Raw genomic sequence first — 72089 nt, forward strand, 5'->3', positions numbered from 1 at the left:
ATCATCTCAGCAAGATATACAATTGTTACATAGCTCCTTTTCCCATTTGAGAAAGTTTTATCAAACACTAGTCACAAATTCTTGAATCTCATATAGACTTTCTAAAACTATGTCACACACTTGTGAAATTTGAACTATATTTTATTAAAACTTTTTCAAATAAAAAAATAGCCTATATAAGGATTGTAGATCTTGATGAGCTGAACAAACTTGGTATTCAAAACTTTTCAATTTGAGACAATCTAGGGTTCTAAAAATTAGTTTGTAGGCGTCGAAATTTAAAAATCATAAATTTGAACCATCTAAACTTTCTCAAATGCAAAGTTGACCAAAACAAAAATTGTATATCTTGATGAGATGAACAAACTTGGTATTCAAAACTTGTCAATTTGAGACAATCTAGGGTTCCGAAAACTAGTTTGTAGACGTCAAAATTTAAAAATCATAAATTTGAACCATCCAAACTTTCTCAAATGGAAAGTTGACCAAAACAATAATTGTATATCTTGATGAGTTTAACAAACTTGATATTCAAAACTTTTCAATTTAAAGTCATTTAGAGTTCATAATACTAGAGTCAAAGTGTTGTTTTTTCATTTGACCAAATTTGACTCGGTCAAACTCGCTCAAATGAGACACTAAATGACCTCAGATGAAAAACCTCTGAATACCAAGTTTGATCATATCAGCAAGATCTACAATTGTTACATAGTTCATTTTCCTATTTGAGAAAGTTTTATCAAACACTAGTCACAAATTCTTGAACCTCATAGACTTTCTAAAACTACGTCACACACTTGTGAAATTTGAACTACATTTTATTCAAACTTTTTCAAATGAAAAAATAACCTATATAAGGATTGTAGATCTTGATGAGCTGAACAAACTTGGTATTCAAAACTTTTCAATTGGAGACAATCTATGGTTTCGAAAACTAGTTTGTAGGCGTCAAAATTTAAAAATCACAAATTTAAACCATCTAAACTTTCTCAAATGGAAAGTTGACCAAACCAACAATTGTATATCCTGATGAACTAAACAAACTTGGTATTCAAAACTTTTCAATTTGAGACAATCTAGGGTTCCAAAAACTAGTTTGTAGGCGTCAAAATTTAAAAATCACAAATTTGAACCATCCAAACTTTCTCAAATGGAAAGTTGACCAAAACAACTATTGTAGATATTGATGAGTTTAACAAACTTGGTATTCAAAACTTTTCAATTTGAAGTCATTTAGAGTTCATAATACTAGAGTCAAAGTATTATTTTTTCATTTGACCAAATTTGACTTGGTCAAACTTGCTCAAATGAGACACTAAATGACCTTAGATGAAAAAACTCTGAATATCAAGTTTGATCATCTCAGCAATATCTACAATTGTTACATAGCTCATTTTCCCATTTGAGAAAGTTTTATCAAACACTAGTCACAAATTCTTGAATCTCATACAGATTTTCTAAAACTATGTCACACACTTGTGAAATTTGAACTATATTTTATTAAAACTTTTTTAAATAAAAAAATAGCCTATATAAGGATTGTATATCTTGATGAGCTGAACAAACTTGGTATTCAAACTTTTCAATTTGAGACAATCTAGGGTTCCGAAAATTAGTTTGTAGGTGTCGAAATTTAAAAATCACAAATTTGAACCATCTAAACTTTCTCAAATGCAAAGTTGACCAAAACAAAAATTGTATATCTTGATGAGCTGAACAAACTTGGTATTCAAAACTTTTCAATTTGAGACAATATAGGATTCCGAAAACTAGTTTGTAGACGTCGAAATTTAAAAATCATAAATTTGAACCATCCAAACTTTCTCAAATGGAAAGTTGACCAAAACAACAATTGTATATCTTGATGAGTTTAACAAACTTGGTATTCAAAACTTTTCAATTTAAAGTCATTTAGAGTTCATAATACTAGAGTCAAAGTGTTGTTTTTCATTTTACCAAATTTGACTTGGTCAAACTTGCTCAAATGAGACACTAAATGACCTCAATTGAAAAAACTCTGAATACTAAGTTTGATCATCTCAGCAAGATCTACAATTGTTACATAGCTCATTTTCCCATTTGAGAAAGTTTTATCAAACACTAGTCATAAATTCTTGAATCTCATAGACTTTTTAAAACTATGTTACACACTTGTGAAATTTGAACTATATTTTGTTAAAACTTTTTCAAATGAAAAAATATCCTATATAACGATTGTAGATCTTGATGAGCTGAACAAACTTGGTATTCAAAACTTTTCTATTTGAGACAATCTAGGGTTCCGAAAACTAGTTTGTAGGCGTCAAAATTTAAAAATTATAAATTTGAACCATATAACTTTCTCAAATGGAAAGTTGACCAAAATAACAATTGTATATATTGATAATTTGAACAAACTTGGTATTCAAAACTTTTCAATTGGACACAATCTAGGGTTCTGAAAACTAGTTTGTAGGCGTCGAAATTTAAAAATCATAAATTTGAACCATCCAAACTTTCTCAAATGGAAAGTTGACCAAAACAACAATTGTAGATATTGATGAGTTTAACAAACTTGGTATTCAAAACTTTTTAATTTGAAGTCATTTAGAGTTCATAATACTAGAGTTAAAGTGTTGTTTTTTCATTTGACCAAATTTGACTTGGTCAAACTTGCTCAAATGAGACACTAAATAACCTCTGATGAAAACTCTCTGAATACCAAGTTTGATCATCTCAGCAAGATCTACAATTGTTACATAGCTCATTTTCCTATTTGAGAAAGTTTTATCAAACACTAGTCACAAATTCTTGAATCTCATATAGACTTTCTGAAACTATGTCACACACTTGTGAAATTTGAACTATATTTTGTTCAAACTTTCTTAAATGAAAAAAATGTCCTATATAAGGATTGTAGATCTTGATGAGCTGAATAAACTTAGTATTCAAAACATTTCAATTTGAGACAATTTAGGGTTCCGAAAACTAGTTTGTAGGCGTCGAAATTTAAAAATCACAAATTTGAACCATACAAACTTTCTTAAATGGAAAGTTGACCAAAACAACAATTGTAGATCTTGATGAGTTTAACAAACTTGGTATTCAAAACTTTTCAATTCGAAGTCATTTAGAGTTCATAATACTAGAGTCAAAGTGTTGTTTTTCATTTGACCAAATTTGACTTGGTCAAACTTGCTCAAATGAGACACTAAATGACCTCAGATGAAAAATCTTTGAATACCAAGTTTGATCATCTCAGCAAGATCTACAATTGTTACATAGCTCACTTTCCCATTTGAGAAAATTTTATCAAACACTAGTCACAAATTCTTGAATCTCATATAGACTTTCTAAAACTATGTCACACACTTGTGAAATTTGAAACATATATTAAACATGCATCGTTGTATCATGCGGGCACAACAGTGAATTTCTTCTTGACGTATAATCCTTGGTTATGATCTTGTCGTAACCATGGAGTGTCTTCATCATTTAACATGATGCTTGGATCTTTCTTCACTATGAAGGGTGGAATTCAGGTATTTATTTCATAATCTTCTAACATGTCTGACTTGTCTTTAATTCCCACTATATTTATTTTCCCAGAAAAAACTATGTGGCGCTTTGGCTCATTGATCATTGAGTTGATGTCTTCGTTTTTTTCTCTCTTTGATTTTGTAGACATGTCTTTCACATAGAACACCTGACTCACATCGGCAGCAAGGACGAATGGTTCGTCTTTGTACCCAATATTGTTGAGGTCCACCGTTGTCATTCCATACTCTTTGTCGACTGTTACCTCTCCTCTGGTCAGCTTCACCCATTGGCACTAGAACAAAGGGACTTTAAAATTAGGTGTGTAGTCTAATTTCCATATCTCTTCTATGCGGCCATAATATGTTTGTATATTCCCATTTGGATCTATGCCATCTATGCGAACACCACTATTTTGATTGGTGCTCCTTTTATCTTGGGTAACTATGTAAAATATATTCCTATTTATCTTGTACCCTTGGTACGTGAGGATATGCCACGATAGTTGCCTAGCCAACAAATACAGTTGCTCATCAATATTGTCATCGCCTTGACATTCTTTTCGCAACCAACCACTGAAACTTTCCATGTGCTGACGCCTAATCCAAGCTTCAGTCTTCCCTAGAAACTTGGATCGTAAGAACTCCATATGTATCTCGATGTACGGATGCACCAATGACGAGTTCTGAAGAACTGTGTAGTGTGCTTTATTGAAATAATTGTCTTCCATGCCGATATATGTTTTCTTCCCTAAAGTTCCTTTACCACTGAGTCTCCCCTCGTGTCGCGATTCGAGAACACCAATCGGGGCAAGGTCAGGAATAAAGTTAACACAGAACTCAATGACCTCCTCTGTTCCATAGCCCTGGGCGATGCTTCCTTCAGGCTTAGAACGGACTTTCACATATTTCTTCAAGACTCCCATAAACCTCTCGAAGGGGAACATGTTATGTAAGAACACAGGTCCAAGAATACTAATCTCCTTCACCAAATGAACTAGGAGGTGTGTCATGATATTAAAGAAGGATGGAGGGAACACCAACTCAAAGCTGACAAGACATTGAACCACATCATTCTGTAGAGTAGCTAGTTCCACTGGATTGATTGCCTTCTGAGAAATTGCATTGAGGAATGCACATAGCTTCACGGTGGCTAGACATACATGTGGAGGTAGAATTTCTCTTAAAGCAACTGGAAGCAATTGCGTCATAAGCACGTGGTAGTCGTGGGACTTTAAGTTTAGGAATTTCTTCTCTGGCACATTTATTATACCCTTTATATTGGAGGAGAAACCCGATGGGACCTTGATGCTGCTTAGACATTTGAACATGCTGTCCCTCTCTTCTTTGCTAAGCGTGTAGCTAGCAGGACTTAAGTAATGACGTCCATCATCTGTCTTCTCTGGATGAAGGTTGTCTCGTTCTTTCATGCCCTGCAAGTCCTGGCGTGCTTCAAGTGAATCCTTTGGCTTCCCGTACACACCCATGAATCCTAACAGATTCATACAAAGATTCTTTGTCAGGTGCATCACGTCGATTGCGTTGCGGACCTCTAGGACTTGCCAATAGGGTAGCTCCCAAAAGATGGACTTCTTCTACATGGGTGCGTGTCCCTTAGCATCTTTAGGAACAGATTCGCTGCCTTGTCCCTTTCCAAATACTACTTTCACATCCTTGACCATTGTGAATACATCTTCCCCGGTTCGGTTATGAGGCTTCTTCCGGTGGTCTGGCTTACCATTAAAATGCTTCCCTTTCTTTCTTACTTGGTGATTCAAAGGAAGGAATCGACGATAGCCAAGGTACACGACCTTTTGACATCTTTTCAAATATATACTGTCAAGGTCATCAAAACAATGTGTGCATGCATTATATCATTTGTTTGTCTGACCTGAAAGATTACTTAAAGCAGGCCAATCATTGATTGTAATGAACAATATTGCTCGTAGGTCAAAGTGTTCTTGTTTGTACTCATCCCAGACACATACACATGGTTTATTCCATAAAACTAGAAGTTCTTCAACTAATGGCTTCAGATAGACATCAATGTCGTTGCTAGGTTGCCTCGAACCTTAGATGAGGATCGACATCATAATGAATTTCCGCTTCATGCATAACCATGGAGGAAGGTTGTAGATACATAGAGTAACTGGCCAAGTGCTATGACTAGTGCCCTGCTCCCCAAAAGGATTCATACCATCTGTACTTAAGACAAACCTTAAGTTTCTAGCCTTATTTGCAAACTCTGGAAATTCCCTGTCTATCGCTCTTCACTGGGATCCATCAGCTGGGTGTCTTAGCATATTGTCTACCTTACGGTCTTCTTTATACCACCGCAACAACTTTGCATGGTCTTTATTTCTGAACAAATGTTTTAAGCGAGGTATTATAGGAGCATACCACATAACATTGGCAGGGATTTTCTTTCTAGGACGTTGTTCACCCTCGACGTCACCAGGATCATCGCGCCTGATCTTATACTGTGATGCTTTACATACCGGGCATTCATCCAAATTCTCGTATTCATTGCCATGGTAGAGGATGCAGTCATTAGGACATACATGTATCTTCTGGATTTTTAATCCCAAAGGGCAGACAACCTTTTTTGCTTCGTACGTAGTGGTGGGCAATTCATTTGGCTTCGGAAGCATCTTCTTTATGAGGTTCAATAAATTCCTAAATGCCTTGTCAGATACACCATTCTTTGCCTTCCACTGTAGTAATTCCAGTGTTGTACCCAGCTTTTTTTGCCCCTCTTCGGCCGTCGGGTATAGCAACTTCCTATGATCCTCAAGCATGCGCTCGAACTTAACTTTCTCTTTTTCACTTTCGCATTCTTGTTGTGCATCACGAATGGCATCGCCAAGAGCATCATCGAGATCATCTTCTGCCGCTACCTCTTCTTCATCTCCCCCCATTGTAGTATCATCAAAGGCACCATACTGAGCAATAATGTCATCAATGTCTAAATCTTCTCCTTCACCTTCTTCCATCATGACCCCGCTTTCTCCATGCTTAGTCCAACATATATAGTTTGACATGAAACCTGACTTAAGCAAATATGAATGAAGACTCATTGAGCTTGAATATTCCTTTAAATTCTTATATAGGGCACATGGACAGCACATGAAACCATCCCGCTTATTTGCCTCGGCCACACCTAAGAAATAGTGCACGTCCTCAATAAAGTCTTGGGAGCGGCGATCAGCATTGTACATCCAATGGCGTGACATAATCTGCATTACACGATAAATTATGAAAACCTTGAATATAATTAAGTATTTTATTACACAATATAGATGACACACACGGTTGATTAATTAACTAAGCCTGGCTACAACGTAAGCAATCCCAGCTATCACTAAACAAACTAAAACTACAATGCACTTCAGTAACATAATTATTTCGTGACCGTACGCAACTAAAACAGACAAATCATTCGTCTATTGAATATCAATAAGCTTCTCCTGCTGGCTCACTGCCTCATCATCAGCAGTCGCTACCTCAAGCGCACTCGAATTCTGCACGTATGTAGCATAATCTTCCTCCCAGTACCAACCAGTGCATCCATTGCCCTCCCACTGAAATTAAAGCCAAAAAATATTTAGTCAAAAATATTCAAGAAAAGCAGGTCAATTAGCCATAATAATCAAATGCGTAAGAAACTCACATCGTGATCCGGGCACTTGTAGAAAACACGACCCTTGTTGGGTCCCTGTCTCTTGACTCGGTACTCCATCACAATCTTCTGCTTACACTTGCCGCAGATAATGGGAGGGAGTTCTGGCTTCAGTCGTTTCGCAACCGAACGAGAGATCGAGGATCCGGTACCAATTGTCATCTACTTTCTATACTTATTTTTGTAAACTAGTGTAAATTTCATATTTTCTAAAATAATATATTTAAACAAAACTAAAATTATTTATTTATCTAACTAAACCATGAAATATGTACTATGTATAATAGTAAAATAGCAAACTATCAAGTGATTTTACTATTGTAAATCATCATGTGATTTTAAACTAAAAATGACATAGAAATCATAATCAAATCCACCATATCAAGTTACTTTCTATACTTATTTTTGCAAACTATTGTAAATTTCTCATTTCTAAAGTAATATATTAAAAAAAATAAAAATATTTATTTATCTAACTAAACCATGAAATGTACTACATATACTAGCAATACTAAACTATCAAGTGATTTTGATGAACTAATTTAACTTTTGTTTAACCAAACATATATGCAAATCATCATGTGATTTTGAGCTAAAAATGACATAAAATCATAATAAAGTCCAACATATAAAGTTACACATGCATCTACATTGCAAAATGAGATAAGCTACTGATAAAACATAAGAGGATTAAGTTTGTTACCTCCAAAATCGAAGAGCAACACCAATGGAGGGGGAGAGAGCAAGAACAACAGCAAGCTGAAGAACAGAGGCAGTGAGTTTGAATGGAATGGCTCGGGGTTGGGGAGTAAGAAATGAGCTGGGCTATAGGCCAGGATAATTAGTCCTGGTTAGGGGGCCAAACCGGGACTAAAGATTAATCTTTATTCCCGGGGCATCACCCAAATCGGGACTAAAAACTTTAGTCCCGGCTGGTATTACCAACCGGGACTAAAGGTTAGGGACTAAAGGTTGGACTAAAGGTTTATCTTTAGTCCCGGTTGGTAATACCAGCCGGGACTAAAGATCTCTGCTCCGCGGACGACCGTTGGGCAGGAACCTTTAGTCCCGGGGGCAAAAAATGCCGAGGCTAATGCTAAATTGGAACATCGTTCTAAAGTCTGTTCTCTAGTAGTGATGGCTTATAAGTCAGATACGAGCAATCCAGCCGAAACGAACAGACTGCATATTATGTCAGAGCCCAACTTTGCAGCCTTCTTACCCAACCCTCCACGAAAGAAACCCTAGATCGGAGGCAAACATAGGGGCAACAGAGCGCGGAGCCACAACCTGCCGCCTCCTACTCTCATCACAAGCAGATCGATCGGCGACTCCCTCCTTCGCTCCAGGCATGTAACAACCTTCTTCTCCCATCTGTTACGTTCTACTGCTTTAGAGGTTTGGATCTAGCCAGTAGCTTGTTGGTGGAACTATATATATATATATGGTCTTATTATCCAATCCGACGCTTGCTAGCTTGCAAGTGCTGTAGATTCTTAGTGTTTGTCGACAGCAGCATGCGTCTTCAACGAGTGTGATGTGTGCCTGGATCTTTTGATGGTGCTGGCATTCTTGAAGATGCTGATAGGACCTTACATAGAGCCATCTAAATTCGCATGTTTATAGGAACTTGTACTCTTATAGCCCAACAATCTACTAGCTAGTGTAGATTGTGCAGTGGGAACGCAGCGTAGTCCTTAGCCCCCTTCCATTCTGAGGTGGATATGAGACACCCGCAACAAAGTGAACGCCACAGAGGGCTGCTAGGGATGGGGAACTGGCGGCAGGTCCTTGAGGTGAAGGGTAGCATAGGTGAGGCCATGAGGAGAGGGCAGGGATGAGCTCCTGATGATGGGCAAACGAAGGTGAGGGGCCATGAGCCAGTGAGGGCTGCACAAGGTCACTACGTGCAGATCTTATTTGGCTTGTTGCATTAGCTGCTTGCTGATCTTTTGTTCATCTGAAAAGTGCTTCCATGCTGTTCGGTGCTCACTGTAAGCCTGTGAACTCTCTAATCTTGGAAGTAGGAATTGGTTTATTTCCGAAGGGCATATTGTTATTTGTTAATATCTTGATTTGGTTATTATCTGGCAGTTGTGTTGATGATCTAACAGATGGGATTTTGTTTATCCTGCTGTCCATGAAAAAATTTATCCCACTAGTATATATTTTCTTATTAAAGTGTCTACTCCACCCAGTGGTTTTTAGGCTGGACCGTACCCACCACACCTCTGTTTTAGTCTGTTTTCCTTTTTTTCACATGAAACTTGTCTAAAGAAGATATTTTGAAAACTTACTCTGACAAGTTTCCCAAAAACTTACTAAGAAGTGTTCTTCAACTGAACTTGAGGTAAGTTTGTGAGGCGTTGAACTAAATTTGATCTTTTAGGTTTCAATTTGGATAAACTTTATCAAAAAATTTTGCAATTTAGCTATATTTATTACTACACGGACCAAATGAAAACACTGGAAGATACAAAACGTGCAGATTTGACCCTAGGTTCAACATCATATCCTATCCTACTCAGTTCTGAAACCTAAAACTTAATCTGAAAGCGCGTTCGAGGTGTCACCTTAAGAGTAGGTTTAGTAATAGGACCTGTTAGCTGGCCTGCACTCACAGAGGATCCGTTCGATGACGAACTGTGTAGAGCATATTGCTCCTGGTTAGTAAGCAGAAACAATTCGTGTGGGCGAGAGGGGGAGGGGGGTGTTTGGTAAATGCAAAGTCAACTGCAAGCGAGTTCAAAGGCCAACAAGCAAGGGAGGTCTGGGCATACCACATTTGGGCTTCTTTGCACGAGCATTAGGGCTGCTGTGGTTGTGGCAGGAATGGAAGGAAAGTCAGAAACCTCGGGCGTCTCTTTGCTGCCTGTACTACCATTAACCTTGGTGATGGTAACAAAACCCCTTTTTCCGTATTCCGGATGGGCCGTGCTATGGTACAACTATTACTGCTTAGGAGGTAAGAGTTTGAACAAATCACAACCCTTCATTTTTAGAATAGAAAAAATAATTATACAATAAAATAATCAAGAAACAAAATGCCGGCTAGCCATCTTTGGTAATCCCTGCAAGTGGCGCCCTTCTTTCCTTATCTAGCTAGCTGATGCTCTCCTTTTTTACATCCTGTGAATCATCTTCTGATCTGTGTGTGACCCGCGTAGCAAGCAAGAAATGTGACACGTGACAGTATGTATGTACATTTGAAAAGCTTACACTTAATAAAAATAAAATATTGTCAGCCACTTATTAATCATATTATCACTATTATCACTACTACGATCCAATAACTTGGGATGACAATTACTGTACCACAAATACTAGGGAAATTATAAGAAAAACAGCAACATGCGGCTCAAAACAAAAAAGAAAAAAATGCAACATTCAAGATATGTTCATGTTAAGAGCAATTAAATAAGTTGTCAAGCGTTAGTTTTTTATATTAAAAATATTACAAAAAATGAACACCTGAGAAGAAAGATATTTTGATCTTATATCCACATGTCACATTACATCAAATAGGAAAGTAAAGATCAGTATATCTGCTAGATCTAATATTAAGATATTTTCCTGATTTTTTCTATTTTTCTACCATTACCTCCTAGGAAGTAATATGTCTTAATTAACATCTAGATCGACGGTCCACAGTTATTAGGGGTACCGTAGCAAAGCCCATTCCGGATGGCTTCATGGTAGGCGGGCGAAGGATGTTGCGCTGCTGATTTATACTGCCTCCAAGCAAAAACAAAGGTCGGTGAGAGAGGCCGTGACTAACAACAACTGGCTGAGAAACTTCAATTTTCAGGCGAGCTTCACGGCCAAACACATACACGAGTTTGTCCGACTCTGGACAGCGATTGAGGCGCTACACTTGGAACCTAATATCCCTGATGACATCAGGTGGAAATTTACTGGTGATGGAAACTACTTTGCAGCCTCGGCATACAAAGCGCAACTACTAGGTACCACCGACACAAACTACAACACCATCACCTGGAAGCCATCGGCACCTCCGAAGTGCAAGTTCTTCTCTTGGCTTCTGATTCAGAACCGACTCTGAAGTTTAGATAGGCTGGCTGCGAGAGGTAGGGCAAATAATGGAGTCTGCCCGCTTTGTCGACACACACCAGAGACAGCCCAACATCTTCTCTTTACCGAATGCCGCTACATAAAGCGGGTCTGGGATTGAGCTGCGTCTTGGATCCGACAACCTGACATACATTCACGGCACTGGCTGCAGGGTGATTCCGTCCACCAATGGTGGTCTCAGCTTGTGAGCTTGGTGGGAACGCCCAAAAAGGGGCTGCGCACTTTCATCATTCTTTTATGTTGGGAGGTCTGGAAAGAACGAAATGTATGTGTTTTTGAGGAAAAAAAAAAAAAAGGGAGCTGCCACCACTAACCCTTCCAAAATCAAAGTAGAGGCCTGGACTTGGTCACTAGCTGGAGCGAGGTTACTAACACCTCTAATTTAGGGAGAGTAGGCTTTGGATTTTCAGGTGGCGGTTGTCACCCTTTTAGCTCGTGTTTTTACTAAATTTGTACTCTTTGGCCTTCTGGCTTCTTCTTATTAATATAACATGCAACTCTCGTGCCAGTTCATTTAAAAAAAAAAGGCATGGTGGTTAGTACAAAGGCTAGGGATAGTGCTATCCCATGGCCACCAAGATCTCGTGTTGGCGGGGTCAAGGAACGGGATGGAGTTTGCAAAGCCTTAAGATGAGGCGGGGGCGGAACGAAAATGTTCCAGCGTTACTGTGGAATGGGAATAACATTCCTGGGACGAAGAACTTATTAACATCGTTACACATTCCTAGTGACATTGGTGAAAATTAATAGAACCATGCCACCACGATGGGCATCTCAAACAAAACTGTTAGAGAATAGGTACACTACACCAGCGCAAAATCAAATTTCTATCACAGACATCCAAAGAACTTATATAAGCGGATAATAATGGATCGTTACCACTAGGTGTGCAGTGCAATAGAAAAAAGTTAGTTGCTCGGTCCAACGTACTCGTGCGTCGGTGTAGAGGAAACAGTCAATCAGTGGTACCGTCTTCTACTTGTCCAACCGATTAGCACCACAACAGCATGGACACCTCCTTAGTGTCACATATACGGGGCAGGAATCACTACCGGAATGCTCTGTTTTTATGTTTGCCGAGTGTATTCCCTCGGGCACTCGACGAACAAGTTCTTTGCCGAGTGCTGCGATAAAAACACTCGGTAAAAAAAAACACTCGGCAAAGAGGGGGTTTGCCGAGTGTCAAAAAAACACTAGGCAAAGATGAGGTTTGCCGAGTGTAAAAAAAACACTCGGCAAATAAATAAAATCTTCTTTCTGCAAAAGAAAGAGAAGAAAAAAATGAAAAAAAACTTTGCCGAGTGCTCAGATCTAGAACACTCGGCAAAGAAATAAAATCTTTTTTCTAGAAAGAATGAGAAGAAAAAAATGAAAAAAAATACTTTGCCGAGTGCCCCGATCTGGGACACTCGGCAAACAAAAATATCTTCTTTAACACCCAGCGCCCCACCCTCCTTCCTCCGCACCCGCCCCCAGCACCCCCTCCCCTTCTTCCTCCGCACGCACCCGGCCCCAGCGCCCCCTCCCTTTTCTTCTCTGACACCCGACCCCCCTCCCCTCCCTGCCGCCGGCGCCCCACCCCCTCCTCTCCCTCTCTTCCCTGGTGGTGTCCTCCCCCTCCTCTCCCTCTCTTCCCCGGATCCAGCGGTCGCCCCCTCCTCTCCCTCTCTTCCCCGGATCCAACGCGGCCGCCCCCTCCTCTCCCTCTCTTCCCCGGTGGCTCCCCTCCCCCTTCTTCTTCCCCGGCGGGCGCCCCTCCCCTCCCTTCTTCCCCCGCCGGCGTGGAGGGCCAAGGCGAGCTCTAGGCTGACGGATATGCGGCGGGTGGTCCTCGCGATGGCGGCTGCATTGGATCCGGCGAGGAGGGCCAAGAGGAGCTCCACGGCGACGGATCTGCGGCGGGTGGGCCTCGCGACGGCGGCATGCGTCGGATCTGGCTGCTGGGGCTCGGATCCGGCGACGATGGGGTTGCGGCGGCCGGCATGGGTCCGAGGTAGGTCAGCTCTCCCCATCTCCCTCTCTTTTCCTCTCTTCATCTCCCTCACTCTCTCCCTCGCTGGTGATCAGATCCACGGCGGCGGCGGGCGGATCCAGCGGGGAGCAGCAGCGCGGAGGCGGCGGATCCGGTGGGGAGGTGCCCTCCGGTGGCGTGGTGGTGGTGGTGGTGGCGGCGGCGGTGGGGGGGGCGTGGTGGTGGCGGCGGCGGCTTTGGTGCTGGTAGTGGTGGCGACCGGCGGCATGGTGGTGCCGCCGGCGACTTGTTTTTTTATTTTTCCCGAAAAATGTTTGCCGAGTGTTTTTTGGGGATTTGGCATAGTCTTTGCCGAGTGCCTGACGTTTGACACTCGGCAAACAGCTCTTTGCCGTTAAAACCTTTTCCGAGTGTCGTTTGCCGAGTGTAACACTCGGCAAACGTTTTGCCGAGTGTTTTTGCAAAGCTCGTGTATCCCGTAGTGAATGTCGTGGGCTAGTGTGCTAATGTATATAGGCGTCGGCAAGGTTCTTGTGGGGAGAGGTGAAGAGGTGGCTATGGCTAGGGTTTTGGGCCCGCCTCTTATTATATAGAGTCCGCTAATGTGTTGTCACAATGGAGGCCCATTAGGGCTCTAACCATTTTCGGATCAATATTTGTCTGGGTATATAGGCGTCGTGGGCTAGTGTGCTAATGTATATAGGCGTCGGCAAGGTTCTTGTTAAGGTTTGATACTAAAAAACAGGGGTGTCCTTGGACCCGTGTGGGCTATGCAACAGAACGGGGCACCCAAAAGATACTATATACCCTAGGTATGATAATACAGTAGACTTTATTCTAGTTTGTTTTCAGTCTTGTACGCTGCAAATAGCGGTCCAATTCTCGCCGAGAGTTCAAACATGTCGCTTCTTTTCGTTTTCCGCCGAGCGAGTCCCGTTGGATTCCGTGATCGAGGCCTCACACGTTGCGGTAACCCGGTTTATTTCACATAGAAACCCGATTTTGCCGGGACGGCGCTGCTTAATAATCACACTGATTCATTTACTCACATGCTGAGAACCCCTTCGCTGCTGATACATGCCAGCTGACCGTCCACCCAGCTCCATCATCTTGCCACGCTAGCATGAGTTACTACGTTGGTAACTGTTGACGTTGTTCTTTGTCTATGTATGGTTGCAGCCTTGCTGGAGCATTGAATGATCAAACCACGTGCTGACAAATAACTAACATTGGAGTGAGGATCAAGAAGCATCTAATGTGTAGAACTCTAGAACTCTGCTGTTGAATAACTGAATAATGGATCAATGTCTGGCATGAATGAGTTTGCATACGCAAGACAATAGCAACTATAACAAATAACGGGATACACAACAATGAATCCACCACATGTCACATATGAATTATTAAAATCCATAACTGGTGGTTTCTCGAAGAACAACATAATTGGCCGGGGCTCATATGGAGTGGTTTATCGGGTAAGATCATTACTGCTATCATTAAAAGTTTTGGAGAATTTTAATACAGTTATGTTGAAATTACTCCTTAACCTTAAATAGGGAACAATGCCTAATGGGGATGAGGTTGCTGTGAAGAAATTTCATGATGATTCAAGTCTAGGACTTGATGATGATTGTTTCAGCAAGGAGTTTGAAAACCTTATTAGAATGGTGCATCATGCAAACATTGTCCGGATTGTGAGCTATTGCTATGAACAAGAAAAAGTCGTAAAGGAAATCAATGGTCAATCTGTCGAAGTTTTGAGGATATATAGAGTTCTCTGCTTCGAGTATTTGCCCAAGGGGAGCCTTGACAGGTATCTTTCAGGTACGAAGTTGATCCAATGCTATACTATGCTTGTAAATTGCAATCCTGTGACGAGAGGTTATTTTGTGTACTTGCATTTGTAACAGCTTATTTACCTAACCTTGACTGGCATACAAGTTACAAAATCATTAAGGGGATTTTTGAGGCTCTAAAATACATTCATCTGGAACTGCGCCCAGCATTTTACCATTTGGACATAAAACCTGGCAACATATTGCTAGATGAGAAAGTTGGGGCAAAACTTGCGGATTTCGGTTTGTCCAAGATCTTCCTTGAAAAATTAACCAGAACCACAGGCAGCTCCTACGGAACACAGTAGGTCAACTGTCAGGTCGGGATTGCTTCCTTTAGTAATACTCCCTCCGTTCGGTAATAAATGACGCTTCCGACAGCAGATTTGGCTTGGTTGTAGTTGAAACGCCCGGTCAGAAATGTCATTTATTTTCGAACTGAGGGAGTAGAAAAAGAAGAGCTTAAAATCATTCATGTCATTGCAGGGGATACAGCCCACCTGAGTTCAACGAGAGACACCACATCTCAGAGAAGTTTGACATATTCAGCACGGGTGTTGTAATACTGCAGTTGGTGACAGGGCTTAAGGGCTATCCCGAAATTGATGACACGCCTCACACACAATTTATTGACGAAGTAAGAAATGTTTTCTGTCATTAGCAACTTGCAACTTTTAAAGAAAAAAAAACTAGGATGTGATTTACATTTGCCCAATATCAGTCCAGCTCTAAATTTCAATGCAATTTCACAGGTTCAACAGAAATGGAGAGCAATGTTACGTCGAGAATACAAAGATTCCATACTAGAAGCATATTGCAAACAAGTCAAGAAATGCGTTGAGATAGGATTGAAATGTGTGGAGAAAGATAGAAAGAAGAGGCCTGAAATACAGGATACCATTGACCAACTGACTGAAACGGAAAAATGTATTTCCATGCTAGATACTGTCCGGCGGGGCAAGGTAATTGTACGTATTCACTTACACCTTTTTCATAATGATGTGGAAATTCTTTCAGCAGTTCTGATCCTCGATCTTCTCAATAGCAAGATTTTTATAAGATTCAATTAATGAAACTTTTCAAAAATAATTAACAACATCATATCTCGGGGCTTGTGAAAATTTTGAACATCATAAAAAAAATATACGGTGTTCTGATCATCTTTATTTCACAAAAATTCTCAAACTGTGTTTCACAAAAAAATTTCAAACTAGTTTGAAAGCTGATTGCAAACATGATATGATCCTCCCTCCGATCCATCCATTAATGTAAGATGCACTTTTATATGGAAAAATTCTCTAAAACTTGATTTTTTTTAACCTTTAACTAGTTTCTTCTGCCATGTATTGTCTATTGCTGCAAAATCAATATGGACTTAAAGTTTATTTAAGTACATGCAAACATATTGATGCAAATTTTTACATTAAACATTTATATACATTATTAATTGTTGCTAGGAATAATTTTTCACTGGGTTCATTTCGCACTCGATCGATCTATGTCGATGTTGGATGATAAATTGCTGACGCACATCTACAAATTACATCCATGCAGAGTTTGTCCAGTGACGTCATTAAGAGTGAACAAGTTGGTGGAAAAAAAGGTACTGCACGAGACATAGAGGAACAGCCATCGCGTTTGGAGAGTCTGACAATTAGCTACTTCGAAGTAATCCATGCGTTCTCGTTTTCGTACATTGACAAAGCTGGAAAACAAAAAACCGTTGGCCCTTGGGGCACAGGATACAGTCACCCGCAAAAACAAACCAAAACGGTGTGTTTGTACGCATGCAGTACATAATCTAGTCTTTGGATCTTTTGTTATGCCGTTCTATAATTAACTATATGGTTTTTTAATCGTTTATTGGTGTGTTGTTTTGTAGATCTTTTTTGAGCCATCGGAGTTTGTGGAAGAGGTATCTGGGTTTTATGGGACTCCTTATAACAACATTCTTATGATGTCACTTACGTTCGTCACCAACATCAGAACCTACGGACCTTTCGGAAATCCGTATCATGTAAGAGTGCAATCAACCCCTTTCAGCTTCAGGGCTTCAGAGGACAGTAGCATAGTGGGATTCCATGGTAGATCTGGACGACACCTCTATTCAATTGGAGTATACATGGTATGAATTACAGCACGTACTATGATGCATGCAACGTGTCAAAAATTTAGTTAATGGAGGTGTTTAATTTGCTTTCAGACCCAGTGCCCCAGCAATATGAAGATAAGTCGGCCCCTCCCAATGCCAGGACAGGTAAGAACTCTAACGCTATTTACATATATACCAGCAACATTATATATATTGTAATATTTGGTCCACCTACCAACTTTATATCCGTGGGATGTTAAGGGGGTATTTGGCACTGCTCTGCTTCAGATTTTGCAGCTATGCTCCAACTTTATCTTGCCAAAAAACACCTCCTGCTCCTAAAACTCCGCTCGAGGAAAAGATGGATTTGGAGGCCAGCTCCATATTTTTAAAGGAGTACCTCAAGGGATACTCTAGGATTTCGACTTCCATATATACTTTCTCAGGAGTTAGGGAAATTATCCACCACTGTCACCCCATTACACAAAGATATCGAATATCATTGAGGGGCATACACCAAAAATCATTGCGGTGCATATATTAGACCTTTTCCAAGTATGTGCCAAACAACCTGCTCTCGTAACTCCCGAGTGGAGGTCCTTTATGAAAGAGTTAGTGGAGTAGAGCTGAGAAAACTTAAGCATAGCAGTCTCAAACAGGCCCTAAATATATAAGTGAAGGCCTGGAATGGTGACCAGAGAAGGGGTGAATGGGATTCAATTTGTTCAAGCCAAGCAGATGAATAATATGTTGGCAATGTCCCAAATGTTACCTACAAACCTCTTTCAACAGTACAAGCCAAGATCTCGTAGTCACAGCATACATACAGACCCAAGAAACTAGTTTGGAGAGATGCGAAAGCGATTGGGTGCAAAAAAAAAGACAAAATCTGAACAAATTCAGCCAAAACTGGCTTAGCCAGTTTCAAAAACTGGTTTTGTTGTTTTCAGCCCATAAACTTGGAAAGGAAAAAGTCAAAACTCAATCAAATGACCTCCAAATACCATGAATTTTTGTCAAAACATCATACATAACATGTCCATAAAAAATCATCTCAAATGGAGAAAGTCATGAAAACCGGTTTGGCTAGTTTTGCAAACCGGCCTGGCAAGTTTTTTTTTGTTGTTTTTAGCAGAATCCTCTCCAAGAAAAATTCAAAATCGATTCAAATCGAAAATTTTTGAAACTTTGCACACAACTTGAATAACCCATTAAGAAGTTGTCCCCAAGATATCAAGTCGAAAACATCAAAGCTTGAAACAAAATTTCAGAATAACTCTCTCAAATTGGGGTTTTGTCAAGAGCACTCCAAATGATGATTTTTAGGTGTTCATCGGAAATCAGTAAAAACTAGTGGCTAGATAAGTTCTCAAGAATTCATAGCACCTAAATGTCAACCAAGAACAACCTAAAACCTTCAGCTCAAAGATCTCCAAGAAATTCACCAAAAGAGGCTTGAAAAGGAGAGTTTTGGGGCTTGGAACCAAGAGATTAAAAACTTGGCTACAAGACATGGATTAGATATGTTCCAAGGATCCCAAAGACTCCCAAAAATGTGCCAAAGACTCAGCCTAAGAAGAAGCAAGAAATTCTCTCAAAAATGACGACGAAAATCGCCGAAAATGAGAAATTTCAGATTTGGGGGAGTAGAACAAGTGGTGCACGAATTCGATCTTTGGATTACTTCACCATATGTGATTACAAGAGACTCCTAGCAGATCACAAAGCTTGATGGCAAAAATCTCAATCAAAGAGCCACTCGTCTCTCCCTCTCTTCTAGCCCTAAACAAAAGCTCTCAGCCTAACAAATGAGAGTCTAATCCAAAGGCTTCCCAAAGGCTTGGTCTCTCAACCAGCCATCTCCCATATATATAGACACTTGGCTATTTCCCATGTTTCCCTTACATAAAGCACTCAACCTAAATACCCCTAGGGGTAAAACATTCCAAGTTTCTAGCCATCGATCCAACAGACACGGTGCCTTCTTTACTTCACTTCGCCTAGATGCAAGCTCCGAGATTCCACCATGTATTTGTCAGTCTGCCATTCCCCGGTTTTGAGGACCAAACCGGTCAAACCAGCAAACCCTACTCCAATGGTTTTGAGGCCCAAAACCACGAAACCATCATGCACGCCTCATCAGACATGACTAACTGATATCGACGCGTGTTCGACCTTCCTTGTCCTTGGCCCTATGGTCCACCAAGCGCTCACAGCACCGCGCTGTGACTTGGTCCAAGCCCTATCCTTGACTTAGTCGACGTCATCTCCATTATCACCCATGTATTCTTGATCTTCCTGTGCCCAGTGTGAGAGCCACACACAGTCCATTCTCCAGCCTCCGATCCTTTGTGGATGTGTGGCCTACTATAGAAACCATCCTATAGAGACTATAGAAACCGTCCTTCGGTCCTCATGCCACTGAAACACTATAGAAACTGTCCCGGCCTGGCCTACTATGGAAACCGGCCTAGATGGTTTCGTCTGAATAGGTTTTGGAGAAAAAGGCAAAATTCTATCAAGCAATCTTTCATAAAAATAAGAAATTTGAACCAAAACTTTACAACATCATGATGAATGAATCTCAAGAAGATCAACTCCAAAAGAGCAAGTCACAAAAACCGACTTGGCCTGCTTCTCCATAAAATAGGGGATTAGCTCAAAAAAATCCAAAACCACTCCAAATCACCTCTAAAAATTATGAAACTTGGCCCCGACCTTAATACTTATGGTGAAGGTAATCCTATTTAATATTTCCAAAAAGGTCTAGGCTTCATTATGAATTGAAGGATTCCTCTCTCAAATCATGAATTTCTCAATAAAGGAAAAAAGAGAGGGAATTGAAGGTACTCATGCATGGGAAATCTATTGAAGGAAAAGTCTATATGTGTTCTTAGGACCTCATATACAGCACTTAAGCAGTCAATAACGTTGCAAGAACTCCTTGAAGATTTTCATGAAATCCACCAAAACAGGCATGCAATTAGAGAAGGTTTTTGGAGGGAGGAACTTGGGTGATAAGAGCTAGGCTTGAAGCCATGATATGAACAAGTTCCAAGGACCTCAATACACTAAAAAATTGTGCCTATAACTCATGCAAAGGAAAATATAAAAAATCCTAGAAAAATAGTTGTGAAAATCTCCATCTCTTCCTTTAATCCTAGCCTTCTCTTTCACACACAAAATGAGATAGACACCTCCAAGGGATGGCTTCCCCAACCATCCACCTCCACTATATATAGGCACTTATTATCTCTCAAATTTCCCTTACATAAAGCACTTAACCCAAATACCGTCAACACAAACAATCCATATTTTTGTCCTCCTAACATATTCATGACTTAGCTTTCCCTCACAGCAAGATGTGTGATGGTGCCATGCATAATGAAACTCGTCACCCCAATTTTGAGGCCCGGCCAAATTGGTCAAACCTCCCACCGGTAGTTTTGAGGCCCAAACTACAAAGTCCTCTATGCCTAGTTTTGAGGACCAAACTAGCGAACCTCCCCACACACCACGCAAGGTGTGACTCACCAATATCAATGTGTATTCAACCTTTGCCAAGGCCTAGATGCATTTGCCTTCCTCTTTGACTTGACTGACATCATCTTCACTATCCTAATGTAGGCGTGTGTCCAGCCTATGCCAAGTGCCACGATGCCATCGTCCTCCTCCTCGGCTTGGCAGACGCCATCTTCATCATTCTTTTGTCAACATTTCTTACTGCATTCTCCATGTGAGCAACCCAGATTGCCCATGGCTCCTTGGAAAGGACGGTCCCTTCAGCACCAAAGTCTCAACTCGGCCTTCACCATAGCATAGTCCATAGGCACGAAGCCATAGCATCGCATGGTCCATCGGTGTGAAGCGCCTATCCTGCACTTCACCACACCACTCATCCACTACCCATCATGCCTCATCCTCAAATAATACTCTCTGGTTAGCTAAAGCATAATCATATGCACACTATCACAACCCTACTTGGGGGAGGGGGCTGCGGCTATTGCTGAGGGCGCAGGGAGCGGCGGCAGCTAGGGCAGGGCAGGAGTGAGTGCAGGGAGAGAGGTACGGCGCAATGGTAGCGGCAGAGGGAGGGAGAGAGAACTGAGGTTGAGAATGGAGAGGGATAGGGGAAAAGCAAAGCTCTATTTCTTCTTAAGATTGAAACGGTTACATTGCCCCTATATTTATAGTTCCTAGCGGACTTGGATCCCAAGCAAACTAGAGGAGGAGTCCTTATAGATTTGAACTTCTCCTTTCCTAACAAAACCGATCTATTTCCTAAGCAAACATAATCTTATTTTGTAAACAAAACTCTATGTTATTTTCCTTAAAATTATCCAAGACTTTCATCTATTCCGGATTCTTCCGGGAGGGAGGGGATCGAGGGGCGGCGGCGGCGGCCATGCCCCCTGGCTCGCACGCCTCCCTGCCCGCGCAGGAAGAGGCCGAGGCCGACCTGGGCCCAGCGCTGGGCCTCGCTCGGCCCGCTTGGCCTGATTTGGGGGGCATATTTAGGTGTGTGACACACACATGCAACATGTGATGCACCACTGGAAGCTCTAAACCTCTCAAACACATGTGTCAATCATTCATCACACTAGGGCAATCCAAGGCATGTCCCAATTGTTTTCTCAGTTTGCATCACCCTCTCTTAAGTACGAGATTCTGGAGCAATGTCTTTTCCTGGCCTTCTGAATGACCGCCCAGCCCATTGAGACCCTTTTTTTTTTCTGTAACCGCTTATTTTGGTTCCCATTTTAACTATCTCAGACGTAACATTGCGTTGGATGATTAATTGCTGACACTCGGATGCAGATCTTGCCCACTCCCACGAAAACGGGACCATGGGGTGGAAGTGCAGGTGTAGCCCGTGACATCAACGAAAAGCCCTGGCGTCTGGAGAGCCTAACGATTAGCTACTTGGGCCTGATCGACGCATTCTCATTTTCATACACTGACCAAGCTGGGAAGAAACACAGCATTGGTCCCTGGGGCCAAGGATACCATCACGACAAAATTGAAACGGTGTGTTAATTCTCATGCTGTCTGTCATTCATACACGTGCATAATCTAGTTTTGATAGTTGCTCCTTGCGCTGCTGTAGTTAATTATATATGGCGCCAGTTTCATCCCTCCAGCCTTTATTTGGAATGTCTGCAGATCCGCTTTGACATTTCTGAGTTCGTGGAAGAAGTATCGGGAGCATATGGGAGTCATTTTGGGAATGTTCTTGTGACGAGTCTTACTTTTGTCACCAATATCAGAACCTATGGTCCTTTTGGAAATGCACATCATCAAAATGTGCCAGCAACACCTTTCAGGTTCAAAGCTGATAAGGATAGCAGGATCGTGGGGTTCCACGGTAGATCTTACAAACATCTCTACTCGATTGGTGTTTATACTGTCTAAACTACAGCAATGCCAGGCATGCGCAGCTTGTTCCTATTTATCTCATCAATGCATTAGTTTAATTTGCTTTTTAGTTCCGGTGCCGCAGCAATAAAACGATGGACACATCGCACATGATGCTGCTGCCTTTGCTGTTCCTATCGGTCACCTAGATCATCGAGAACTGCATCTCCCATCACGAGTCTTAAGCATGTACCATGGATCATTGTGTTCAATATTTTCAATCATTTTTCGTGTGTTTTGTTATGCAGTGTCATGCTTTATTGTACTGCTTTAGCATAATGTTTTTCTCCCGTTGCAATGCACTGGTATAAACCTAATGTATGCATGATTCATGACATTATTGATAATTGAAGTGATAATAATCCTCTGGAGTTATTCCATAAGACCATGACAATGCAGCAAGCAAAGGGAAGGACCGAAGAGGTCACAGTGCAAATGAGAGAATATATGATATGATATGTATGCAAAGGTCGATCAGTCATGCATGCCACTGATTATGGTACAACTATATATATTACTCATCATCATCAGCACCCTCTATTTTAATTTGGCATGACTCCACGAATTTGAGCTGGAACCACAGCTGTGCCGAGATCCCTTCCTCTTGGATGCTACCTCTCATGGCCTCCCAGCAGGTGTTGGTCTGTGCCAGTAGCTTTGCGAGATCTGTGACAGCTTCTCAAACTCTGCTCACCCTGTTGCTGTGCCGGGCGCGTGAGGTCACTCTGTTTGCTTCACGCTCCTCTTCCTTGGAGAGATTGGACTGCGCCAGGCGCAGCGCTCTCTCCATCTCCTTGACCTTTGAGAGACGCTGCCTCTTCCTCTCCTCCGCTTCTCCGACGAGTTTCTCCCAGTCCAAGGCCGCATCATAATCCTTGATAGAGGCAAGGCCACGTGTCACACAGAGCGAAGGGAATTATTTTCCGTGGTCCGATGGCCCTGCATTATTTGTTCTTCTTCGCTTTGCTTCGTCGCTTTTGCGTCATCATCAGAGAGGTTTTTCTTCAGATCCTCTAGCTCGCGCATCAAACTGGATACCTCCTTTGAGACGGCATGACCATGCAACAGCATTTTCCAGCTCTCTAGGCTCTTTGCTATCTTGGCGACCAGAGCAACGACCTTGTCCAGCACAGGCGCACCTATCAGCTCCTTGATCTTGTCCAAATCCTGCCGCACGTATCCCATTGCCATGCTTATCCATGAATCGTATGATTTAGGAACCACGATTTTTTGGTTTGATTCGGGGTGGCGAAGAAGCTTGTTGATGTAGCCCCATACTTGCATGGTGCGCTCTAAACTGGATCTTATTTCAGTGGAGAGAAGCGAAACCGATTTTATGTTCACCATTACATCTGAAGAAAGAAAGAGAACAGGTAGTACGAACAGCATGGTCAATCATCACAAAACACTAATGGCCTTTGTCGAGTGCAAATTGATTTGCCGAGTGTCAAAAATCAGGCACTTGCAAAAATCTTCTTTACCAAGTGCCGCACTCGACAAAGAATTGCACTCGGCAAAGGACTTCTTTGCCGAGTGCCAGACTTTCGGCAAAAGTGCGGCACTCGGCATAGGTTGCCCTGCGTAACGGTGTTCGGCCACGTTCTTCTTTGCCGAGTGCCTGCTGTTAGGCACTCGGCAAAGTTTTTTTTTTTAAATACTTTGCCGAGTGCCCCTGACACGGCACTCGGCAAAGATTTTTTTTTGAAATGTCTTTGCCGAGTGTCCCAGATCTGGCACTCGGCAAAGTATTTTTTTTGAAAAATACTTTGCTGAGTGCCCCTGACACGGCACTCAGCAAAGATATAATTTTTTTTTGAAATGTCTTTGCCGAGAGTCCCTATGGAGGCACTCGGCAAAGAGGAAAATTTTTTTAAAAAAATCCTCTTTGCCGAGCGCCTTATTCTTGGCAGTCGGCAAAGACCCCCTTTGCCGAGTGCCATGTCCCGGTACTCGGCAAAGTTTTTTTATTTTTTTTGTTTTTGGCACCAAATTTTTTGTGCAGCCCTTTTAAAGTACCAGGAACTCCTAATTAGAATTTGGGGATTTTTCGTGGCTTTTTGATATATTTAGTTACTTTATTTCGTTTACTTGATTTTTTTTGTAAAATATAAATTTAAATTGCACGTGGTACGAATAATAGAATTTAATGATTCAAAAAATGATAGTCATGTTAGTGGATACGGCATTTAGTAACTAAATTTAAACTGCCGTGTCACGTGGTACGAAAAATATATTTAGTTACTTCATTTCGTTTACTATCATTTTTTGAATAATTAAATTCTATTATTCGTACCACATGCGGTTCAAATTTATATTTTTCAAAAAAAATTAAGTAAACGAAATAAAGTAACTAAATATATCAAAAAGCCACAAAAAATCCCCAAATTCCAATTAGGAGTTCCTGGTACTTTAAAAGGGTTGCACAAAAAATTTGGAGGCCAAAAACAAAAAAAAAACTTTGCCGAGTGCCGGAGCATGGCACTCGGCAAAGTGGGTCTTTGCCGAGTGCCAAGAATAAGTCGCTCGACAAAGATGATTTTTATTTTTTTTAGAAATTTCCTCTTTGCCGAGTGCCTCTACAGGGGGCACTCGGCAAAGGCATTTAAAAAAAATTCCTCTTTGCCGAGTGCCTCCACATGGGCACTCGGCAAAGACATTTAAAAAAAATTAAATCTTTGCCGAGTGCCATGTCAGGGGCACTCGGCAAAGTATTTTCCAAAAAAATACTTTGCTGAGTGCCAGATCGGGGACACTCGGCAAAATATTTTTCAAAAAAAAAAATCTTTGCCCAGTGCCAGATCTGGGACACTCGGCAAAGAATTTTTTTAAAAAAAACCTTCTTTGACGAGTGCTAGGCCAGGTGACGCTCGGCAAAGAGGTGGTTAAAAAATTAAAAAAAAAACCCTTTGGCGAGTGCCAGGTCGGGAGTACTCGACAAAGGGGGGATTTAACCCAGCCAGCTGGGCCGGCCCACACACCCCGCACACACGCACGCGCCACCGCCCGCGCCGCCCGCGCCCTGCCCCCAGCCATGCCGGCCCTGCCCCGGCCACGCCCTACCCCCGGCCACGCCCCGTGGACCGCCCGCCCCGATGCCGCCCATGCCCGACCCCGTTCCCGACTCCGGCGACCCCGACCCTGACCCCGACGCCGCCCGCCCCTACCCCTGGCGCCCGTCAGGTATGCCTTCTCTCTTGTTGTTGTCGTGGTAGTGATAGTTGTAGTAGTATTAGTTGTACTAGTAGTGCTAGTGGTAGTAGTAGTAGAAGTAGTGGTAGTAGTAGTAGAACTAGTGACAGTAGTAGTAGCAATAGTGGTAGTAGTAGTAGTAGAACTAGTGGTAGTAGTAGTAGCAATAGTGGTAGTAGTAGTAGTAGAACTAGTGGTAGTAGTAGTAGCAATAGTGGAAGCAGTAGTAGAAGTAGTGGTACTACTTGGATATATTCTTCTGCATGGATTGATATCCAAACTACATGGCTTCTCTTGAGACATATGTGTTTGTCGACCATCGTGCCGTTGTTTTTTGCAGGTTTTGGAAACCTCACCGTGCAGGGGAGGTTCTGCCGAATTTTTTTTAAATGACAGTATTTTGTTCCATTTTTGTAGAGAAGAGCCTGTCGGAGTCAAGTTGGAGTTCCCGTCGCCATGCTGGTCTGCCTGCACCGCGTCGCCTCGCCACTGCACCGACCCGCCATGGCCCCGCTAGCCTGACTCCGCTGCCACCCTAGGTATAACCTCTCTTTCCGTATCATGATCGTAGATCGCGTAACCCAGTTAGGCGTCTCCTGTTCGAAAGAGATACGGTTGGAGGTATGCAGATCTTTGCATATCTATGACCGTATCTGTTTCGGATTGTTCACGTTTTTTAGACAGCCCGCATATGCGTAGATGGGTTAGTTTCCATGGTCTGCTCCGGTCCGAGACAGAGTTTCAGCATCACCTCTCTGTTGTTCTCCTGATACACACTCTTCTTTGGCAGGACGTGTATCTAGAGAACAGTGGGGATGTGCTGCCGAAATTCTATCTTAGATAGGAGTAGAGCATGGAAACTACCTTATCTACGCATCCGCGGGTGGGATTAGGACCTATCCTCACCTATTAGACAGTAGGAACACCATGTAGATGCAATTGATGGTTACATTACTCGCTGATACATATGTTAGAGGATGGATGACCGTCAGTGGATGTACACGGGCTGGAGAAGTCAGAGTGATTACACCACGGAATGGATGAACAAGACCGATGCTTTCTTGAACAGTGCATTTGGCAAAGCTGCTAAAGGACATTGCCTAGTTTTGTGTCCCTGCAGCAAATGTGGAAACAGGAGAAGGGTAAACAAGGTGGAAATGGGTAAACATCTTGTGAAGAATAGATTTACGCCGGACTACACCCGGTGGGTCCACCATGGTGAAGCCCATCGTATAAGAGAGGAGGTGGTGAGACCATGGGTGGAGGCTTTTGATGCTGATGCCAGGGTAGCAGACATGTTAGATGACTTTTACCAAGGACAGTTCGATGAGGGACGTGAGAAGGAGGAGATGGAGGCAGCCGCACAGGCGTTCTACGACATGGTGGACTCGGCATAGAAACCCCTTCACGATCAGTCAACGGTGTCTCAACTGGATGCCATTGGACGCTTAATGGGATTGAAGTCTGAGTTAAACTTGAGTCGTCCTAGCTTTGATAAGATGTTGGCCATGATTGGCACTCTGCTTCCAGAGGGCCACATTCTGCCAAAGAGCATGTACGAGTCATAGAAACTCCTTCGTGCACTTAAGATGCCATATGAGCAGATACATGCTTGTCCGAAGGGGTGCGTCGTATTTAGGAAAGAACACGAGCATGCAAAGTTCTGTCCAAAGTGTAAATCCTCTAGGTACCTAGAGGTAGACTCTGATGGTGGCCAGAAGAGGCAACTTATGATCCCCGTGAAAATCCTACGATACCTTTCGTTCCTACCGAGGATCCAATGGCTATACATGATCGAGGAATCCACGAAACAGATGACATGGCACAAAAATAGCAAATGGTACAATCCTGACAAGATGATACATCCATCCGATGGTGAAGCTTGGATCTGCTTTAATGCCAAACATCGTGACAAAGCAGATGAGGCCCATAATGTACGTGTCGTGCTGGCAACAGATGGGTTCAATCCTTATGGAATGATGGCTGCCCCATACACATGTTGGCCCGTCTTCGTTATCCCCCTTAATCTCCCCCCCAGTGTCTTCTTTCAACGACATAACGTATTCTTGTCGTTGATAATTCCTGGACACCCAGGGAGTAATATGTGTGTGTTCATGGAGCCCGTGTTTGATTAATTGGTCCATGCTTGGGACGAAGGGGTATGGACATACGATCGAGCTACAAAGACAACCTTCAAAATGTACGTTTGGTACCACTACTCCCTGCATGACTTCGTGGCGTATGGGATATTCTGCGCCTGGTGTGTTTACGAGAAGTTCCCATGCCCAATATGCAAGGAAGGTGTGAGATTCATTTGGTTGCAGAAGGGTGGCAAGTATTCGTCGTTCGACAGACATCGTCAATTCCTACCTGTTGACCATCCATTCAGATAAGATATCAAGAACTTTACAAAATGTGTTAAAGTGACAAACCCTGCACCGCGGATGATGACTGGTGCCGTGGTTCATGCTCAGATAGATGCTCTCATGCCCAATGAAGAAGGTGGTTTTGTGGGATATGGCGAGCAACATATGTGGACTCATATCTCGGGCATGACGAGGCTCCCCTATTTCGATGACCTTCTTCTACCACATAACATTGATGTAATGCACCCTGATGCAGGCTCCTAGTCGTGGGAAGACCTGGAGAAGACCTAAGGCCGATTTCATCTTGAAAAATGACCAAAGGAGGGAAGTATTTGAATGGATCCTGACGCTAATGTTCCCTGATGGGTATGCAGTGAATCTAAAGAGGAGAGTGAACTTAGGCACTCTACGAGTCAACGGGATGAAGAGTCATGACTACCACATATGGATTGAGCGGCTTCTTCCGGCGATGGTTCGAGGCTATGTCCCGGAGCATGTCTGGCAAGTGCTGGTAGAGTTGAGCTACTTATTCCACCAGCTTTGTGCCAAGGAGCTCTTTTGGACCGTCATTGATGTGCGGATGGATGTGTGGATGGATGAGATATATATGTGATGGATGAAATATATATGTGATATATGTTTGTATAAATTTATTTGTCACGATGGAATGTAAAAAAATCAAAAATTACCGTTTTATGTCACTTTGCCAAGTGTTGCACTCGACAAAGGACCCCGTTGCCGAGTGCCATGGTCACAGCACTCGGCAAAGCTGAAAAAATGGGCGTTCGGAAAATCGTTTTTCCAACTTTGTCGAGTGCCATGACCATGGCACTCGGCAAAGATTTTTTTAAAAAAAATTCAAACTTTACCGAGTGCCAGACAGAGGGCACTCGACAAAGAATTTTAAAAAAAAATCAAACTTTGTCGAGTGCCAGCAAGAGGGCACTTGGCAAAGAATTTTTTTTAAAAAAAAATTCAAACTTTGCCGAGTGCCGGCCAGAGGGCACTCGGCAAAGAATTTTTTTTTAAAAAAAATTCAAACTTTGCCGAGTGACAGCCATAGGGCACTCGGCAAAGAAGTTTTTTTAAAAAAAATTCAAACTTTGCCAAGCGCCGGCCAGAGGCACTCGGCAAAGAAAATTTTTTTAAAAAATAAAAAATCTTTGCCGAGTGCCTGCAAGGTTGGCACTCGGCAAAGAGACCGTCAACGGGGCCGGCGCCGTGACGGTCGCTTTTCTTTGCCGAGTGCCCGATAAAAGACACTCGGCAAAGAGAGCTTTGCCGATCAATTTTTTGCTGTGTGTTCTTTGCCGAGTGCAATTTGACCTGGCACTCGGCAAAGAACCTGAATCCAGTAGTGAAAAAAAGTTGTTGATGCATGACTAGCGATCGAGTTTGAAGTATATATACATCTATCTATCTATATATACCTGCTGGATTTAAACATGGTTTCTTGGTAGTTGACTAACAACTTTCTCCTCAGCCTCGAACTCGGAGCACCATTCGTCGGTGCTAGAGTTACCTTGGATCTGGAATGGTTCAGGAGTTGTTCCAAGAACAGCATGCTGGGAAATTTGTCAAGCTCGTGCGCGGGAAAGGAGAAAATCACAAGTGATGATGCTTACCTGATCCAGTGATTCTGTCGTTTCTGCTCCCATGACTCCATGGCGCCGCTTCTTGCTGACATGCTCATCGTGTTCTTGGACCTGCTCCAAAGACCGCTCCTTGCCTCTGGACTCCATCCGATCCGAGCGCAGGTTCCGCCGCAGCACGCGCTGCTGTGCCGCTTGCTCTGCCGCAGCCGACGACGAGCGGCCTTCTCGCATACGCACGCGCTACCCGCACACAGAAAATAAATAGGGAGAGGAGGCGGGCAGAGGGAGCCCTAGCGTCAGGAATTATTGCTGCCCCCTTATGTAGATATCCCTATGGCGAATCGTGCTTTAATTTTTCGTTATATTAAATAATATCTTGAATAAAAAAAGAGAGGAAATCTCATTCCGGCATAAATAGTAGCTACCTGCTCTTCCACTGGGATGGGGTTTGATTGGGATTGTTCTAGAGCCGTCAATGATTGGTGAACCGGCGGATCCATTTGCAACTCATGGAAAACCCAATGTGCCGGTTGATCGATTTCGTCCCAACACACCCAAAGCCCAGCTGCCCTTACTCCTCGGTGAATGTGCCACCGTCACCGTCAATTCATGCTACTAAATGTGACGTGGTGACTGATTGGGCCCACGGCGCACCATCACCCTACGACGTGCTATTAGGCCAGTCTCAGTGTAGAGTTTCATGGCGTTGCTTTCAATACTGCCATGTCATGCCAAATGAAATGAAACTCGTATGAAACAGCTACTCTCAATGGAGAGCTTCATTCTGTGGTTTCATAGACATTTAATTTCATGACTCATAGAGAGTTGATAATCGTGCCATAAGAGTTTCATTCTTCTCTTTTTTCTTAAATACACGGTCATGTCATCAAAAATGCATATGTGGCAACCTATTCAATGCAAATGAAATTCACATGAAACTCCCACTGAGACTGGCCTCATTAACTTGCTCAGTTTTACCTAGATCTATCTTATGTACATAACACGCATGCCTCTAGAGCCAAAAGCCTATGTTATGTAGTCTTTGATCTTAAGGGGTCGTTTGGGAGAGCTCCCAGGGGCTTCGGCTCCCCAAAACGTGCACTGTTCATGCTATTGTTTATTAGAGCTATTTTTCTCTCTCTTATCCAAATAAACTGGAAGCCGAAAGGAGCAACTATTTTTGGCTCCTCCGGCTCTGGCTCCTCGACCGCTGTAGCACGGAGCCGGAGCCAGAAGGAGCCCGGCCAAACAGGCCGTAAGGATGGGATGGGACAAGATAGGTTATCCCACTTTGACTACCCTTAGAAATTTCACAAACTCACTAGTCCTAGCTAGGATGAGGGTTTCTCTTAGTTTAGCATGCTGACTCACGAAGAAGAGGAGGAACGGGTCAGCTTGGCACGCCCAAAAGCAGTTTGTTGCGCCTCTGGAGGTGACCATGAATCGGTCCCTTACACCATCGGAGATAGTGCCTTCGCACCGCTCCTACGCTCCCCCAAGCGGTTCGTGCACAGACGTTGCCGATTTCTGGATCAGGATGCGGGTGACGTGTGGGCTCCTATGACCGTCGGCAAGGAGGGCTTATTGTGGCTATCGAGTGCGTGAGGTGTAGGTAGCATGGGAGCGGAGGTCCAAGGGCGATGGCACCGGATGCGACGATGTAGGGGGCAGTGGTCGAGGGCATGCAACGCGGGGGAAGAGGGCCCAGGGCGTGCGAGACAACACGGGAGTCAAGATTGAGGTGTGCATGGCAGCTCGAGTGGCGGCGAGGCAAGGGTGGCAGCGCATGGGGCAACGGAGAAGAAAGGAGAAGAAGAAACAAAAAATTAAAAAAAATACTGACAGGTAGGCCTCATATGTTATAGTCTCATCCAACTTTCCAATGTCTTGTAACCAAACACAAGACATGGATCGTCCCTTCACTCTCAACCAAACACGTGATGGATCCATCATATCCCTGAAAAGTCAAAACTGAGACATGTCTATCTCATTTCACAATGTCTCCAAACCAAGGATCGGGAACGCGGAGGAGGACATGCGAAATGTGGTCATGTGCCCCTCCCCTTTCCCCTTGCCAATTGAAGAATCCATTAATCATCCACTAAATTGACAGTTAAGAGTAATATAAATATATGCATAACAAGCAACATTTTAGTACTGATTGTTCTTGCTTGCTTTTCCTTCCTGCACCGGTACTAGTGGGATGAATTAACAAGGGGATGGGTAAAACAGTAATGTAGCTTTTTTTTAACTAGTAATGTAGCTTTTTGGTGCGATGTCATCAGGGAAAATGCGATCCTATTTACTAACACTAGTACTGTTAAATGCTCCATTCAGAAACAACAATTGTGCTTCTACTGTGTCTATAAATCAAATCATCCATCAAGTCCTAATGGCATACATTAATTATCTAGATCGCAGTCACATACTTACTCCGTTCTTTTTTACATGTCACATTAGGTTTGTCCTAGGTCAAACATTCCTATCTTTGACCATTCATTTAAAAAATCGTTATAGTTTTGTACAAATGGTTGATTTAGGACAAAACTAATACGACAGGTAATGAGATAGACACCACCAAGGGATGGCTGCCAATCTATATCCACTATATATATAGTCATTTATTATTTTTCGAATCTTCCTTACTTGAAGCACTCAACCCAAATGCCTCTAAGGCTAAAACAATCCATAATTTTGTCGGTGCATCTAGTGGTCCTGATATTTTCGTGACTTCGCTGGCCCATCACAAGTTTTTGTTGGTGCCATGCATCCTCTGACTCATCATACCAATTTTGAGGCCCAAACCGGTTAAAGTTACCACCATTAGTTTTGATGGGACCAAACTAGCAAACCTCTCACACACCACGCAAGGTGTGACTCACCACGCCCAAACGCATTTGCCTTCCTCCTTGACTTGACCGATGGCATCTTCATGTTTGAGCTGCAGCTTGCAGCTTGCAGCTTTGGGTTTTTAGCTCGAAAGCTGGCTTTCTGGCTGTTATTTATTTTGCTATTGACTTTTGTAATAATTTTGAGTTTCGCAGCACACTAAAAGCCACAAAAACTTCTTAGAACATGCTTTTTAGCTTTTAGTTCATTTCTTTAGAAGCCAGTTGCAACATATGCAACATCTAGGTCTACTTTGCAACAGCCATACAAAACGCTTGCAACATACATCTAAAATACGCTTGCAACATGCGTTTTCAGCGTAATGTCACCTTGCTGCTTGGACGAATGGAGCTTGTCGTTGTGGAGCTCGACACCGGTGCGGATGTCGGTGGCGGCGCATGGAGCTCACTGGTGTGCCAGCGGAGTGGCGGGCACTACGTGACCTAGGCGAGCACCACCTGCGCGAGGCCACAAGCACCCCTGGCGAGCAAGATGGCGGGGGAGAGCACCTGCGGCTGGCGCAGCGTGGATTGGGAGGAAGGCCGCATGATTGGGAGGAAGGCATCGTGGCGGGAATGGAGCGCGGCATGCAGGATGGGGGCGCCGCGCGTCTCGCGGCGCAAGGCGGAGAGGACGGCGCAGTGAAGCTGCGCACCAGCGAATGGGGGAATTTCAGTCTTTTTTCCTGGAAAATGTCACCGGATATTGATGGAGGGGAGCAGGCTCGACCCGGTGCCTTGTCGGGCCCGATCACTGCACCAAGCCTGAGAACGGGGCGTCCGAACGAACAAGTCTGGACGAACACTTTTTAATTTGTGATTTTGTTGAATATTTAACCGAGTGCCATGTAGTGGTTTCAATTTCTTTAAAACAACTCCACCAGATCACATGTTCTATTTCCTTTAAATTTTGCTATAGGGTTTTGAAAAAAAAACATAATTCCTCATTCCTAAAATAGTTGCAGCAGCAGATTGAATGAAAAAAAAAAACATCTCCTTTATCTCTCTTCAATTTTCTCTTATCTCTCTTGCCCACGGCTTGCTCCTCTCTCTCCGTTGACCAGCTCTCTTTTCTCCCTCGCCTTCAACCCGCTTGGCTCGCCGGTGCGGCAGCCTACGCCCACGCCCACGCCCTGCGGCCTGCGCGGCTGCTGCTCGCCCATTAAGTATGCCGGCCCGCGCACCTCGGCGGTGCTATAGTAAGCCCAGGGTACATCTTCTATTTTAGGAAGTAGATTAGTGCACGGCACGGCCCAGGGCGTTGGGATGGCAGTGGCTGATCACGAGCGTGCCGTGATTGATTCAGTCAATTTGTATCCATATATACTGCATGTACTTTGCTTAAATAGAGATAGCAATCAACAAGAAACGCTGCCGCTTTGCAGCACCAATACTCTCGTATCTTCCACTGTGTGTTCGCGTGTGTTCATCGCTCTCTCTTCGAGTTCGGTTTTCTGTCAATTGGCATCAGAGCCGATCCTCGCCGTCGCCATGTCGTCGAAGTCTCCAACCAAGAAGAAGACCGGTGACGGCTCCGGCGAGAAGAAGGTCCAGTCGTCACGTTCGCCACCACATCGCCGTGGCCGCTCCCACAGCCGTCGCTCCGGCTCACGAGTCGTTGAGCGCATCATCGAGCGGCCATCCGCAAACGTCGCGTGGCCGATGCTGACCCGGACAAATTATCCGGAATGGGCCCTGGTCATGGAGGTGAATTTCCAGACCCTCCGTGTCTGGGACGCCGTCCACGACGGCATCTCCGACGACCCCGACGAAGACGAGTATCATGACGACCGACAGGCGATGGCAGGACTCCTGCGCTCGGTGCCATCCGAGCTCTGGAGTACTCTCGCCAAGAAGGGCACCGTGAAGGAAGCGTGGGACGCGGTCAAGAACTTGCGGATCGGCGACGAACGCGCGCGCGACGCCAGTGCGCAGCAGCTCCACCGGGAATTCGGCGCTCTCTCCTTCAAGCAGGGGGAGACCGTCAACGAGTTCGGCGTCCGCATCACCACGCTCGCCGCCAATCTTCGCTCCCTCGGCGACAACATCACCGATGCAGAGGTAGTGAAGAAATTGCTGCAGGTGGTCCCGGACAGGCTGAGCCAGGCTGCTGTCTCCCTCGAGATATTCCTTGACCTGAACAAGGTCACCATCGAGGAGGTGATCGGGCGGCTGCGTGTGTTCGAGGAACGCGCCAAGCCCAAGGAGATCACGGACGCCATGGGGCGTCTGATGCTCTGCGAGGAGGACTGGGAGGCCCGCCGCAAGGCACGCCGTGAGCAGGAAAACTCCGGTGGCAGCTCAGGCTCTAGCAACCGCGGGAAGCGCCGTGGGCGCGGACGCGGACGCGGCGGCGCAGGATCCTCGTCACGCGACGGCCACGACGGCCAAAACGCAGGTGCCGGGAACACTGGTGGCGGTAAGCCACCGCCTGGTGATCGTTGCCTGAACTGCGGCAAAACTGGCCACTGGGCCAAGGACTGCCGTGGGAAGAAGAAGAAGGGCGCCGCTCATGTTGCCGAGGCCGAGGAAGAAGAACGGGCGTTGATGTACATCGCTGCGGAAACTGAGGTAACCGCACCGCCTAGGCTGCCGCAGTGCGCCGTCATTCCGCAGGCTCCAGTCCACCTCGACGAACGCAAGGTCCTCCTTCACCTCCACAGCGAGGAAGCGAAGGAGGCCGTGGGGCCTCGCCGCTGGGTGCTAGACACCGGCGCGACGAACCACATGACGGGCTCACAGGACGTCTTCGCCGAGCTGAACACCAGCGTCACCGGAACCATCAAGTTTGGTGATGGCTCGGTGGTCGACATCGAGGGCAAAGGCACCGTCCTCTTCGCCTGTAAGTCTGGTGAACATCGTCGCCTCGACGGTGTCTACTTCATCCCGCGCCTCACCACCAACATTGTCAGCCTCGGACAGATGGATGAGGACGGCTTCAAGGTCGACATCGAGTCCGGCATACTGTGCCTCTACGACCTGCAGCGCCATCTGCTTGCCAAGGTGCATCGCTCGCCAAGCAGACTCTACTTCCTCGACATGAACATCGCCGCCCCGGTGTGCCTCACCGCGCGTGTCGGCGACATCGCTTGGCGCTGGCATGAGCGCTACGGCCACCTCAACTTCCAGGCGCTGCGCAAGCTCGGGCGCGCGGACATGGTGCGCGGATTACCGCCCATCGACCATGTGGAGCAAGTCTGCGAGGATTGCGTATTGGCGAAACAGAAACGTACGCCGTTCCCGCAGGCCGCCAAGTACTGGGCTCAGGAGAAGCTCGAACTGGTCCATGGTGATCTTTGCGGCCTAATCTCGCCACCGACGCCGGCTGGGAACGTCTACTTCCTGCTACTCGTCGACGACATGAGTCGCTTCATGTGGCTCACACTACTGCGCTCGAAGGTATACGCATCGGCGGCGATCATAACGTTCCAAGCAAGGGTGGAACGTGAGACCAGCAAGAAATTGAAGGTCCTCCGCACTGATAACGGTGGTGAATTCACCTCTGTCCAATTTGGTGAATATTGTGCAGGCGAAGGCATTCAACAGCACCACTCAGCGCCGTACACGCCACAGCAAAACGGCGTTGTAGAGCGCCGGAACCAGATGGTCGTGAACACGGCGAGGAGCATCCTACGTGCACGGGGCATGCCGGGCTACTTCTGGGGAGAGGCAGTGCACACTGCTGTGTTCCTCCTCAATTGATCGCCTACAAACGCACTTGACGGCATGACTCCGTTCGAGGCCCGGTACGGCAAGAAGCCTCCTGTGCATTTTCTCAGGGTGTTCGGGTGCAGTGCGTACATCAAGCACCTCCGTCCACACCAAAGCAAGCTAGAAGATCATGGACAGAAGGTAGTGTTCATCGGCTATCAGGATGGGTCCAAAGCATATCGCTTCTACGACCCCACCACAGAGCGTGTCCACGTCTCTCGCGACGCCGTCTTTGACGAGAACACGCGCTGGGATTGGGGAGCTGCCTCAGACGCCGTCAACGAGGACCCTTTCATCGTGGAGGATGACTACGAGCTGCGGCGTCAACGTGTCGAGGCGCCGGCCCAAGGGTCGACGTCTCCTGAGCTGTCCTCACCGGCCTCGCCGCCTGCCTCACCGAGCTCGCCGCCACCGACGGCCAGGACGCAGGTCGAGTTCGCGATGCCACTCAGCGCCGATCCAAATTTGGACGCTGATGACGATGAAGAGGAGGAGCACCGGTACCGGACGCTGGACAACATCCTTGGCACGGATGCAGCACCCGGACTGGCACACCGCGACGCCGTGGAGGCTGAGCTGCACGCAGTGAGCCACGCCGTGAGCGTGGAGGAGCCCAGGTCGCTGAAAGAAGCCGACGGCGACCCCCACTGGGCTGCTGTGATGGAGGAGGAGATGAAGTCGATCCGCGACAATGCAACATGGTCGCTGGTCGAACTTCCACACGGACACCGAGCCATCGGGTTGAAATGGGTGTACAAAGTGAAGCGCGATGAGAACGGGAGCATCGTTAAGTACAAAGCCCGCCTCGTCGCCAAGGGCTACATGCAACGTCCCGGCATCGATGTCGAAGAGGTGTTTGCTCCCGTCGCTCGACTGGAGTCGGTGCGCCTGCTCCTCGCCATCGCAGCGCACTACGGCTGGGGCGTCCATCACATGGATGTCAAATCGGCGTTCTTGAATGGGGAGCTCCAGGAGGAAGTATACGTCCAACAGCCACCTGGGTTCGTTGACGGCAAGCACAAACACAAGGTGCTTCAACTCCACAAGGCGCTGTACGGACTCCGTCAGGCTCCACGGGCCTAGAACCAAAAGCTTGATGCCTCGCTGATGGGACTCGGCTTCACCCGCTGCGCCAATGAACATGGGATGTACACCCATGGAAAGGGAGCAGCGCGCCTCATCATAGGCGTGTACGTTGATGATCTAATCATCACTGGAGGTGATGCAGGTGCAGTGAACAAGTTCAAGGCACAGATGATGAACACGTTCCGCATGAGTGACCTTGGTCCCTTGTCCTACTACCTTGGACTGGAGGTCACACAAGGTCCCGATGGCATCACTCTCCGGCAAGGTGCCTATGCCACCAAAATCCTTGAGAAGGCGGGGCTGGCTGGGTGCAATCCAAGTGCCACGCCCATAGAGATGAAGCTGAAGCTGCTGAAGGATGGTTCAACGCCGAGCGTGGACGCCACCGAGTACCGTAGCTTGATCGGCAGTCTGAGGTATTTGTGCAACTCCAGACCAGACTTGGCATATGCTGTGGGGTACCTCAGCCGGTTCATGGAGGCGCCACGACAAGAGCATCTTGGAGCTGTGAAACGAGTCCTCCGCTATGTAGCGGGGACGGTGCACTGGGGTGTGCACTATCATCCGGGAGGAAAGAAGGGAGCTGCACCAAGATTGCTGGGCTACTCCGACAGCGACTTGGCAGGTGATGTCAATGATCGGAAAAGCACCAGTGGCCTCATCTTCTTCCTTGCCGGCGGGCCGGTTGCATGGCAATCGGCAAAGCAAAAGGTGGTCGCGCTATCCTCCTGCGAGGCAGAGTATATAGCGGCTGCTGGAGCTGCGTGTGAGGGCGTTTGGCTGGCACGGTTGCTGGCTGAACTCGTCGGAGGAGCAGTCCTCGCGCCCAAGCTCAAGGTGGACAACAAGTCCGCCATTGCGCTGATGAAGAACCCTGTGCATCATGACCGGAGCAAGCACATAGACGTGAAGTTCCATTTCATCCGGGAATGCTGCGACAGGAAGCTGATCGACGTCGAGTTCGTCGGCACTGAGCTGCAGTTGAGCGACATCCTCACGAAGGCGCTTGGTCGTATCCGGTTCCAGGAACTCCGTAGTGGGATCGGCATGAAGGATCTTGTGTAAGGGCTTAGGAGGAGATTGTTATAGTAAGCCCAGGGTACAACTTCTATTTTAGGAAGTAGATTAGTGCACGGCACGGCCCAGGGCGTTGGGATGGCAGCGGCTGATCACGAGCGTGCCGTGATTGATTCAGTCAATTTGTATCCATATATACTGCATGTACTTTGCTTAAATAGAGATAGCAATCAACAAGAAACGCTGCCGCTTTGCAGCACCAATACTCTCGTATCTTCCACTGTGTGTTCGCGTGTGTTCATCGATCTCTCGTCGAGTTCGGTTTTCTGTCAGGCGGCACGGTGGCATGTGCGGCTGTGGTGCCGCCTGGCCGGCTTGCCAGTGCGGTGGGCCTGAGTGCCTGCCCGCCTTTGGTGCGGTGGCGTCCGTGTAGGCTCGGCACGGCTGTGCCGTAGAGCGTAAAATGAAGTAAGGGGATTGAAAAAAAAGTCTAGATAACCCCCTGAAGTATTATACCTGGCATACTTAATGGGGAGAAGCAGGAGATTATAAAGATATTGCTTCAGCATGATGGGGGTGTCATGGTTCTTCCTATCACTGGAATGGGTGGTCTGGGTAAGACTACCTTTGTGCAGTTCATTTACAATGACCCTGTAGTCCAGAAGCATTTCAGTCTCCAGAAGTGGTGTTGTGTCAGAAGATTTTGATATTGTTAGCATTGCACGAAGCATTTGCCAGACACATGAGCAAAATCGTGAGAAAGCATTGTAGGATCTCCGCAAAGAAGTAAGTGGAAATAGGTACCTAATTGTGTTGGATGATGTATGGAATCGGGATGCAGAAAAATGGGGAAAACTGATGACATGCCTTAAGCAAGGTGACAGGGGCAGTGCAATACTGACAACAACTCGTGATGCAGAAGTAGCTCGAATTATGACCACGGGTGAAACTGGACCCTATAACATTCAAAAATTGGGTAACAAGTATATCAAAGAAATTATCCAGAGCAGAGCATTCAGTGTCCAAACACCAATAAGTGATGAGCTAGATGTAACTGTGGATAAGATTGTGGACAGATGTGTTGGTTCTCCTTTGGCAGCCAAAGCATTTGGCTCTATGTTGAGTACCAAGACTAGCATACAAGAATGGAAGAACATATTACACAAAAGTCACATTTGCAATGAGAAGACAGAGATTTTTCCTATACTCAAGCTCAGCTATAATGACCTACCGTCAAACATGAAGCAGTGTTTTGCATTTTGTGCTATGTTTCCCAAAGATTATGAGATTGATGTCGAGAGTTTGATCCAATTATGGATGGCTAATGAGTAATGACTTTATACCCGTGCAAAAAGAAGATAATCCTGACATGGTAGGCAAGGAAATTTTTAACCAGCTAGCTTGGAGATCATTCTTTCAAGATGTGAAGCCATGGACGGATCCAGTGGTGGGGCTAGGGGGCTTCGGCCCCCCTACCCACCCTGAGCACGTGGAGTTTCTCTAAGTCATCACCAGTGCCGGTCCTGGATTTTAAGGGCCCTCTGGCGATCTCGTCGCAACAGCCCCTCTTGACCAAACATAAAATCTTATAATATATAGGCACTAATTTTATTTACAAAACGAAAGCAAATTCAATAACATATTTTTAATTTAACATGTCTGATAATTATCGAGGAACAATGTAGATTAAGCAATATATTTGTAGATGTATGATAATTATCAAGGAACAATGTAGATTAAAAAAGCAATATATTTATTTTCTTTTCTCACCCATGACAAATGTTTCTTAGGTAACATTCTAAAATTTTAACACCTAAATTATAAAAAAAAATATGACTATATGGATACAAAGTACTAGTAGTCTGGAATACTATACAAATAATTAATTTGGATTAAAAATAAAAAGAAAAAAATACCTTGGGCCTAAACAATTGATCGGTGATCGTAATTCGTAAGAAGCTAAGAATCAAGATGTCGTCGTCGTGGAGCCCTGCCTGGTCGTCGTCCTCGTGCGCCGTGTCCGTGTCTCCAGTAGTCTAGCTATTCGCGGCGGCGTGGCTCGCCAGCTCCGCGTGTGTAAGGCGCATGTCGCAAACTCACGATCAAAGTGTGTTGTGTGCAGTGTGACTCCTCGCCTCCTCTCTACCCGAGGACCGTGGAGAAAGTAAACTAGGAAATAAATGTTGATGTTTTTTTGGACCGTCTCACCAATTCTATGTCTCTCTTCTCATTAGTTTGCTAATGCCTAATGGGCTATAACTATAAAACCTGTGGGTTTGTATACCTAGGCTTGGGCCCCTCCTTCGCTTGGGCCCTCGGCCGTCGCACCTCCTGGCCTACCCGTTGGGCCGGCACTAGTCATCACTTAAAATTTTATGCATACATGTATTAGGTAGGAGTGGCTAAGGTTAAGAGAAGATAAAAAAAGCCTTTATCCTTTTATTCAGCCCCTCCTAAATTTTTTTCTGGATTCGTCAGTGTGAAGCAAACCCCAGCACCAATTGATATTTATGGAAGAAGAAAACAGCTCCGTTGTAGAAAAATATGCAAGATACATGACCTTATGCATGATGTGGCTCTGTATATTATGGGAAATGAATGTGCAACCATAGTTAATAGATCCAGTGAGAATTCATTGTCAAATCCTACTACTCGCTACATGTTTATGTCATACAAATCATCTCACGGTCTTTGAATGATTTTCTGAAGAAGCAATCTCCAACTCTCCAAACATTGTTAGATTCGCAACCGGACAAACATTACACAACCATATATTTATCAAAGTGTAAGTCTCTACGGGCAATGCAAGTACTTCTAACAGAAAAGTTTCTAATCAAGCCAAGTCACTTGCAACACCTAAGGTATCTTAACTTCTGAGGCAATTGGCTGATCAAAGAACTTCCTCAAGAAATATCCTTACTATACAATCTGCTGACAATGGACCTTTCTAATTGCCGGTCTCTTTGCCGGCTTCCAAATGATATGAAGTATATGAGAAGCCTCCGACATCACTACACTCATGGATGCATATCATTGGAATGGATGCCTCCTGACCTTGGACAACTCACTTCTCTACAGACTCTGACATATTTTGTGGTGGGTTCTAGCTATGGTTGCAGCAATATTGGTGAACTCCAAAATCTAAACCTTGGTGGTGAATTAGATTTAAATGGCCTAGACAATGCAAATGAAGAGCACGTGAAAGCTGTCAATCTTGGAAATAAAGAGAACCCACTTATCTCTGAAATGGAATACTGAGGATCATGAAGAGCTAATACAAGATTGTCATCAGAGGGTACTAGATGCTCTTAAACCTCCTGGTGGGATACAGATGCTAAGGATAGTGAACTACAAAAGCTGCAATTTACCGATGTGGGTGAAAGATCTTAGTTTGTTTCACCAACACTTGACCGAGCTCCATCTAGTTGGCTGTACAATGCGTGAGGAATTTCCTGAATTTTGTCATTTCAGGGCTCTTCAAGTTCTTCACTTGATTAAGCTGTATAAATTGCAGAGATTGTGTGGCAATATGACATCTATGGAATCTCCATCATCAAAGGAACACCAGTTACATGACTTCAATACGGTGGCAACAAGAGAACTAGCATTTCCAGTGCTTCATGAGCTTGATATTCAGAACTGTCCCAGATTGACAAATCTACCTGAAGCACCGAAGATCAAGGTGATAAAGATAAAAGAAGACAAGGCACAACTGTCTCTTTCACTATTTTCATCCAGATATTTGTCTTCCTTGTCTTTGTTAAAATTGTCTGTAAGTGACAAAGATGCAACTCTGGAGCTTGATCTGAATCACGAGTTATCAATTCCAGAAATGAAAATTACTGGCTGCAGCTTTTTCTTCGCCTCAACTCCACAACAAAAAGTGGGAATTTGGAAATGGTTTGGACAACTTCAAGCACTGGAGATTCATAGTTGCAGTTCTGTCATCTACTGGCCAGAGGAAAAGTTCCTAAGCTTGATATCCTTGACAAAATTAGTCATTGGTAGCTGCTCTAAGCTAACTGGCCGTGCACGAGTGGATGGAGTAGCACCACGAGCAAGGGAGCAGCTCCTACCACATCTAAAGAAACTAGAGATACAAAACTATGAAAGGTTAACAGAGCTGTTCATCCTTCCTGCATCTATTACATACGTCAACATATTTAATTGTAGTAGTTTTGAGTTCATGTGGGGAAAAGATGATACAGAGTCGATGAATGTACAGTTGGAGCATGACAATGCCCTCGAACCCAGAAGAGTGCCAGAGCAATTGCCAAGAAATAACTCTTTACTTGCCTAGATACTCTATCTATAGTGCGTTGCGATAAGTTGGCAATGCTTCCAAATCTACCGCGGTCTCTCGAGAAGTTATGGGTTAATGCCTGTCCAGAGCTTTGTTCCATATCTGGGCATTTGGATGCAATCGTGGACATGCATATTATTGGGCCCTGTAATAAGTTGGAATCACCGGATTGGGGGAGCATGCCCGTATTAGAACACTTGGGACTTTATTGTTGCAAACGTCTGACATCCTTACCTGGTAGTCACGGGAACTACTCTGCTCTTAGGGGGGGTAAGAGTTGCACACTGCCCAGCCATAAATATGAAGCCTCTTTACGATCACCTCCCACAACGGCTTGACAGCATCGAATATCATCGCTTGTCACTTGCTCATTCAAGAGATCCTCGTGAAGGTATTCTTCTATCCCCTCATCTTCTTCTTCTTTTTTAATTTCAAGCCATTATTACCTAATACTGCCTCTCCTCTATACATCCTTGTATCATTAAAGTACTACCTCTGTCCCAGAATATGACTGTAGTTCTAGCTATGTGTTGCGAACTGCAACGTGCCCTGTTTGCAGCATCTACTTCAATAATTATCGAAGAAGTATGTGTTTGAATACTCTTAATTCTTAAATGAATATTTACCACCAATGGCATGTAAACATTTCTATTGCAATGAGCAATCCATTATGACTGGTGTAGCTCAACATTACTATAAGTTATATACATTTACTTTTTTTACTATGGTGCAGTTGATGCACAGAGAATACTTACATTGTTGTCCATCTGCAGGGCCTAAACTAATGGACCCAAAATCATGGAAATACGGTCTCCCTTCGTGTAAAAATTGATCGATCTTGCATCACAAAAGTTCCCGAGTAGGGATCTCTCCTGATACCATTGAGTTTTGACTGACTCCAACAAGCTAGTTTCATAGGCTGCAAAACTGAATTTAGTTTCTGCTTCTTTCTTTCGTTGACTATGTGTGCCTTCATGCAGCATCCTTCCTGGACGATACGAAGCATCGACTTAATCTCTGAGTATTATCAGGTTCACGGGAATTTCCTACATTAGGCGAAGTTGTAGTGAACAGAGGCGTGTTCAAGTGCTGAGATGTGACAGCATGAAATCCAAGCTGCCAAACTAGAGAAGCTCCACCTGTGATTTAATTACTTTATGCATACTGAATTGTTAACGCGGCTGTTAGTAACTTTCTACCGGATCTTCAGCTCTCCACAACGTCCCCAAGTTATGGATCACACACTCCTGTGTATTGTGTGTGTTGTGTCAGCGTCTGTTAGCGTTTGGTGCTCACAAGTCACAACACCACTTCTGTAACTAAGTGTACAACATCAGCTTGCCAATGAAATCATTCAGCTGTGAGCACTTGAATGGTATTAGGTACCTCTTCTGAGACATGTATTCCTCTCTGCCATGAGCTACAAATGATGCATATATCCCTCCCATAATTGTGAAGACATAATAATTATTATATATATGGGTTGGTGATAGATCTTAAAGGTTGGTGTGCATGATAATGCTGTCTTTTTAAGCTAAGCTGAGCAATGACTTTGCGAACACAAGGTTGACACGTACCCTTGTGTGTTCGTTTTGTGACGAGTGATTGTCAATGTGATCCACGAAGTGGGTTGAGTGGTGACTAACCTTACCATGGCGAAAGCTATGTGTGCGACATGTCTTTTGGCTTGTGTTGTGTAGGTGTGGAGCTCGGATGCGGTGGTCGACGGCGAGGTGAAGGTCAAGGAGGACGTGCCGTGCCGACAGACCGGGAGCGGTGAAGGACGGACGTGAGGCTTGGACCGAGGGACCCAGAGGCCGGGTGACTAGCCGCGGTGGCTGACACTTGGGACATCGACAAGTGCAAGAAGACATGGAGTGACGGTGTTGACCGGGTCAAGACGGCGGACGCGTGAGTCGAGCGAGGCTCAGGAGGACTTGGCGGGCCAGTCGGTCGAGGACGGCGGTGACACGCGTCGGATGGCGGGGAACGCGTATGGAGTACGCTACCCGCGGACGGTTTATGGGTTTGGGCCTCAAAACCCGGGCGGAGGTTCCGAGGAGGGACGGACGGCACGTGGCGGCATCGGGGAGTTCGCGTCGAGGCGAAGCTACCGATGAGAAGGCGCGGTGGCCGTCGGATCAAGATTACACCGGGTTGGACAACAACGCCCTTGGGCTTAGCGGTTCAACTCATTTGTATCCAGGGGCAAAACTGGGAATGTGTAATAGCCCTGTTAAATAGGATGAGAGAGCCCCCATCTCCCTCACCTCCTCCAGTTTTCATTTTCTCCTTTAGGGTTTCTTCCTCTAGTTTGCTTCCATGTATGAGAGAGGTCCACAACTCAAATTGTGACTTGGTTTTGAAGGAATCGGTGGCCGTAACCACCGTATGCCCTCCGGGATTCATGATTTAGTTGTATTCTTGATGTGATTTTGGTGTTCTTCACGAGCTCCTTTTGTCCCCTCTTGTTTTCCCTCTCGTTTCTTTGTTTTGGGATGGTTTTGGTTCGTTCTTGTTGCCTTGGATCGATCAATGACATGAGTAGAAGCTTTCCACCGAAGGAAATCCACTAATTCCTCACGAGATCGCAGATCCGGGCAATTTAAGTTCTTGACCTATTTTTTGGGGATTCTTCAATTCCTTCGATTCACGGAGTTAGAGTTTGTTTCGGGCCATGATCCTTTAGAGGTTGCCTTTCTACTCGCTTGTGAACCCTTGTGCAAAGTTTCAAGTCATTTGGAGTTGATTTGATCAAGGTATGGCTTGATTTGATTTTTCCCGAGAAACTGCTCGTTCACACCGGACGCGTCCGATATGATCTAGGACGTGTCCGATATTTCTCACTTTAGAGTTTTGAGCTGAAATTTGGTGGAGACCTTCCCTTGGTGTCTAAAGAGCTATGGTTAAAATTTCATGATTTTTGGACACCATTTGATGGGGTTTTGGATTTTTCTCTTTTGGTCAGCTTGCTGCTGAAAATACCGGACGTGTCCGAGATCATACCGGACGTGTCCGAAAATACCGGACGTGTCCGATATAATACCGGACGTGTCCGATATTTGCAGGAGCAGTGCTGTTTTCTTTTGGGAGTTTGCTCGTTTGGGCTTCAATCTGTGTTCCGTTTGCTCTGTGGTGACCCGCTGTGTTCTGAGGGAGCATCCACCCTTCTCTAGGGTTGTGGTCATCAAGTCTTTCGTGTATGCTTTTTGGGGATTAATGTTGGGACAGTGGTCGAAGATTTCGAAAGAAATTTGAGGCTCCCATTCACCCCCCCCCCCCCTCTGGTCGCCGTTTCCGGTCCTTCAATTGGTATCAGAGCCGGTTAAGGATCATTCCACCTTAATCGGTCCATGATCCACGAAGGCGACATGGAGCGTGGTTCCGGCAAACCACCGCACTTTGATGGGTCCAACTATCCTTATTGGAAGATCCGCATGTATGCGCATCTCCAGTGGATTGATTGGCTCGTCTGGGAAATTTGTGAGGATGCTACTTACGTTGTGCTCCCTGTTGCGGCCCGTACCACCCAGGATCACAAGGATCGACACAACGCAAATAGCAAAGCTCGCAGTGTGCTTTTCTCGAGTCTTTCACTTTCTGAGTTCGAGCGTGTCTCCGATTGTACTACAGCTCGAGAGATCTGGGTGAGGCTTCAGAGCTATCATGAGGGGACCACACAGGTCAAGACCAGACTCTACGAGACGTACAAGCACGAGTACAAGAACTTCTCTCAGTTTGATGGCGAGTCCATCGATGCCATGTTTTCCCGCTTTCAGACTATCGTCAACAAAATGAAAGTGAACAAGGCCAACCTACCTTATAGTGATCATGAGAGGGCGCTCAAGCTTCTCTATGCCCTTGATCGAAAGGTATGGGATGTAAAGGTGTCAGCGATCATCGAGTCGGCCAACTACGACACCCTCACCGTCGATGAGCTTTTCAGCAAGCTCAAGTCCACAGAGATCGACTACCAAACCCAAGCCAAGCTCAAGAATCCTTCTGCACCAACCATGGCTTTGGTCTCAGGTAGTGGTTCAAGTTCTTTGACTAACCCTTCACAAGCTTCTTTCTCTTTGTCGTGCTTGATGTCAGTCACAGAGGAGCAGCTGGAGTCTCTTGGGGATGATGAGTTGGCACTCGTCATCAGTCGGTTCTCCCGGTTTCACAACAACCGTTTGAACCACCGACGCAGTGGTGGCCCGAAGGAGGGATGCTATGGATGTGGAGATCCGGACCACTTTGTCATGTACTACCCCAAGAAGAAGCCCTTCACCAACAAGTACGACTCCGGCAAGCGCAAGGATAAGCGCGACTACACCTCCGGCAAGCACAAGGCCAAGGGCGGCTTCGACAAGGAGGCGATCAAGAAGGCGTACCGCAGGAAGGCCAAAGCTCAAGAACGCGCCTTCCTCACCTCCCTCAGCGACCTCGACGACGACTCCGACGATGATCACTCTTCTTCTCCCTCGACCGACGATGAGTCTGAGAAGAAGCGCGAGGACAAGCTCAACGGTCTCTGCTTTGTTGCCGGTGCAAACCATGGTGGGTTTTGCACTATGGCGGTTGACGGTGGAGCAAAGCTCAAAAAGGACGTCGACGTCGATGACGACGAAAATGAGGTACTGCCCACACTTGACTCACTTATGCTTGAGCTTGATACTATGAATGATACATTGATGAGTCAAGATAAGTTGCTTAAGTGTGCTGCCCGCGAGAGAAAAGAGTTTAAGGACCAGCTAGAGGTTGCTTTGAAGGAGTTGGAGCTTGCCAAGAGTGGTGTAGTGGTGTCAGAGGAGGAGGAGTGTGATGAGTGCGCTATACACATGTCTAACCTCTCTGACTTGCAATCCAAGTATGTTGTTTTGCTTGATAAATGTGATGAGCTGAAGTCTCGTTCTGGGTTGCTCGGTGCATGCAAGTCCTACTCAGGCTTGCAATCTGAGTTGGCAGAGAAGGTTGCCAAACTTGCTGAGTTTGAGAAGGCCAACTCAGATAGCACCACCACTACATGTGTTCGATGTGAAGCTTTGGTGTTGGAGCTTGAGTCCTGCAGGCACGACAAGATGGGAACCGAGGAAGAAAACACACAACTTCGGTCCATCTTGAGCTGGGTGTCGTGCAGTGAGCCCTAGTTGGGCATGATGGTGAGCCAGTTCAGGCGGGGAACTGACTCATCAGGAGTAGGCTTTGCTATAGGTGGGAAGGGTGAGCATGTCTATGGCAAGGTTGGTGAACATAGTGGTTTGAACCCAAGTGAGAAATCCACCAACACTCCCAAATTGATCAAGATCCCTCCACCAGAGCCTACCAAGCCTATGATCAAAGATGGTGTATTTGAAGAACCACCAAAAGCTCCACCATCCAAGCAAGTTTGGGTTCCCAAACCGAACCACTTTCGGAACTCACTCGATACTCTACCCAACATCTCTAGTGCACCCCTTCCTAAAGCCAAAAAGCCTCGGAGAGTGAACCACATCCACAAGAGAGTGAGTCAACCACCACCCAAGAGAGAGGTGAGGTACCACTATGACTATTGCCATAGAGATGGTCATTTGGCTGAGTTTTGCTTTAGGAGGAAGAGAGATGAGCGGCGCAAGTACGAGTTGAACAACCGGAACATGTACCGTCCTCCCCATGGCGTACATGTACCGCCTGTTCAGAGGCACAGTGTTAGGCCTAGAGGTGCAATGCCTCAAGGTGCTAGGCCTCAGGTGGCGAGACCACATGGTGGTCGTGCCCGGCGTGGCCCAAGTCATGATCTATATGACTCTGGACCTCGCGACGGTGGCTTTCAGTCCCACACTCCTAGCGGACCACGTTTTTCCCCACATGGTGATCGCTTCTCTCCAATGGGACATGGCATGTATGGTGTTTTTCCTAACACTTTTCCAGGGCAAATGACTCAACACTGGTATTCTCCTCATTTCACTAACCCCAGTGTTGTGCCATTTGCTCACCCCCTGTCTTTCTATTGATGCAGAGCGGAGGCCTGGAGAACACGTGGCTTGTTGATTCCGGCTGTTCGCGCCACATGACCAGAAGTTCCAAATGGTTCTCCAGCCTCGACCCCATGCAATACAAGGAGTACATCACATTTGGGGACAATAGCAAAGGTAAGGTGCTGTCTCGTGGGACCATTCAGGTTAATGAGTCTTTTATCTTGAAGGACGTTGCTTTGGTTTCAAGCTTGCATTTCAATTTGCTCTCTATTTCGCAACTCCTTCAAGATGGGTTTGAGGTGCGCTTTAAGACTGGACTTTCTCGTGTGCTCGATTCTCAGGGACATCTAGTTTGTCAGATCGTTCCTTTTGGCCGAGTTTTCAAAGCTAATTTCTCTCAGTCTTTCGGTTCTTCTCGCTGTTTGGTTGCCGGATCTTCTTCTGATTTGTGGAAGTGGCATAGGAGACTTGGTCACTTGAGCTTCGATCTCCTAGTGAGGTTGAGTTCTCTTGACATGATCCGAGGATTGCCCAAACTTAAGTTTGAGAAGGATCTGGTATGCCATCCCTGTCGCCATGGAAAGATGGTGGCTGCTTCCCATCCTCCAGTGACTCAGGTCATGACCACGAGACCCGGTGAGCTACTCCATATGGACACTGTTGGTCCGGCTCAGGTTCGGTCAGAGGGAGGGAAGTGGTACGTTCTTGTGATCGTAGATGATTTTTCTCGCTATTCTTGGGTGTTTTTCATGGAGGGCAAGGACGAAGTGTTTTCTCATGCTCGTGACTTGATCTTGAGGTTGCAAACTAAGTTACCAAAGAATGCCATACGAGCTATCCGCGGTGACAATGGCACTGAGTTCAAAAACTCTCAGTTTGACACCTTTTGTGCTTCCTTGGGTCTTGAACATCAGTTTTCTTCGCCCTATGTCCCTCAGCAGAATGGTGTTGTTGAGCGTAAAAATCGGACTTTGGTTGAAATGGCCAGGACGATGCTCGATGAGCATAGGACTCCTAGGCATTACTGGGCCGAAGCCATCAACACCGCCTGCCATGTTTCAAACCGCATTTTTCTTCGTGCTTTCTTAAAGAAGACTTCCTACGAGTTGCGGTTTGGGCGTCCACCCAAGGTGAGTCATTTTTGAGTCTTCGGTTGCAGGTGCTTCATTCTTAAGCAAGGTAATCTTGACAAGTTTGAATCTAGATCTTCGGACGGTATATTCCTCGGTTACGCTTCTCATTCACATGTGTACCGTGTGCTTAATCTTGAGACTAACCGTGTCGTGGAGACTTGTGAAGTCACCTTCGACGAAACCATGCCCTCTTCTATTTTTGTCTTTGAACGTGCAGGTGATGAAGAGATGGGTGACAGCATTTTCGTTGAGGATGACGATGACATCGATTGGGATGATCCCAAGCCATCTTAACTAGCTACCCCGATCGAGCCAGCTTCGACCACTTCGGCTCACGGCCCCGAGCCCTCCACCTCTACTTCATGGGGTCCGTGCGAGCCGCTTCCTCAATCGACTGAGGAGGCCCCAGCTGTGGATGAGGGGGAGGCGACTTCATCTTTGGGTGCACCTCGACATATCCAGCGACGCCATCCTCCTCAGACCATGATCGGCGACATCGACGAAAGGGTAACGCGTTCCAAGTCTTATCATATTTCCCATTTCACTCATTCTGCTTTCGTAGCTTCTTTTGAGCCTCGAGATATTGGACACGCACTATCTAATGCCGATTGGGTTAATGCTATGCACGAGGAGTTAGAGAACTTTGAGCGGAACCAAGTGTGGGTTTTAGTTCCACCTCCACCAGAGTGCCACCCCATAGGTACAAAGTGGGTTTACAAGAACAAGCAGAGTGAGGATGGGGTGGTGGTGAGAAACAAGGCAAGATTAGTGGCTCAGGGTTTTTGCCAAAAAGAGGGAATAGACTATGAAGAAACCTTTCCTCCTGTTGCCCGTCTAGAAGCCATTAGGATTCTTTTAGCATTTGCAGCTTCGAAAGGGTTCAAGCTGTATCAGATGGATGTAAAGAGTGCCTTCTTGAATGGGTACATAGAGGAAGAGGTTTATGTGAGGCAACCCCCTGGCTTTGAAAATCCAAAGTACCCCAACCATGTTTTTAAACTCCACAAAGCCTTGTATGGTTTGAAACAAGCCCCGAGAGCCTGGTATGAGCGTTTAAAAGCTTTCTTGCTTGATAAGGGTTTTAGGATGGGTCCCGTAGATAAGACTTTGTTCCTCCTCAAGCAAGGCACAGACATCCTTTTGGTTCAGATATACGTGGATGATATAATCTTTGGTGGCTCTTCTCATGCTCTTGTTGCCAAGTTTTCAGATACTATGAGCAGGGAATTTGAGATGAGCATGATGGGCGAATTGACTTTCTTCCTTGGGCTGCAAATCAAGCAAACTCGTGAGGGGACGTTCGTGCACCAAGGCAAGTACACCAAGGACGTGCTCAAGAAATTTGATATGGGTGAGGCCAAGCCTCTTTCGACGCCTATGTCAACCACGACGGCCCTGGATGAGGACAAGGAGGGAGAAGGCGTGGACCAGAAGGAATACCGAAGCATGATCGGGTCCCTGCCACTGTTCGCCTACACGGCCGTGTAGCCCGTGTACACGCCGTGTACACGCTACACGGTGGTGCGCCGTTTCCGTCTGTTTTCGTTTAATCGTCCGTTTACCCCGTTTAATTGACCGTTTAGCCCGTTTAATTGACCGTTTAGCCCGAATAATAGCTAAACGGTAGGTGACCGACTGTTTACCGTTTAGCGTTTAGGAAAACACTGGTCCCTGCTGTACCTAACGGCGACGAGACCGGACATCCAGTTCGCAGTCTGCTTGTGCACGCGCTTTCAGTCTTCTCCACGCACGTCTCATCGTCAAGCCATCAAGCGGATCCTCAGGTACCTTCGTTTCACACCCGAGTTTGGTCTTTGGTTTTCAGCCTCCTCCTCTCTTTCTCTTTGCGGGTATTCTGATGCGGATTATGCTGGTTGTCGTGTTGAGAGGAAGTCCACTTCGGGGACTTGTCAGTTTCTTGGATCTTCTCTTGTGTCTTGGTCTTCTCACAAGCAGTCTAGCGTCGCCCAATCCACCACAGAAGCAGAGTATGTTGCTGCTACTGCTTGTTGTTCCCAATTGCTTTGGATGATAGCTACTCTGAGAGACTTTGGGTTAGAGTTTACGCGAGTGCCTTTGTTTTGTGACAGCACCAGTGCCATAAGTGTAGCCAAAAACCCAGTCCTTCACTCAAAGACAAAGCACATAGAAGTTCGCTTTCACTTCTTGCATGACCACTATGAGAAAGGTGATATCGATCTGCACCACATTGATACCCAAAACCAGCTCGCAGATATCTTCACCAAACCACTTGACCAAGCCCAGTTTGCTCGCTTGCGAGGGGAGCTTGGAGTTTGTTTCCCTTTTTAGAGGAGGGAAACTTTGGTTGTTGTATTCTAGTTTTGCTTTTCTTTGTAGTTTAGCCTTTGTTTTTGTTTTTATATCATTCTTGCATATCATATCATCATGTATCATATTGCATCCTGAGCTTCATCCTTATAGTAGCTAGATTGACACTATGCTCTTGTTGGGGATGTTATGGATATACATGATGTGCTTTTGGCTTAGGCTCCTCTTGATCAATTGATGCATGTTATGAGCTAAGCTTGTTTTCCAAACTGTGAACTTGATTAAAACTTATTGAAACATGAAATGTGTTCACCACTACTTGTGGCACTAGCATGTGTAGAATGTGTCGAGATCTTTTTCTTGCTTCATATATATGCTTAGTTGCTACGGCTCATACCTTGAGTTACACACTTGCTTGAGAAACTTGAATTTGTGCGAAAACTTAAAAATCAAACTAAGTGATTTGAAAAGATCGGGATGGGTCTGTACTATCCCATGTCAGAGTATCGAGACAGCTCCAAATTGCACTCATTGGTGAACTTGAGCTCTATAATGGATACCGAGATCATTGTCTTAAGCTTCTGATTGCCTTTGGCATAGGCTTGACATGGTCGCTAAGTCAGGTTTTGATGGCACAGATAACCTCCCGCACACACTTGTCTAACAAACTTTGGTAATAAGCTGCATAACTCCGATAAATTTCAATTGGTGTCTAAAATTTGATCAAACCACAAGTTTGTCTCATGACATGATGTGTGAACTTTGTTTGGGGTAGTTCACTTTGCATACATGTGTAGCACAAGGTCAATCTCCTGTCTACTTTTGCTATGTGCTCCTTTGGTGGTGAACCCTCTTTTAAAATTGCTCAAACTTGATCAAACTTGCTTAAATGCCATATTTCGTTTCATTTGGTCACCTTGAGCATTTGCTAGCACTTGTATGTGTTGCTATATATACATGACAGCATCCACTAGAGCATTCTTTCAATCTACTTGCTATAATCTTGAAGCTTCTGCATTCGAGCATTTCTGCATTCCTAGCTTGTTTTGAGGGGGAGTTGCAATTCTTGGGCTCTAGCTTGATAAGTGCATATGTCAACAAGGGGGAGAAGTTTCCACACTCACAATGTCACCTAAAGTTAAGAGATATGCATTCATTTGAGAGAGATTCACCTAAAGTTGAGCGATATGCATTCATTTGAGAGAGATTGCACTTGTTCAGGGGGAGTTGCATTTGAGGTGTTTTGCTAGATGTGTTGAGCCTTTGCCTCTTCTGGAGGGTCTAGCAGTTTTACATTTGAGGTGTTTTGCTAGATGTGTTGAGCCTTTGCCTCTTCTGGAGGGTCTAGCAGTTTTCCGGCTTTTTCGAGCTTTGCTAGTGGCGTTGAGCCCGTTGCCTCTTCTTGAGGGCTAGTTTTGTTTTACTTGGTTGCATCGAGCCGTTGCCCATGTCTTTGGGGACCAAGTTTTGCTCACTTTCAAATGACCCAGTTCTTGGCTTTTCTTTGGCTTTTGGTCATTTGGGTGAGTTCTTTGTTTTCTCTTCTTTTTCTTTTTCTTTTGCTCAAGCTGTTCGTGTATTGGTGTTGACAATGCACTCATCAAGGGGGAGATTGCGAACACAAGGTTGACAAGTATCCTTGTGTGTTCGTTTTGTGATGAGTGATTATCAATGTGATCCACGAAGTGGGTTGAGTGGTGACTAACCTTACCATGGCAAAAGCTATGTGTGCGACATGTCTTTTGGCTTGTGTTGTGCAGGTGTGGAGCTCGGATGCGGTGGTCGACGGCGAGGTGAAGGTCAAGGAGGACGTGCCGTGCCGACAGACCGGGAGCGGTGAAGGACGGACGTGAGGCTTGGACCGAGGGACCCAGAGGCCAGGTGACTAGCCGCGGTGGCTGACACTTGGGACATCGACAAGTGCAAGAAGACATGGAGTGACGGTGTTGACCGGGTCAAGACGGTGGACGCGTGAGTCGAGCGAGGCTCAGGAGGACTTGGCGGGCCGGTCGGTCGAGGACGGCGGTGACACGCGTCGGATGGCGGGGAACGTGTATGGAGTACGCTACCCGCGGACGGTTTATGGGTTTGGGCCTCAAAACCCGAGCGGAGGTTCCGAGGAGGGACGGACGGCACGTGGCGGCATCGGGGAGTTCGCGTCGAGGCGAAGCTACCGATGAGAAGGCGCGGTGGCCGTCGGATCAAGATTACACCGGGTTGGACAACAACGCCCTTGGGCTTAGCGGTTCAACTCATTTGTATCCAGGGGCAAAACTGGGAATGTGTAATAGCCCTGTTAAATAGGATGAGAGAGCCCCCATCTCCCTCACCTCCTCCAGTTTTCATTTTCTGCTTTAGGGTTTCTTCCTCTAGTTTGCTTTCATGTATGAGAGAGGTCCACAACTCAAATTGTGACTTGGTTTTGAAGGAATCGGTGGCCGTAACCACCGTATGCCCTCCGGGATTCATGATTTAGTTGTATTCTTGATGTGATTTTGGTGTTCTTCACGAGCTCCTTTTGTCCCCTCTTGTTTTCCCTCTCGTTTCTTTGTTTTGGGATGGTTTTGGTTTGTTGTTGTTGCCTTGGATCGATCAATGACATGAGTAGAAGCTTTCCACCGAAGGAAATCCACTAATTCCTCACGAGATCGCAGATCCGGGCAATTTAAGTTCTTGACCTATTTTTTGGGGATTCTTCAATTCCTTCGATTCACGGAGTTAGAGTTTGTTTCGGGCCATGATCCTTTAGAGGTTGCCTTTCTACTCGCTTGTGAACCCTTGTGCAAAGTTTCAAGTCATTTGGAGTTGATTTGATCAAGGTATGGCTTGATTTGATTTTTCCCGAGAAACTGCTCGTTCATACCGGACGCGTCTGATATGATCTAGGACGTGTCCGATATTTCTCACTTTGGAGTTTTGAGCTGAAATTTGGTGGAGACCTTCCCTTGGTGTCTAAAGAGCTATGGTTAAAATTTCATGATTTTTGGACACCATTTGATGGGGTTTTGGATTTTTCTCTTTTGGTCAGCTTGCTGCTGAAAATACCGGACGTGTCCGAGATCATACCGGACGTGTCCGATATAATACCGGACGTGTCCGATATTTGCAGGTGCAGTGCTGTTTTCTTTTGGGAGTTTGCTCGTTTGGGCTTCAATCTGTGTTCCGTTTGTTCTGTGGTGGCCCGCTGTGTTCTGAGGGAGCATCCACCCTTCTCTAGGGTCGTGGTCATCAAGTCTTTCGTGTATGCTTTTTGGGGATTAATGTTGGGACAGTGGTCGAAGATTTCGAAAGAAATTTGAGGCTCCCATTCAACCCCCCTCTGGTCGCCGTTTCCGGTCCTTCAGACTTCACCTTAAATCTCTTATAATTTGGGACAATTTCAAAGCTCTGGGTACATTACATTTCATGGAGGAGATAGCAATGTTCAGAAGAGTGAGGCCAGGCATACACACACAAAGCACTACTGCTTTGTGACTTATTAAAGCGATAGTGTTGCTACCTAAGATCCTCATCATTCCATCAGATTATTGTATGAATCAATTTCATTTTTTTTACTAATTCAACCAAACATAGAGGTAGTAAAACATATTCGAGCTAATATAATTGTCACTGGCATTCGCAGCCACTCTGCCACCCCATCAGACGATTGATGTCTACAGAATGGGATATGCTAGCATGTCATTCTTAGTTTGGATACAAGACATGTTAGTGTCTATTGTTTCTACACTCTTGTCATTGCCATGCCACTTGAAATGACATCGACTCTTGCTTACAAATAGAACACCAAGAATGAAAGTGGTGGTGGATAACATGAGGTACTAGCCTAACAACAACAACAACAACAGGTAACTACTGCAGATTGATGATGCTGATACAGACATTGACCTGGATAGGATCCTCCTTGTTCTTGTCTCCAAGAACGGAATCTGGCACAACAAAGTGGAAGCAGTCGGCAGGGTCAGGCGGCCCATTGGAGAGGTCCATGCATTCCACATTGATCTCAGATTGCAGAGAATGGCTGGCCACGAACTTACGGCGCTCACAAGGGTCATAGACTACCAGTGAATAGCTGAGCACACATCTTAGTATTTCTGAGGGTGACTCCTGACCGATGAGGTGCACGGTGATGGCACGGCCAAGCGACTGCCTTGTCACATTCAGGAGGAACAGGTATTTACTGCTGCTGATGGTGGTGGTAGTGCTTGCATGATTGTCGTCCTCAGCACAGTCAGCAAGGAGGAAGTTGAAGCCGTCATAGAGGCAGATGCTGTGCCTCTCAAACACACCAATCTTGGTGGTGGAAGGCCAGCCATGTGCACTGGCGAAGTGGTCCAGGAGCGCATCTGTTGAGCCAAGAAAGCTACATTCCTTGCTCGGGCAGCGGTACGGTGCATATGGACACGTCTTGCAGTGGCCATAGTGGTCGTAGTAGGCTGGCTTGGTGTTGCAGCCATGGGCCGCATTCGGGCATGGGACGCGGATGGACTCCACCAGGCGCTCCAAGGCATGGCACCTGTGGTAGCTGCTTGTGGCAATGCCGCATACATGGCACTTGCCAGCCGGTGCAAGCTTGTCACGGCATGACGAACACACCACATGGCCCTCGTTACACTGCAGAGGTATGCATCAGCATGTGTATTAGAGATATGTATAGTGTAACACATGTATATCATGTTACTTGTACCCCAAGTTGTATCTTGACTATATATATGAAAGTCACCCCCCCCCCCCCCCCCCCCCTAATTGGGTGTGAGGTGTTTCCCTAATTCTCTACAATGTGTAATCAAGTTGAAATTATCCATGAATAAATAAACACTATAAACATCAATGGCTAAAGGTAAAACCAGAGGTAACCGAGAACTTTCCAAAGGAACATTCATAGAAAATTCCTTTTTTTAGCCAGATTATGTTGGGAGTTCAGTAATTTGTGAGCTATATCTCGAAGTGTCTATGCTTGATACACGATCAGTTTTTAGCCAAATGGCAAACTATGACATTGACAAGTTCCACTACCATGTGATCAATTCTTAGGATTTGTTTGTAATAATATGTTCCTTTTTATGTGATAATTGCTCCGTAGTATAAAAAGGTAATGAGTATGGAGCACAGTACTGTTATAACATTGAAATCAGGTAAAGTGTCTCTAGATTAGTATGGAGCACGGTACAGGGTGTTTCAGGAAACTTGATCTGAGATGTAACACGGACAAACAGGCCCCACATGTCATTGAGACATTGAGTTAAATAAATCCTGAGTTATGACTATATTTAAATATTTAATGACACATCGTGAAATCTTCCAGTCTGTTTGCATGCTGATAATAGCCTCATATACAAATTTCAGTGGAGGTAGACGCTCATAGTTGGATTTAAGAGGCACTGTTGAAAGTTGAAACTGAGTATAATTAACTAATTATCATCCAGAAGGCACAGATAACGAAGGAAATCTTATGAGGACAAGGGGGAAAAGGGACTGGCAATTTTAAGAGGCTTGGCTGAGATGGTAACGGCATTGCTGCTGAGAAATATGTGCCACTACTACAGAAATGATTTTGCAAGACACCTCAAAAACTTAACCGATGCGGACGCCTATTTTAGCCCGCCACGGTAAATCCCACGATTTACCGAGGTGGGCGTTTTTTATTTACCGTGGTGGGCACTTTTGCCCGCCTCGAAAAATCGATTTATTGAGGCGGGCACCTTAAAATGCCCGCCACGGTTAATAGGTATTAACTGTGGCGGGCATTTTAAGGTGTCCGCCTCGGTAAATTGATTTTCTGAGGCGGGCGCGTTATAAGGCCCGCCACGGAAAATGGCTTGGCCCAACCGGCACAAGACGAAGCCCGATAGCCACTCCAGGTATAAATAGGCACACTTACGGTTTCCCAGCCACAGCCGAACTCACTCTCAGATCCACACGGCGCCCCTGCTCCCTCTCCTCCAACTCTCACTCGTGCCCCTCTCCCTCACACCGTCTCGGCGCGCCGCCCCTCTCCTCCGGCCAGCCTCCATCTCCCTCTCCACCCCATGACGCCGGTGATGGCGCTGCAAGGCGGGCATACCCGGTGGTGAGCGTCATGGCCGGCGGCAAGGACCGCCACAGCAAGGTGGCGGCGGCGTCCACCACGGCGTCCCCGACGGAACTGGCGTCACCATGGCGGCGGCCTTCCTCCCTCCCTCTCCATGGCGCGGATCGACACGGCGCGGATCCACGACGGCGGCCTTCCCCCTCACTCCTCACGGCGGCGGCGGCTGGGGCGTCCACGACGACGACGGTGACTGGGGCCAGATCCACGACGGCTGGGGCCAGATCCATGGCGGCGGCACCTGTTCCGGCGGGGATCCACGGCGGCACGACGCGTGGAGGTAGGTACAGCACTTCCCTCCCTCTCCCTCTTCCTTCATCTCCCTCTCCCTCTTCCTTTGTAGATGACGACGATGAGATCCGGCCACCATGGCCCAGATCCAGCCCCCACGGCGCGTATCAGGTGGTGGGTCCATTCACGGCGCCAGATCCGTGGCGTGTGGGCCGCTCGACTGAGGTGGTGGGCAGATCCGGTGCGGAGGAGTTCCCTGGCCGCGGTGGTGGGCAGATCCAGCAAGGTGGGAATGGGTGCGTCGGTGGGTTGGGCTGGGAACGTACGGGCTCGCTGGCGGGCTTGAGAATGGGCTCGCCGGCGGGCTCCTGGTTTTTTTTTTGTTTTTTTAAATGATTTACCGCGGCGGGGGTCCTAATGTGCCCACCGCGGTAAATCGATTAACCGCAGCGGGCAAAGCGGCCCGCCGCAGGAAGGCCACGATTTACCGTGACCTTTACGCGGTGGCGGACGCGTTTGCCCGCTGCGGGAAAGCAAATTCGTCCGCCACGAAAAACGTTTCTGGTAGTAGTGTGCCTTCAGGTAATATGGGTACTTTTGATGCTCTAGGACTAGAGCTAGTGGTATGGGCGGGCAATCAGAATATCGATGGAGTTTGGAGAAGTCCAATTCCAAATTAACTGTTTGGAGAACGATGACTTTGTTTGCTGGAGGGAGAGCGCTCCTGTTTAAGCCAGTTTGATGACAATGATCAGGAACAACACTGACTCCTGCACCACAAAACATTAGGTGCAAGATAACAGCATCTTACCTCATTAAAGGAGACTGAATTTTAAAAAGAGGCTATGTATTAACTTGTAGTTTGGAGAATACTCACTGTATTGATCAAGGATAGACAGTGCATACATATAGGCTAGGTGGGGAGCCTGGGACCGGCTGGCCCACCTGCCGGTTTACATTCTAACACTCCCCCGCAGTCTAAACTAGGAGCACCGCGAACATTTAGACTGGATCTAAACTCCGTGAAAACAGATGTCGGCAGACCTTTGGTGAAGATGTCAGCGTACTGGGACGAGGTAGGAACGTGCAGAACGCGGACTTCACCGAGGGCGACTCGTTCTCTGACGAAGTGCAGGTCGATCTCGACATGCTTAGTTCGCTGATGCTGAACCGGGTTGGTGGAGAGGTAGACAACACTGACATTATCACAATAGACCAATGTTGCTCGACGAAGAGGACAGCGAAGCTCTTGCAGAAGTTGGCACAACCAGCAGGCTTCAGCTACTCCATTGGCGACGGCCCGATATTCGGCCTCTGCGCTGGACCAAGACACTGTAGGCTGACGCTTGGACGACCAGGAGATGAGATTGTCCCCGAGAAACACTGCATAACCCGAGGTGGATTTGCGAGTGTCAGGACAGCCCACCCAATCTGCATCTGTGTAGACGGTGAGGTCTGGTGGAGATGAAGTCCAAGATCTAGAGTGCCCTGAAGATACCACAGAATGCGCTTCATATTTCCAAGATGAGGCTCTCGGGGATCATGCATATATAAACAGACCTGTTGAACTGCGTATGCAATATCCGGGCGGGTGAAGGTGAGATACTGAAGAGCTCCAGCAATACTGCGATAGTGAGTGGGATCGGCGACCATGGCCCCATCGGCAGGAAGCTTGCAGTCACGCATACCAGCACGCTCCTGAATATCCAGCATGTACTGTCGTTGAGAGAGGAACAGGCTATCAGCTCTGCGATCAACAATGACACCCAAAAAATGATGAAGAGGTCCCATGTCCGTCATAGAGAATTCCCGGCGAAGTGCTGCAATAATGTGCTGAAGGAAACTTGTAGACGATGTTGTGAGAACAATATCATCAACATATAGGAGTAGGAACGCCACAGCAGCACCTTGGCAATAGATGAACAGTGATGTGTCAAACTTAGCCTCCATGAACCCTAGAGAAGTGATGTGGGAGGCAAAGCGACTGTGCCATGCGCGAGGAGCTTGCTTCAGGCCGTAGAGAGACTTGTTCAGGCGACACACATAGTCAGGTCTGGAAGAGTCAACAAACCCAGTGGGCTGAGCACAATAAACTGTCTCCGTTAGGGTGCCATGTAGGAAGGCATTCTTCACATCAAGCTGATGAATAGGCCAGGACCGAGACATGGCCAATGTGAGAACCACCCGAATAGTAGCCGGCTTGACGACAGGGCTGAAAATCTCATCATAATCAATTTCCGGACGCTGTGTGAAACCGCGAAGAACCCACCGAGCTTTATAGAGGTCAAGCGAGCCATCAGACCGGAATTTGTGACGGAAGATCCATTTCCCTGTGACAAGATTAACACCAGGTGGACGAGGCACCAGGGTCCAGGTGTCATTCGCCTGCAGCGCATCAAACTCAGCTTGCATGGTGAGGCACCAGGCGGGGTCGGACAGGGCGGTGCGAACGGACGTAGGCACCGGAGAGAGAGCCGTCGTGTTGAGGTTGAGGCGATCAACTGGCTGCCGAAAGCCAGACTTGCCACGTGTGCGCATGCTGTGCGCATTGACGACAGGAACGATAGCCTCTGGCGTTGTCGAGGTGGTGCGACCAGTGGACCGCCCGACGCCACTGGCAACAACCTGAGGCACGATGACCGCAGGGGCAGGGGCATCAGGTGGCGGCCCAGCGGCAATGGGTGCTGAGGGACCAGCAGCTGGGCTGCTGTGGCCTGTAGGCGAGCTGCAAGGTGCAGCGGGTAGCGTCAAGTGGCCAGCAGCAGTGTTGGTAGGACCCGCAGCTGGCGGCGAGTGGCCAGCAGCTGGGCTGCTGGAGCCAGGAGTGGCTGCCACGCCAGGAGCACTAGGGGCAGCAACCACGTTGCCGGGAAGTCGAGTACCTGCAGTCACAACTCTTGGCCCAATGGGCAAAGTGGAAACATCATCATCAGTGCTCAAAAATCCAGTGTGTCGGGATCCTGAGGTGTGGTGGACACTTTGGAGAAAGGAAATAAAGTCTCATCAAACACGACATGTCGAGAGAATAATCCGATTGGAGTGAAGGTCAAGACACCGGTACCCTTTGTGATCGGAGGAATATCCAAGGAAGACACACAAAGATGAGCGAGGTGACAATTTATGTGGAGCTGCGGAGGAGAGGTTAGGATAGCAGGCACAGCCAAAAACCCGAAGGTGAGTGTAGGATGGTTGTGTGCCATGAAGAGCAAGGAATGGAGTGCGGCCGTCAAGGGTTTTGGTTGGGTGACGATTGAGGAGGTAGGTGGCAGTATGGAGGGAGTCAGCCCAATAAACCGGGGGAAGACTAGCCTGAAACAGAAGGGAGCACACGATGTTGTTTAGGGTGCGAAGGGTACGCTCGGCACGCCCGTTCTGTTGAGAGGTGTATGGGCACGACATGCGGAGGACCACACCATGAGTGAGGAAGAACGTGCGGGCCGAGGAGTTATCAAACTCACGGCCGTTGTCGCACTGAACCACCTTGATAGGAGTGGTAAACTGCGTGCGCACATATGAGAAAAAATGAGATAAAACACCAAAAGTATCGGACTTGAGACGTAAAGGAAACGTCCAAGTGTAGTGGGTGCAATCATTAAGAATGACGAGATAATATTTATAGCCAGACACACTAACAACTGGGGAAGTCCAAAGATCACAATGTATTAAATCAAACGGATGGAGCGCACGGGAGTTTGACATGGAAAAAGGAAGACGCACATGGCGGCCTAATTGACAAGCATGACAAACATGATCATTGTGGTGCTTATTACAGGAAATAGCGTTGGAGCTGATGAGCTTGGACAAAGCCTCATGACCGATGTGACCAAGGCGGCGATGCCAGCGGGTGGATGAGGACGGGGCGGCAGTGAGGGCGACTAGGTTGGCTGGTGCCGGTGGAAAGAACGGGTAGAGATCACCCGTGCTATTGCACCTGGCGACCATGCTCCGCGTCTGTAGGTCCTTCACAGAAAGGCCAAAGGGGTCAAATTCGATGGAACAATTATTGTCAGTGGTGAAACGATGAACAGAGATTAAATTCTTAATAATGCTAGGTGAAACTAGAACATTAGAAAGAATAAGAGGACGTCGATCGGTGGAAAAAAAATGTGACCCAACAGAGGTAACGGGAAGCAAAGCTCCATTACCGACAATGATAGATGAAGGACTTGATGACGAAGGAGGGTGAAAGGAGGATAATATACCAGCGTTGTTGACCATATGAGTGCCGGCGCCGGAATCAGCATACCACTCGGCCGAAGATGGTGGGTTCAGCGACATGGTGTTGAAGTTGCTGACGAGAGACGGTGCGTCCCAAGAGCCGCCCTGCATCGGGTCCCAGGGCGAGAGCTGCTGCTACTGCTGCGAGGTACTGTCGTAGCCGCCGAAACCTGGAGGCGGGGTGCCATATCCCGGAGGGGGTGCACCAGTGCCATATGCAGCAGCGCCGTACGGCGAGTAGAACACCGGGTACTGCTGTGCAGTGAACGCAGCAGGCGGAGGACGAGGAGTGCACCTGGAGCACTGCCAGCGACGGGCGGATGCGGCCAAAATTGGACCGTGCCAGCCCATGGGTTGATGAAGGGCGCTGGCGGGCGAGGCATGCTGGCATAGTGACCAGCACCTCTGGTCTGGTTGCCAGACCCTCCAGCATGGTGAGATTGCTGCTGCTGTTTGCCTCCACGGCCACGACGGCGCCCGCCCGAGCGCTGGGACTGGGAGGAGCCGCAGCTGTGGCCGCCGTGCCCGCTGCTGTGGCCTTGCCCGCTGCCACCAGAAGGAGTGCGTGGGGCAGTGACAAGAGCGGACGGCGCCGGTGGTGGTGGAGCGTCGTTCCTGGCGGCGATGTCATCGATATCAATCTCATCGAGAAGGAGTACAACACCAGAGGTATGAGAACCTTGATGTTGACGACGGCGATGGCTGCGGCGTGAACAACTGCATGCTAGGCCTCGTAGGCGTCGAGGGCAGCCTTTTCCGCGGCCTCGCACATGAGGCGTGCGTCCTCCGCGGCGCGTTGACGTGCGGCCTCCGCCGCATCACGCTCGCGCTGCTCGCGAGCCTCACGGGCCAGGCAGTCGGCTTTGGTCTCCATTGCTGGCGGCGCGAGGATCAGCGACGGGAGGGGATCGGGCGGCGTGCGTGGGCTCCACAACGTCCCGTGGAAGGAAGGCCGGTGAGCAGTGACGGCTCCATGGCGGCAGAAGGGCTGGCCGGCGATCGAAAAGACCAGCGGCGGCGCAGTTTTAGGGTTTGCGGAAACGATCGGTCGCAGGAGCGAACCGTGACGATGATACCATATTAACTTGTAGTTTGGAGAATACTCACTGTATTGATCAAGGATAGACAGTGCATACATAGAGGCTAGGTGGGGAGCCTGGGACCGGCTGGCCCACCTGCCGGTTTTCATTCTAACACTATGGTTTTTTAGATAAATTCACAGGAATTTGGAATTCATGCTAGGAAATAGTTAAAAGGTTTGAAATTGAGAAGAAAGTTTAACAGGGGACTGCCCTTTATGAAATCCGAATTCCCTGAACTGTGTTTATTGTTCATGATCCTTACAGGGATGTAGCTTAAAGTCTGGAGCAAGTCTAGGCTCTTAGAAATTATTCACGGCTGGTAAGGACCAGATGCATGTGTAAATCTAACAAAAGCATGTTAACTAATAAATAAGTGGCAAAAAGAAGGTTATATTCAAATATTAAAGTCTGGAAGTACTAAATATATTGAAGGATTAAGGTATTCTGGTTTTGTTATGGATAGAAAGTTTGGGATCAAATGTCAAAGGAAAAAAGAAATTTCCTAGAATTGCAGTGAACTCAGATTCGGCTGGACCTACAGCATACTAAGTACATAGATAGTATTGACAGTATTGTCCTAGTTTATTTAGCTTCCTCTTTCTGTTTCCTCATCTGTTTCAGAGTTTTCCTCCACTGTCCCCTTCCACCCCTGTGGTGTTTCTCCTCTTATCCCCATATTAAGCGGGTTCTTTTTAACCAACACTCACTTGATATCAATTACTCAGCACAGCTGCCATTCGGATATAAAATGTGATTTTTGTGACAAGGATGAACCTGTAGACCATCTTTCTGTTTGGGGAAGAAATTATTTCCTGACTGTGCGGCAGTAGCCAGTCAAGGATGGACATGTTTATATCAAATTGGGGCTGATAAAGCAACTTCCTTACAATTTGGGGATCGTGTTTTTGGTGCAGGGTTATTGAATTGCAATTTGGGCAGATTTTTGTGGGGGTGAAGTAAATCTGGGAGTTAAGGAAATAGTATAAAAACATGACATATAGGAAGAAACACATGACCATCAAATTCCTTGTATGAAACCAATTGTTTGCAATCATGGGCTGTGTTGCTTAGACTGTTTCCAACAGCCCGGACCTAAAATCGAGAGGTATTCGATGGTTTCGGCAGTGCACAGCGAAAGGGTCACGGACCCAAAATTTCCCTTTTCCAACAGCCGACGCAAACGAGAAGCCCGGAACGTTGGCTAGCCGAGCGCCGCCCGCCTCGCCACGTCAGGCCGCTCCCCGCCGGCCACGCGCTGCCGTGTACCCGCCTCACCGTGCTGGCCACGCGCCGCCGCGGACCCGCCTCGCCGTGCCGGTGCGCACCTCCGCGACGATGACCTCCTCTTCCACCCGGTGCTGCCTGCTCCTCCGTCTTCGTCTTCCCCACAGCCGGCCACCGAGCTATGAGCTCCGGCGCGAGATCCGGCGAGGCGCGGTGCCCCACGTGGACAAGCTCTGGCAGCGCCCCCGGCGCGGGCCCCTTCACGGCGTGACCCCTTCGTTTGCCGCATTGCAAGCGCCGCCGCGGGTGAGAGCCGCCGCGCGCGAGCCGCCTCCGTCCCCACCGCGAGCGGCACCTGCAACCACCTTCCTCAACATAAGATCCGGCCGCCCTCTCCTCCCCTCGCTGGCGGAGCGGCACTGGCGGCGTGGCCCTGCGGTCCGCAGGAGCGGCACCTGCGACCCCCTTCCTCAGCTCCGATCCGCGTTGAGCCGGCTCCGGTGTTGCGACCTCGAGGCGCTGCTCTCACCGGGCCAGGCTCCGGTCATCCCCTTCCCTCGTGGTGGTGGACCTGGCGCCTGCATGGAGACGCAGAAGGACGGAGAGAGGACGCTTATTTGCGTCCCGCGTCGGCTCCCACCCAAAATGGGTCACTCGTTTGCCTAGTCTGTTGGAGCGTGTTTTGTGCAGATAAAACACTGTGAACAACCCATTTTGGGTTTGGGTCACGCTATACCTACTCTGTTGGAGTCAGTCTTACTATAGATGATAAAGTTGTCGCTGCTATGAAATTTGCAGGGATAGAAATGATGCTTTGGCCTTTGGCTTTGCGGATGCGAAGGCATCCATGAGCCACGAATACTTAATTCATAATGTAGCATGTCTGCAGTTTATTAACTGAAAGAAAGTGTCCTGTGGTTTCAGCTGGTGGAAACGTTTCTTGGATGTAAAAAATGTGCCCCCTTTCAAAAGGAACGGCTGGAAATCAGGTTGCTAGGTACTCATACTAGAGCGTTGTGCTACTTCAATATTATGTTGCTATTTATTATGTTCTTATTTTGCTCTAGTAATATGTTTGATATAGTTATGATTGATGATGAATATATGCATATGTTCACAAAGCTCTTAGCTCCGTTCTCAAGAGATTTAAGTGGTCGGCATTATGTAAGCATGGTGCTTAGATACTGTTTGCCTGCGGATGCATTCTGCACTCTGGGTCATGTGGTAGATTGCGGATGTGACACTCCCGTTAGTCCTTTGCAGTCCACTCCCTATTTGTAGAGCATGTAGAACATGATTGCGAGGCTCTGTTCTTAATCTTCCTTAGTAATGTTCCTTATGCATAGATCTAAAGTTAATTATACTATAGATGAGAGTGTATATACTTGGGTGTACAAAAGACTTAGTAGATAAGTAATGACTTAGTAATCTTTTGCTCTTAACGAATCTCCTGCTTAGCCTTACTATATTTTATGAGTATCTATTTCTATCTCTGGAATACAATTATTACCTTACACTTATCATTTATTTATCACTTCACTTACCCCTGCCATAGCATGAGAGTGGTTTTATCATAAGTATACATATTTGTTAATATCTCAATGCCAACACAACCCCATAGCTCTTTCATGTGGATAAAATATAAATAACGATACTCGGTATACTCCCGGATGAAATGCTACAATGGTAAATTATTTATGCGCTTGCGGATACCTTATATATAGTTTATAAGTGTTCTCATAATTATCAATAATGCATTTCTGGCATCATGCTAGGGATGACAACTTAGTTAAGAGTGATGCTAAGAAATGTCAACACCCTCCAACACCAATCTTCGTGTACCTGTCTCAAGATTCATACCAATGAGATTTGCAATATTTATGATAAACATATGCATCTACAACTACCCTTTCAAAATCTTTATGAACAGGAAGCACGAGGGGGTTGAAGATATCGTGTGTTGCAATGTTGGAGAGACTAATTAATTCAGGAGATTTCTCATGTGAGCATAGATTTGATGAGGTTTTCATGAAATAACTTCCATGCTCATTTATGTCATCTTCCTTTTTAAGCTCCAAGGGTGTTTCTTTATTAATGTCTATAGGCAGAAACATTGTCTCCATCATTCCATGCCTATGATATTCATTGAACGTTTTATTGTCCAAGATTTCCCATGGATTGGTGGCTCTCGGGTTGATCTCGTCTAAGGCCTCCTACAAACTTGGATGAGTCATGTTTGTAAAAGAGATTGATTTAAGCTCATTGTTTGAATCTAGACCAAGTTTGGATTCTACCCATAAGGCTTCATCTTGTCCATCTATTCTTTGGCAATGTCATATGTGTTCTTAATACATTCCAGCCATTGTCATTGCTCTTCTTGGTCATCCTTATGGTCTTCATGACTCCTATGCCTTGGTTGTCTTAGTGGATTTCTAGGGTCACCATGAGACTTAGGAGAAAGAGTATAAAAGGGATCATCGGGGTCAAGGATGGGTTGAGAGAAGGATTTAGATAAAACATCTAATGTGGGTATAGAAGGGGAGAAGATAGGAATGGCTTCCAAATGACTTGGCTCTCTTTCTATGGGTTCACTAGACATGCCATCCTTGAATTCTTCCCAATGTCCTATATGGGAACAAGGATGTTTTCTAAGGGTCTCTTCTTGAGAGGATTTAAATAATATTCACTTGAAGGTCTCTTATGAAGGTGAGAATTTAAGCTTTTCCCAAAATCAGCATAAAAAAGATCATCCTTAATTTCAACAAGGACTCCCAAAGGTAGAATTCCTTCTTCTCTTGGAGGATTTTGTGGTATTGATGGTTTGGGATTGATAGCTAAACCTTGGCATTGGAGTGGTTGTGATTGGCTATCAAAACTTCCAATTCTTGTTCGGGAGATGATTCCTTCTCTTCCTTGGGGAGTTTATTAGGAATGCTAGTGCAGGGAGTCCTTCCACTAATTCTATCAAGCATAGACCTTGCTTCACTAGCAGATAAATGAAGGAAATCTCCTCTATAGGCTGGATCAAGGGATTCCCTAGAATCTTTGCTAAGACCCATGTAAAAATATTGAAGAAGTACAGGGTCTTGAATGGCAAGGTCCGGGCTAGTGATGATGAGTTAGTTAAAACGATCCCACGATGTACCAAGAGATTCTTCTTCTAGTTGTCTAAAATTTAGAACCTCTTTTCGAAGGCTAACCACTTTAGAGATGGAAAAGAAACATAAACAAAATTTAGGGCATAACATTTCCCAATCTCCTTGCATACTTCCTATGGTTTGACTGTACCAATGTTTAGCTCTTCCCGTCAAAGAGAACAGAAACAACTTCCATCTTAAGGTCTTATCAGACATGCCAGCGATACTCAAACATGCACAGATCTGTTCAAACTCTTGTAGGTGCGAGTATGGGTTTTCATTGCCTTCTCTCAAGAAGGATTTATCCCGAATTAGTTTTATAAATACAGGCGCACCTCATAACCAAGTGTTATGATAGGGTCTGAGGATTCTGGTGGCTTTAGGCTTGCGCTTGTGGGTTTAGCATATTGATAGATAGGAGTGGAATCCATGCTAAAAGAAAATTTAAAATAGAAGAAAGATAAAAGGTTAAGCTAGGCTTGTAATTAATTCATCAACCGTTTCCCTGACAACGGCTCCAGAAAGCTTGCTGATATATTTTAACGCACACAGATAAATCCGCAAACACACAGATATCGTTGTAGCTTTCACTCGGAAGTATTCCAAGTATCGTATCCACAGGGAAACGTGTGAGACTAACTATGGTCTAACTTAACTAAGGATAGCAACAAGGTTAGGATAAATAGTAGCGTAGAGAGGAAAACTAAGGTTCTCTAATTCTGACTTGGGTAAACTATGTCTTCTACTATTTAACTAGGGACATTACTAGGGAAAAACCAGTAGATGATGCTTTCCTTCGTAACCGTGTCCTATGTGCCCTTACAAATGGGAGGTGGACTACAGAAGATTCAATGAGGCTATAAGAGTCACCCTCGTGAGCTGCCATCGATCTGGAATGCAGGATGCATTTATGATTAACCTAAGTCTAAACACCATGCTTACACTTATGATTAATACTTTACTCCCCCTAGGAAGAGAATACAGCACTCCAAAGAGTCGCAAACCTGATGAACAATATAAACAAGATGCTTACTTGGATCAGAAGTTGGTTACCAGAGAAATCTTAGAGGCAAGCTCAGATAGAACTTGGATCCGCCAGGGTACAAGCCATAGAGAGAGCACCGATAGGCCGGCACCTCCTTCAAACTTTTCCCTCACTCTCTATCTCACTACTATTTACAAGACTAGATCCTAAAGAGGTCTAATCTTCTCTTGATAGCTGGCTCTGATCTTGATGAGGGGGGCAGGGGCTGGTATATATAGGCCAGAACATCAATTCTGGATCCTCGGACCAAACCAACTTGAAAGAACGGCGTAGATGCAATCTAGGAAGCGGTGGAAAACCGACGTACGAAGGAGGGCTAACTGGTGGGACCCACAGGCTGGCCGGGCTATAGGTGGGGACGGCCAGCACCCCCCCATGTTAGCCTCTCGTGGTCATCATCGATGGAGAGTCTCCTGGAGTCTTCTAGAGTCTTCCCACACTGTTTACACAGTGGAATTCCATGATTTCCTTTGACGAATAAGTCCTCCTTGGGGGTTTTCTAATTAAATCCTGCTGAAAACATAGATTTATGAAAACTCATGAAATTTATTAGCTTAAACCCCTAGGGTTTAGGGTTTAGGGAAAGCGTCGGCGCTGGCAGCGCTCGAGGGGATCTGCGGCTATCTGGGCCACTGGCCGCACCAGAGGCATCAGACTCCCGCCCAGCATCGTGGTTCTGCATCCCCCTCCAAGCCACGCCATCGACGTCCCTTCACTAGGATCCTTCCACCCTCATGGGAGCGATCGCCAACGAAGGGATCCAGGCTCACTCGGAGGGAAGCGTCACACTTCATCATCGCCATGGCCGTCAAGAGTTGGATCTGAGAGGAAGAAGAGAAGGAGCCAGAGGAGGGGGAGAAGGCACCGTGTCCCCAAGGCCCCTCTTTATAGTCCTAGTCGATGCGCTGTGAATGGCTCTGGGCCCTATGATCAGCCATCAGCACTGGGGACTGACCAGGCGCTCCCTCAATCCCCGTATCACACCTCAAAACAGTTGCATGATGGTGGTTGTGCAGTAAAGGCAGAGTCAGAACGGCCCAGATCCGCACGCACCAAGTTTCATGGCTCCTCCACTTGATCTGCTCCATGTGGCCCGATGCCCCATCTCCCAGACAAAATGGGACGGTGCGAGAGTGCCGCCATAACTCCTCCGTTAGGCACGATGGCGTAGACGCCATAAAACCACCTGCATAGAGCGTCAGCGGATGGGACGTGCCTAGATGCCATCATGCCCACTAATAAGGAGGCCCCACATTGGCCTCGGGGCTGCGCTGGCTCCCTAGACGAAGTGACTCGACCCCCCGATCAATGGGCGCTCGGTGGCGCACCCCCAAAAATCAACCAACTCCCCAGAGTTAGGTCGGGAGCTGCTGAGCGGTGGACCCAATGAGGGTCCCCACCTAAGCTCAGTGTGCTCCCTTGTGTCCTAACCTATGGCCATGGAAGGTCGGCCCTAGAAGGCTAGCCCGAGAGGATTGGGGCCTGCTACCAAAGCCCCTAGAAGGGCATGGCGCGCTAGTTGATCAGGTTGCCCCGAGCTAGAGCCCAGATGCTCTCGATCACCCAACCCATGGTAGGCTCGAACCAAGAGGATGGTACCCCTAGGCCTAAGGTTGGTAACTCCCAGATGAGTTCATCGAACCCTCGCTCGGACCGTAGACCAACGTGGCATAGGGCCAAAAGAAGGGTCAGTGCACAACTGCCTGGCCTCGACAGCTAGAGCCCCACATCACACTGGGGGAAGGGCCTCACGCAGGGCATCACATTCTCATTAGTGGAAGTGTTCCCCATCATGGCTAATTTGCTCACCAAAAGATCGAATTCAGCCCTTCGTCACCATCACGAACCAGGCCAAGTGAGGCCACGAAGGGCTCAGGGGCTCCAGGTGAGATCCTAACATACAATTATGTTAAGCCTTGGGATCAAAGGCTCCTGGCCGAAGAGACCCCCGACCGACCCCTCTGGGATCATCTGGGGGCTCAGGGGCTATATCCATTGGGTATGCTCACGCGTACCCTCTAACGAAGAAACCTGACTGAGCCAAGGCTCAGGCTAGTCCCCTCTCAGAGCTCAAGGGCTTGCCCGAGCCTCAGGCTTCTAATCAATGACACGACAGAGCTTGAGCCTTGGCTCCTACCCAACCTATGATGCCAATCAAGGCCCGGGCACAAGAAGACAAGCCCCAAGCCATTGGGGCTCAGGGGCTCCTAGATGCCGTGCTCTGGGCGTGGCTTTGCTGGCCACTCCCGCAATAGGGTCACGCACGGGGTGTGACACAAGAAGACAAGCCTCCTTCGACCTCTAGGGGCTGGGCAGCTCCTGGGCCCACACATCAGCCCCTGGAGCCGACCTCCTTCGTCACCAAGAAGACTCCAGAAGGTCTACCTGGGGGAGGTCGGTCCAAGCCGACACAGCCTGACATGCAGAGTGTCAGAATGGATCAGCTAGGCGACGCCCAAGGCTTCTTTGTCACCACGACACCGCCATGGTCCATAGAGCGCCATTGCAAGACTCTCCTAGACTCTAGCACATGTAGACTATAGACTCATCTCCCCAAACCACCATGTACCCGACCTATCTCGTTATATAAGGGATAAGGTCGAACCTAGAGGAGAAGACGATCCAAGAGTCCCCAAGACAGATCATTCCATTCCATTCCACTCCATCTGCTCCTACTCAGCACCGAGATCAGGGCAACCCAGAGAAGGGCACCGAGAGCTCCTCTGTCGCATCCCGTCGTCTTCCTCCTCCCCGACAAGGGGAAGGCTCCACCGGTGGCAAGGCAACCTAGGATTAGCACCGAGCTAACCCCTACCAAATCTCTCTCTACACACTATTGTAACCCCCTAATTTTGGGTGCTTTTGAGTATAAGGATCATCAGCTGCTAGACGTAGGGCATCGATCGGCCCAAACCAAGATAAATAGTTGTGTCCTCTCTGTGATTCTT

The 72089-nt window shown here is 46.4% G+C and overlaps 2 protein-coding genes and 1 pseudogene across 6 annotated transcripts; 2 read left to right on the top strand and 1 right to left on the bottom strand.

The window, feature by feature from the left end:
- The first annotated feature begins 8411 nt into the window (after nucleotides 1–8411).
- On the top strand, nucleotides 8412–22843 carry LOC136510012 (putative cysteine-rich receptor-like protein kinase 16). Of its 5 annotated transcripts, XM_066504585.1 has the most exons (11): nucleotides 8412–8543; nucleotides 14438–14733; nucleotides 14815–15082; nucleotides 15169–15397; nucleotides 15580–15730; nucleotides 15846–16061; nucleotides 16648–16866; nucleotides 16976–17218; nucleotides 17297–17350; nucleotides 22004–22213; nucleotides 22349–22843. In XM_066504585.1, exons 2-11 carry the CDS (start codon nucleotides 14632–14634, stop codon nucleotides 22595–22597), a joined length of 1941 nt encoding a protein of 646 aa, XP_066360682.1. In that variant the 5' UTR covers nucleotides 8412–8543; nucleotides 14438–14631; the 3' UTR covers nucleotides 22598–22843. The 5 variants fall into 5 exon arrangements, with proteins under 5 accessions (XP_066360682.1, XP_066360683.1, XP_066360684.1 ...); XM_066504586.1 differs by lacking the exon at nucleotides 8412–8543 and having other exon boundaries at nucleotides 13748–14733; nucleotides 15846–16055; XM_066504587.1 differs by lacking the exons at nucleotides 8412–8543; nucleotides 15169–15397 and having other exon boundaries at nucleotides 13748–14733; nucleotides 14815–15071.
- A 14613-nt stretch (nucleotides 22844–37456) lies between these two features.
- LOC136510189 (disease resistance protein RGA2-like) lies at nucleotides 37457–43792 on the top strand (annotated as a pseudogene).
- A 12140-nt stretch (nucleotides 43793–55932) lies between these two features.
- LOC136510190 (uncharacterized) lies at nucleotides 55933–58434 on the bottom strand. Its single transcript, XM_066504734.1, has 2 exons — nucleotides 58091–58434; nucleotides 55933–56746 (listed from the first exon to the last, which is right to left on the bottom strand). The coding sequence occupies exons 1-2, from the start codon at nucleotides 58432–58434 to the stop codon at nucleotides 55969–55971; spliced, it is 1122 nt and encodes a 373-aa protein (XP_066360831.1). The 3' UTR covers nucleotides 55933–55968.
- Nucleotides 58435–72089: the final 13655 nt, after the last annotated feature.

The sequence above is a fragment of the Miscanthus floridulus genome, chromosome 16 (assembly GCF_019320115.1).
Source record: "Miscanthus floridulus cultivar M001 chromosome 16, ASM1932011v1, whole genome shotgun sequence".
Lineage (NCBI taxonomy): Eukaryota > Viridiplantae > Streptophyta > Magnoliopsida > Poales > Poaceae > Miscanthus > Miscanthus floridulus.

Bases quoted from the DNA above. Each gene is read 5' to 3' on its own strand.
- LOC136510012 (XM_066504585.1), top strand. From the start codon at position 14,632: ATGAATCCACCACATGTCACATATGAATTATTAAAATCCATAACTGGT. The intron at 15,731-15,845 runs GTAAGAAATGTT...GCAATTTCACAG, and splicing joins ACACACAATTTATTGACGAA to GTTCAACAGAAATGGAGAGC. The intron at 17,351-22,003 runs GTAAGAACTCTA...ACTCGGATGCAG, and splicing joins CCCTCCCAATGCCAGGACAG to ATCTTGCCCACTCCCACGAA.
- LOC136510190 (XM_066504734.1), bottom strand. From the start codon at position 58,434: ATGGATCTGGCCCCAGCCGTCGTGGATCTGGCCCCAGTCACCGTCGTC. The intron at 56,747-58,090 runs GTGTGAGGGAGA...ATACACATGCTG, and splicing joins AGGGGCGGCGCGCCGAGACG to ATGCATACCTCTGCAGTGTA.